We start from the raw sequence: 72,089 nt of genomic DNA, 5'->3' as shown, positions 1-72,089 counted from the left end.
TGTTATTTTGTGATGAGAGAAAAGGTCATGACCCCCAGAGTGTAGGAAAATAAATGTGTGGCACCATATTGCAATTACGCTCCACGTGAGTGTCTGTCTCACATCACCTCTTCTTACTCTACACACTTCATAAAAAAAGAAGTGGAAAACATTCTGGAGAACATTTGCTGCACGAGGCGGGAGTAAGCCATGCTTCATTTAGCAGCACCCCGGCTCTTCGTGAAGTACAGGAAATGACAGAGCAATTAAACGTTGCCTGTGTGTGACGCGGGGAGTATTACAGCACTACCTGGCTCCCTGACTGCCGCTGTTCCGACGTCGAAATAAGTCAGCAATTAGAGCGATGTAAACACGTCGCTTTCGCCGACAACACAGAGGACGGCTGCAGCTTGCCAGTCACACCTTTCCGTGTCAATCCCGGCCTGTCAAAATACATCAGCTCCGTGGGCAAAACAGTGGAAAACTCTTCCTGACAGCCAGGCCTGTTTCTTACAGTGTTACGCCTCACACCTGTGGTAGGCACTTTACCTTTACTGTGGCCCTGCACTCAGCCCTGAGAGGTTCCAACACACGTCATAAATATACTTTTCATTTGAAGTGAATTAAAGTTAAAGCCTCAACTTTGACTAATTTCTTAAATTTTATTATCTTTGAGTTATTCATAATGTCTATGAGGGCAAGTCCACGCCAGGACAGCCTGAAAATATTTTGAGTATCTCAGATTGTTTCGCCACTGACCTAAACATAATAACCCATCATGTCAAAGTTGAATTACATTTTTTATATATATTTTTTTTATTCATAAAAAATAAAAGCTGTAATGTCAATAAGTATTCAACACCTTTGTTATGGCAAGCCTAAATACGTTTAGGAGTAAAACTTAACAATTAACATTATGTGAATTGCTTAAACAATTCACATAATAAGTTGCATGTACTCACTGTGTGAAATAATAGTGTACCCCACACATACAATTATCTGTAAGGTCCCTCAGTCTAGCAGTGAATTTCAAACACAGATTCAACTACAAAGACCAGGGAGGTTTTCCAATGCCTCACAAAGAAGGGCACCTATTGGTAGATAGGTAAAAAAAAAAGAAGGAAAAAAAAGCAGACATCAAATATCCCTTTGAACATGGTGAAGTTATTCATTACACTTTGGATGGTGTATCAATACACCCAGTCACTACAAAGATACAGGCGTCACTCCTAACTCAGTTGCCGGAGAGGAAGGAAACTGCTCAGGAACTTCACCATGAGGCCAATAGTGACTTTAAAACAGTTACCGAGTTTAATGGCTCTGATAGAAGAAAACTGAGGATGGATGAACAACATTATAGTTACTCCACAATACTAACCTAATTGAAAGAGTTATTTTATTTCCAAAACATGCATCCTGTTTGCAACAAGACACTAATGTAATACCGCAAAAAAACTGGCAAAGCAATGAACTTTTTGTCCTAAATACAAAGTGTTATGTTTGGGGCAAATCCAATGCAACACATTACTCACTACCACTCTATATTTTCTAGCATAGTGGTGGCTGCATCATGTTATGGGTATGCTTGTAATCGTTAAGAACTGGGGAGTTTTTAAGGATAAAAAATAAACGGAGTGGAGCTAAGCACAGGCAAAATCCTAGAGGAAAACCTGGTTCAGTCTGCTTTCCACCAGACACTGGGAGATTAATTCACCTGTCAGTAGGACGATAACCTAAAACACAAGGCCAAATATACACTGGAGTTGCATACCAAGAAGACAGTGAATGTTCCTAAGTGGCCAAGTTACAGTTTTAACTTAAATCTACTTGAAAATCTATGGTAAGGCCTGAAAATGGTTGTCTAGCAATGACCAACCACCAAATTGACAGAGCTTGAAGAATTTTTTCAATAATAATTGACAAATGTTACACAATCCAGGTGTGGAAAGGTCTTAGAGACTTATCCAGAAAGACTCACAGCTGTAATCGCTGCCAAAGGTGGTTCTACAAAGTATTGACTCAGGGGTGTGAATACTTATGTAAATGAGATATTTCTGTATTTCCTTTTCAATAAATTAACAAACATTTCAATTTTTTTTTCTCACTTTGTCATTATGGAGTATCGTGTGAATTTTGAAATCAGGTTGTAACTGTGGAATAAGTCAAGGGGTATGAATACTTTCTGAAGGCATTGTATACATGCCTCCTGTAAGACCCTATGATTTATGAACCAAACATGATACAGACATCTGGATGTCATTATACTCTTTATAGTGTGCTCTCAAATATGGAGTATGTCTCGACTCGGAAAAAAAATCTCAATTCATTTATTCAACATTAAATATGTTCATGTGAATATCTCAAAAGTACCCTTTTTGATTTTGCTTATGATGATGGAAACAGTGTTTTTCGAATAAATCATGATTGCCAAATCATTTTGAAGGTATGCAGGGCACGTGATGTCAATACAAGCTCAACTCCACATTTAATTCGAGATGCTTATTGCCTGCTGAATGCATTTTGTCAACCATAACAATTGTGTTTTTTTTGCAGGACCTTTCAAGAATGGCTGACTATTTTGCAATACGTTTGCAAAACCAAAGACAAGCGGGTTGATGCAATTCATCATGATATCATATAATTCTGCCACTTAGTAGAAAGGACTGTTTCACCGCTAACTGGCTATACAAAGTGGTAGACACAAGCAATGTTTCCATTAACTTGTCCAGTGATTTTTTTTGTCGACATTTAGAAAGTTTGCATAGGAAATAGACAATTGCCTGCTAGGGTGCATCAAATTAAAATGTAGTGGTTGAAGTGTTTCCATTACCCATTTAGGCAAATTGCGCATTAATAAATTGGCGACAGCCTGTATGCCCTCCCAGCTATATGTTTATGTCTCAAGTAGATCGCAAAAGCCAACATGGATCAAAGGCAATAATATTTGCCATATTCTAATAATTCCCATCGGCCAACCAATTTCCACGGTACGTGCCATGATGAAACTTGCACTGTCAATAATTGGATGGTAAAACTTGCATCCAGTCAAACAGAAAATAAATTAATATATAGCAATTCAGCCATTTTTGAAAGATCCTGTCGATCTGAAATAATTAGATGGTGAAACTCACCAGCCAACCAGAAAATCAAGGCAAATCAATTCAGGCATTCTTGAAAGTCAGGACCCAATCCTTGTCCTGCAAAGAAACATAATTTTTATAGTTGAAAAAATAGATTTTGCAAGACGTAGGCATTTAGAAATAATTGTTGAGTGGAACTTAAAATGACACAATGACATCACGTGCCCCTCATTTCTCAGTCGGGGTTTTAACTTACTGTTGAAAGTAAGAATAGTCAAATACACAATGTGAAAGTTCGAAATATGGTTGTGCATCAGAATTTTTTATCGTGCTTTGCCAGTCACATTTTCTATATTGGTAAGTAAGTCTTGCCAGTAATCTAAATTTGTGGTAATCATGACTGAATACCAACTGGGCACACGTGCCCAGGGGCCCTGGCCTCCAGTGGGCCCCCACTGATTTTGTTAATCACTCTCACTCAGATATCATGGCATAAGCCATATCAAAATGGGTAGAATTGCAGGAAATGAGCTTTAAAACGGCATAAATGTCTCTCTGCCCACTGTAAAATGAGTACAAGTGCATGAAATCTGCTTTAATATTGCCATATGATAAAACGTGTAGCACTGCAGATCTCTGCAAATCTCGCTTAGGGCCCCAAAAAGGCGAGAGCCATCCCTGTTCTTTACATGTAAGCTTTGGATTGAACCAATCAGCGCTAGATTTTTTTCTCTTGGGCACTCAGAAACAACTGCACAGTGAAGCCTATCATTACAACAATTCTTATCTGGGTGATTTATATTCTGGTTGCACTGGGTGCTCCCAAAATAAAATGTCAGGTCACACAGAAAAATATCTAGTAGCATATGCAAACTAAATGGTCGCACTTACTGGAGGCATGTATACTATAGGTCAAAAAAGGCCTAAAATAGCCACTTTCATCTTGATTTTCTTTAAAAGTCTTTGTGATACAAATGTACAAAGCATCCTCCCTCCCAATGAAGTTGCCAAAACAAAAAATTGCCAGAACAATCTGAGACACCAAAAATATTTTCAGGCTTTCCTGGCTTGGAATCGCCCATGATTAACTTGGTCCTATTTTCTTTCCTGCTTTGAAGCCCTTTAATGTCATTGAATCAATATGGAAAATGAATCCAAGACCATTATCAAAAGAGAAAATGTGTTAGGTAATTTCTCCAGACACAGTACAAGAAATCAAAAGTTAATTTAACTTATAAAGTGTCCAATATGCATGACACCACCCACTGGGCATACACTGGTTGAATCAACATTGATTCCACGTCATTTCAATGGAATTACTTTGAACCAACGTGGAATAGACGTTGAATTGATGTCTGTGCCCAGTGGGCAGACCATAGGCCTTGTCTTGTCACCCCAGATAACTGTGGTTTATTGTCTGAATTATCCCCTACTCTGAATTTGCTAGGACCCTCTTCTCCTCCCAGTTCCTATCTGAGGTGTGCTAATTCTGGGCTGTGCCCTCCACTTTGCCCGGCCTGGGCACACACACACACTCACAACTAGCGGCTTGGGTCTCTGCAGACAGGGCCCATCTGCCACCTGCTCCACTCCCTGTCCCAGTGACAACTGTCGAGGAGCGTGCAAGATTGATTATGAGTCAAAACCCATCGTGCTGCACCAGATTTCGCTGGGTTAAGCTTGCTGATCCAGCAAAGAGCCGGTGCAAAGCCTTGGTGCGTCCTGCCAACGGCGCCGGCATCATGGCGCTTGGAGAACAGCAGTGCGTGTCGCCATGAAACCCAGCCAAGGAAACACAGCTGCAGCACAGAAGTTCCGGGCTTCAACTTGGCGCTCAACAAAGGGTTCATAAATAAACTTAGCTGTCGGATGGCAGTTTTAGCATCTCCAGGGGCAGGATAAATGGCACATGAACTTTTGAAACCCCTCTATAAAGAAAAACTAGAGGAACGTCCCAATAGGGTTTCTAATCAGGTGTTCTCTGTAACTGTATGGCATTTTCTTTGATTTGAATGTCATTCATTGTTATTTACAAATAACCAAATACAAAAAGAACAAACGTGTAAAGATGTATACCTAATTTTGTCTTGTGCATGTTATTTGAAGAAATACAAATATAATTTAGATTCAAATCCAATCTGATGCTAATAAAGTTATTGTGTTAACCTCAGCAGAGCTCCTTGCCCAAAATCTTGTCATTTCTTCAGCTCCCCCATAGCTAAATAGGGATGACCCACTATTCCCTATGGATGAAAGCAGTGCTGTGGATTTAGTTTGCAGCTCCATACCTCGGATTTCTCTCTGTGGTTCCAGGAAGGCCTCTCCCATTGAGACGAACACCTCTGAGTCAATGGCCAGGTCCTCAGCTAGAGAAGCCTCTGTACCGTCGGACAAGGAATATCCTTCTGGCTGCAGAGTTCAGCTTCAGTTTAGATGTGCACTCCTCCAGATGCTGAAACATCAACAAGCATCATTAGGATTCAAGGGGGCTTTGGAGAAATTCAAAAGGTCTTAGTCTTTTCAAGAAAACATTTGTGAATGAGGTAGAGAGGAACTTCATCGTGGTAATGTTAGAAGCTGTGACTTTAGCAGAGGTTTGTCTTGTCCCATTCTTGCAGGAAATCACTCTGATGGTTTGCGGGCAGGCACAGGAAGATGGGAGGCTTCCCAGCAGATATGATTCTTAACTTCTTGGTGACGGGGCAGTATTTTCACGTCCGGATGAAATGCATACCCATATTCAATTGCCTGCTACTCATCCCCAGAAGATAAGACATGCATATTATTAGTCGATTTGGATAGAAAACACTCGGAAGTTTCTAAAACTGTTTGTATCATGTCTGTGAGTATAACAGAACTTATTTAGCAGGCGAAACCCCGAGGACAAACCATTCAGACTTTCTTTTTGGAGGTCACTCTCTTTTCAATGAGTTTTCATTGGGAATCCAAATTTCTAAGGGACCTTCTTGCAGTTCCTATCGCTTCCACTGGATGTCAACAGTCTTTAGAAATTGGTTGAGGTTATTCCTTTGTGTAATGAAGAAGTACGGCCATCTTTAATGAGGGTCACTTGAAGTGTACTGTTAGATAGAGGCGTGTGACCAGAAAGTATGCTACAGTTAGTTTTCTTCCTGTATTGAACACAGATCATCCCGTCTTTAATTTTATTAATTATTTACATTAAAAAATACCTAAAGTTGTATTACAAAAGTAGTTTGAAATGTTTTGGCAAAGTTTACAGGTAACTTTTGAGATATTTTGTAGTCACGTTGCGCAAGTTGGAACCGGTGTTTTTCTGGATCAAACGTGCCAAATAAATGGACATTTTGGATATATATCGACGGAATTAATCGAACAAAAGGACCATTTGTGAAGTTTATGGGACATATTGGAGTGCCAACAAAAGAAGCTCGTCAAAGCTAAGGCATGAATTATATTTTTGTTTCTGTGTTTTGTGTCGTGCCTGCAGGGTTGAAATATGGTTTCTCTCTGTGTTTACGGAGGTGCTATCCTCAGATAATAGCATCGTTTGCTTTTGCTGAAAAGCCTTTTTGAAATCTGACATATTGGCTGGATTCACAACAAGTGTAGCTATAATTTGCTATCTTGCATGTGTGATTTGATGAAAGTTTCATTTTTATAGTAATTTATTTGATTTTGGTGCTCTGCATTTTCCCTGGCTTTTGGCTAGGTGGGACGAGAGGTTACTAGGTGGGACGAGAGGTTAATAAATAATAGAGAGAAATAAAACAACTTTGCTACACACACACCATGCCTACTGTACACGTCATGTCAAAATGTAAAATGATCCTAACATTTATTTTAGTACATCAAGTTAATATTTACAGGATTTGTTCTTTAGTATTGTAGGTGATGGTCATACGTGCAGTACTATACTACTCTACAGTAGATGGGACTTGGGGATGGTATAGATGAGGTGGAAAGACAATATAGTTCTGGGTACCTGAGTCCAGAGACAGGGCTACTATGGGTTCTTCTTCCCTGGGGTGGGGGTCCTGAACACGACTGCTTCTTTACCGTGTGCATGCCACTCTCTTTAAGGTCAAAGGTTGTCGGAGCATGGTGCTTTCTCCTCCTCCAAGAGCCCCCGTTGCCAGCATATGGGGAGGAGGATTCCCTGTAGTCAGAAGAACACAAGACCATGATAGATTGTACCTTATCTCATACTGTACTTTACAAAATCTATGAGACAATCCTTTACATTTAAACACGTTTTTGTGATTAAGTGTGGTGAAAAGGAACACTTTGTACATTAATTAAAGTTCATGGGATTTTGCAATAATAGATCACACCTGTCCTTCCTTTCTATAAAAGCATTCCCTCACATGCACCATCAAGACAGTGGTTGTATACCTAACCCCCACTCTAGTCAGTTTGTCTGCTCTCCGGAACCATTAACTCATGAGGTCAGAGATTCTATTGAAAAACAAAACAAAAAGAGAAAGTTTGCTCCTCCACTGTGACAACTTACTCCAGGACAGGTATGCAGTTTGGGCCTATGAGGCAGTACTCTGGTGGTAAATTCACTCCATGGATAATGATAGTTGGCAGGGGCGCAGCCATTCCCCCTGGCTCCCAGGCAAACGGCTGTCGGTCAAACTCCCCTCCTTTGCCTCTCCCTTCATTCTGCCGATGGAACTATTGTGAGAAATTTGTATTGGCTGGTAAAGCTGTGTGGACACAGTGTTTCACGCTGCGACATAACTCTTTAATCCGTCATTACTCACGTGTGTCCCTTTCTCTCCGTGCTCCGCTGGTCTACCTCGGTATCATCGCAGGTGCTGCAGAGACCTTTGCAACAAGTGCATTCTCTCCTTGGTCCTCTTTCACTCTCTGACAAGTAGGGGGTATGCCATCTTGTGTTACATTTCACTGTAAAGGAGAAAAGCAAAGGGCCTCCCGTCCTGACAGAGACATCAGCCGCATATCCTGGCAGCCAGCCAAGACCTCCACATTCCTCTCCCTCTTGGATGCTGGGGCAGGACATAGACTTTTTTTCTTTCTTTCTTTCTTTCTTTCTTTCTTTCTTTCTTTCTTTCTTTCTTTCTTTCTTTCTTTCTTTCTTTCTTTCTTTCTTTCTTTCTTTCTTTCCAATCCTCCCAGTGTCTGTAGAGGCCCTCCACACAGCCTGAGTTAGGGGGCACGTATGTTGATGAGAAACAATGGGAAAACTGTGGTACAAAGCTGCCCACTCTACTTGAATTACAAGTGGTTGGTACTCATCGTGAATAATAGGTGCTTCAATGGCCTATTCAAGAGGCACCATCAATCCTCACCTTAGGTACAGGCTCTGCCGTGCTGGGCAGAGACACACAGGCTGATAAACGTTCACAAACAACCCGGAGTGGCAATCTCATCGTAATTACTGTACAAACAGCCTGGGTCTCTCTGGACATGTTGACCTGGTTATGTTGTGCTTACACACAAAAGCCTGGGCATTATAATGCATTTGGAGAGATTTGCCAACTTTGCTGATTAAAGGCTAGCAAACATCATAGGACTGCTCTTGGTCAACCCAGTTCAGAGTACCAAAAAGTATATTTCAACTACAGCATTAGGACAAACTCTATAATTTGAGATGCAGCGCACAGGGCTCTTAGGTCATTCTCATGGGAATTGGGAGAGATTCCTCTATTCGAAATGGAGTTACCATGTAACAACAGCACCCATGTAACAGCACATCTACTGAATTCAATTTACATGACAAAAGACTGCACTCGCAACTCATCTTCTATGTGAGGGTGTGAAGACGCTGCTTTGTAGGAATGACATCAGAGCAGGTGACCCGGGGCAGATTGAAGGGAGAGGAGGATGTCAGAGGGCTGGTAGTTGTGCTGAAGCGCTGGCTGTACTCCTACACCAGCTCTTCCTCTATTGTGTGCCCAGGAGAGGAGCATGACATGCTGTTTCTTCTACTCCAACCTGAGTCTTACCAATGGCTGCCAAGGGTGCTGCCGCTACCACTGGCCGCCCTTCTCACCTCAGCCATCACTGGAAGGGAGATCATCATACCGTCATCATTATTGTCAAAGACATTCACAACATGTTCTGTTAACAGATGTGTTTTGACTGAGACAGGTTTAGGCAGGCAACCTATAGGCCTACCTTCTGCAAAAGAGCAAGTAATTATACCACAATCAATGTTATACAATTGTAGCAGCATTTCTACAGTATAGGCCTTGGCTATATCAACCATACTGTAGGTCATGTTTGTGAAAGCCTTCCCAGAAGAGTGGAGGCTGTTATAGCAGCAAAGAGTGGACCAACTCCATATTTTTTTATTTTACCTTTATTTTACTAGGCAAGTCAGTTAAGAACAAATTCTTATTTTCAATGACAGCCTAGGAACAGTGGGTTAACTGCCTGTTCGGGGGCAGAACGACAGATTAGTACTTTGTCAGCTCAGGGATTTGAACTTGGGATATTGTGTGTAATCCACGTATTTACTACATTTTAGAATAAGGCTGTAACATAACAAAATGTGGAAGAAGTCAAGGGTTCTGAATACTTTCCGAATGCACTGTATGTGTTTCTAATGATAAGGAACAGATTTGCCTCAAGGAACCATGAGGTCCGCGATATTGGATTTTCCACCATATTGCATTTTTTAAAATAAAATCTTCACAAATCTTTTTTTCCTTGAACCGTACACCCAATGATTTTTTAAAAATCAAGTCAATTATAACTAAGTTTGAAAAAAAAAACGAAGTGATACACAAAGACAGCACAGTATGAAGGTAGGCAGAAACTGCTTCTCCAATAGAAATCCCAACAACGCTTATTGGCGATGCCATGGCGACGTTGGCTAGCTGAGGTCATGTGCAGAAACACGTCTTCGGGTCTAATGCTGGCCTCTTCTTCTCATAAACCATAGACACATCTCAATGACTCCAACCTCAGCAGGTATGTTAATCATGTCTGTCTTCGGTCAGTTTGAGGAAAAACCAAGCAATACATCAAAAGATTAGAGAGAAAATAAACCCCTCAAATAAATCCTAATAACTTCACTTCTCTTCGATCTATCAACGTAACATTTGCACATAGAGTGTTTTGAATTGCTACATGTATATGAGGAATGATGTATAAAACTTCCATTACTTACTTTCAGCCTGCTCATAATTCAACACGCCTTTTATTGCTGCTCCTCATTTTCCGAAGCCTTACCGTTAATTCTACACCACCATTTTTTTGTTATCTAGCTAGCTGTATTGTCGAGTTAGCGTGTTGGGCCAAATTGAGGGCCACATTTGATATGCTCCAATTAGAGGTGAGTCCGTGGGGGAGGTTCTATATATACAGTACCTTTGTGGAATTACCGCCAAGCATTTGCCAGTGTTGGATTTGTGATAGGAAGGCTGGTTAGAGCAGGGTAGACTCTTTTGGCAGGAATACCTGCTTAGGCCTCTTCTTTTACTTTATGTTCAGTCTTTCATTTGTTTTTGCCAGTCTTTTCTAAATATTTTGCTGACATTAATTGTGTTAACTTATTATTTAATAAACCTATTTTTCAAATGTTTTACTTTGTCTCCTGCTGTGTCATGCCCTTAAGAAACAACGACTACCCTTTTCACTACGCCTATTCCAGCATGTGATGCGATGGCCATGGCACACGCACATCAGTGTCAAAATCACACAGCTATTTCTAATTTGATCAGTAGCCTGCATTCAAATGATTTCACACGATTGAAGCGAAACTCCACTCATGGTACTTTTCCAGACAAAGACTGGCTTGCTCCTTATTTAATTAGTGTCTTGGCATTCACAGGATCCATCAACCTACGCATCTGCTCCTGAAAATGAATACGTTTGTAGGGAGCGGCTTTGCCTCCCTCACTCTGGGAAGAGGGTCAAATTGAGCACCACCTGACAGTTCTCTGGTTCGCCCTGCACACCTTTGCAGACACCTAGCCCACGGCTGTGCCACGCTCACAGCTTCAACAATTTCTGCAAATTGAGACGGGTAAGATGTGTGATGTACTGTAAAACTGACACCTTTCTACACTACTTCAATTTTCAGAGACAAAAACATCTGCAAGCTAAATCTTTCAGGTCTCACTGTATTTGGTTTTTAATAGCTCATTAAGATATCAACAGTAATGCTAATTAAACTAATGCAAACTTAATGCAATAAAACTAAGTTTGTGTTTTGGAGATTCTCATAAATCTATGCTAGATTTATATTATCATACGTCTGAAATGTTTCCTTGAAAGAAACAAATACATTCCTGTAAGGACCTTATGAAAAGGTTAAACTGAAGGGGATTTCAGACACGAACCAAACTACAGGTGGGAGAGAAATCCAGTCCAAGTCCAACAGCATTAAAAATGGATGCATTCTTGAGTCATGGACACCACGGGTGATGGATATCATCCAATTTCCAGAGGCCAACTTTCAGAAAGATTTGTCAGTGTGCTAATATATTTTATGATTCAGACATCTATTCACTCACCTGTGATTTTAATTTCAAATGTTAGTTAAAAGTTAACTTGATCTTAAAAGAAAATAATTAAAGGTATTTTGATGCACAGTACTTTATAAGTACTTTGTTTGTTTCAGATGCAAGTAAATATCCTGCCAGCAGCATAATCAACATATGACCAATTCAGTACAGTAACTAATACAGGCACGGAAAGTGAAACATCCTTTCAATTAAAACAGAAGAAATATATGTATATATATATATATATATATATATATATATATATATATATATATATATATATATATATATATATATATATATTCATTGCCAACTGAATGACTCAATGACTCATGGGTCAGTAATTCCATAAGTGAATAGATGTCTGAATCATAAAACATATTTGCACACTGATAAATCTCTCTGAAAGTTGGCCTCTGGAAATTGGATGATATCCATCACCCGTGGTGTCCATGACTCAAGAATGCATCCATTTTTAATGCTGTTGGACTTGGACTGGATTTCTCTCCCACCTGTAGTTTGGTTCGTGTCTGAAATCCCCTTCAGTTTAACCTTTTCATAAGGTCCTTACAGGAATGTATTTGTTTCTTTCAAGGAAACATTTCAGACGTATGATAATATAAATCTAGCATAGATTTATGAGAATCTCCAAAACACAAACTTAGTTTTATAGCATTAAGTTTGCATTAGTTTAACTAGCATTACTGTTGATGGCTTAAAAACCGAATACAGTGAGACCTGAAAGATTTAGCTTGCAGATGTTTTCTCTCTGAAAATTGACAAGAACACAAAGGACAGTAATGAGGTTTATTAGTTTACCTTTACGCTTCCCTATTAGCATGCACAATTCCTGATCAGAATCACTTCGATCATTAGTCAGATGTAAACATGTCACAAATGAACGGTGGGTGTAACATTTATTGACAATTTCGATACCTTCTGGAAACAAAGCTTGTTTTAAAAGGAGGATGGGATCCACCCAAATCATTTGGGTTCCTGGATCCTTTCACAGCATTATAAGGCTGCGTTGAGACAATGACTCATAAAAGACCCAAGCCCAGCTCAATTAATCCCTACTGTTGTGTCGCTGAGTTGTCATAATGCTTCAGCAAATATACATCATCCCAGGGGCGTTGGAAGACACAATGTAAATAACCTAGATAATGTCCATCTAACTGCCCTGAAGGCCTCTGCTGATCCTACAGCTATTGTATGCAGTAATCATGTGCATATGAACCAGAGTTATACTGTTAGCACTGAGGTGGTGTGCCTTAGTAGGAAGTCCACTGTGTGCAGCTCACCCTGCACTAACATAAATAACATGAGCATGTCTACTTCTGCTAAGCTTCCCAGTAAAGCAATGAAAATAATCAAGCATCCTAGAAAAGTGCTAAAAATAGCCCACGTTAACATATGTAGCTTAAGAAACAAGGTTCATGAAATCAATAATTTGCTAGTAACAGATGGCATTCATATTCTTTTGGAGAGATTGGAAACCCAAATTGGTCTACACGGACAAGTTCTGGCCTGGTTTAGATCTTATCTGTCGGAAAGATATCAGTTTGTCTCTGTGAATGGTTTGTCCTCTGACAAATCAACTGTAAATTTCGGTGTTCCTCAAGGTTCTGTTTTAGGACCACTATTGTTTTCACTATATATTTTACCTCTTGGGGATGTTATTCGAAAACATAATGTTAACTTTCACTGCTATGCGGATGACACACAGCTGTACATTTCAATGAAACATGGTGAAGCCCCAAAATTGCCCTTGCTAGAAGCATGTGCTTCAGACATAAGGAAGTGGATGGCTGCAAACGTTCTACTTTTAAACTCAGACAAAACAGAGATGCTTGTTCTAGGTCCCAAGAAACAAAGAGATCTTCTGTTGAATCTGACAATTAATCTTAATGGTTGTACAGTCGTCTCAAATAAAACTGTAAAGGACCTCGGCGTTACTCTGGACCCTGATCTCTCTTTTGAAGAACATATCAAGACCATTTCAAGGACAGCTTTTTTCCATCTACATAACATTGCAAAAATCAGAAACTTTCTGTCCAAAAATGATGCAGAAAAATTAATCCATGCTTTTGACACTTCTAGGTTAGACTACTGCAATGCTCTACTTTCCGGCTACCCGGATAAAGCACTAAATAAACTTCAGTTGGTGCTAAATACGGCTGCTAGAATCCTGACTAGAACCAAAAAATGTGATCATATTATTCCAGTGCTAGCCTCTCTACACTGGCTTCCTGTCAAAGCAAGGGCTGATTTCAAGGTTTTACTGCTAACCTACAAAGCATTACATGGGCTTGCTCCTACCTATCTCTCTGATTTGGTCCTGCCGTACATACCTACACGTACGCTACGGTCACAAGACGCAGGCCTCCTAATTGTTCCTAGAATTTCTAAGCAAAGAGCTGGAGGCAGGGCTTTCTCCTATAGAGCTCCATTTTTATGGAACGGTCTGCCTACCCATGCCAGAGAACCAAAGTCGGTCTCAACCTTTAAGTCTTTACTGAAGACTCATCTCTTCAGTGGGTCATATGATTGAGTGTAGTCTGTCCCAGGAGTGGGAAGGTGAACGGAAAGGCTCTGGAGCAACGAAACCGCCCTTGCTGTCTCTGCCTGGCCGGTTCCCCTCTTTCCACTGGGATTCTCTGCCTCTAACCCTATTACAGGGGCTGAGTCACTGGCTTACTGGGGCTCTCTCATGCCATCCCTGGAAGGGGTACGTCACCTGAGTGGGTTGATTCACTGATGTGGTCATCCTGTCTGGGTTGGCACCCCCCCCCCCCCCCCTTGGGTTGTGCCATGGCAGAGATCTTTGTGGGCTATACTCAGCCTTGTCTCAGGATGGTAAGTTGGTGGTTGAAGATATCCCTCTAGTGGTGTGGGGGCTGTGCTTTGGCAAAGTGGGTGGGGTTATATCCTTCCTGTTATATCCCTGTCCTCGGATGGGGCCACAGTGTCTCCTGACCCCTCCTGTCTCAGCCTCCAGTATTTATGCTGCAGTAGTTTATGTGTCGGGGGGCTAGGGCCAGTTTGTTATATCTGGAGTACTTCTCCTGTCCTATTCGGTGTCCTGTGTGAATCTAAGTGTGCGTTCTCTAATTCTCTCCTTCTCTCTTTCTTTCTCTCTCTCGGAGGACCTGAGCCCTAGGACCATGCCCCAGGACTACCTGACATGATGACTCCTTGCTGTCCCCAGTCCACCTGGCCGTGCTGCTGCTCCAGTTTCAACTGTTCTGCCTTATTATTATTCGACCATGCTGGTCATTTATGAACATTTGAACATCTTGGCCATGTTCTGTTAAAATCTCCACCCGGCACAGCCAGAAGAGGACTGGCCACCCCACATATGCTCTCTCTAATTCTCTCATTCTTTCTCTCTCTCGGAGGACCTGAGCCCTAGTACCATGCCCCAGGACTACCTGACATGATGACTCCTTGCTGTCCCCAGTCCATCTGACCGTGCTGCTGCTCCAGTTTCAACTGTTCTGCCTTATTATTATACGACCATGCTGGTCATTTATGAACATTTGAACATCTTGGCCATGTTCTGTTATAATCTCCACCCGGCACAGCCAGAAGAGGACTGGCCACCCCACATAGCCTGGTTCCTCTCTAGGTTTCTTCCTAGGTTTTGGCCTTTCTATGGAGTTCTTCACTGCAGATCCTCTCAAGCTCTGTCAGGTTGGATGGGAGCGCCGCTGCACCGCTATTTTCAGGTCTCTCCAGAGATATTCAATCGGGTTCAAGTCCGGGTTCTGGCTGGGCCACTCAAGGACATTCAGATACTTGTCCCGAAGCAACTCCTGCATTGTCTTGGCTGTGTGCTTAGGGTCGTTGTTCTGATGGAAGGTGAACCTTGGCCCCAGTCTGAGCTCTCTGGAGCAGGTTTTCATCAAGGATCTCTCTGTACTTTGCTCCGTTCATCTTTCCCTCGATCCTGACTAGTCTCCCAGTCCCTGCCGCTAAAGAACATCCCCACAACACGATGCTGACACCACCATGCTTCACGATAGGGATGCCAGATTTCCTCCAGACTTGACACTTGGCATTCAGGCCAAAGAGTTCAATCTTGGTTTCATCAGACCATAGAAACTTGTTTCTCATGGTCTGAGAGTTCTTTAGGTGCCTTTTGGAAAACTCCAAGCGGGCTGTCATGTGCCTTTAACAGAGGAGTGGCTTCCATCTGGCCACTCTAACATAGAGGCCTGATAAGAGGAGTGCTGCAGAAATGGTTGTCCTTCTGCAAAGTTTTCTCCACAGAGGCATTCTGGAGCTCTATCAGAGTGACCATCGGGTTCTTGGTCACCTCCCTGACCAAGGCCCTTCTCCCCCAATTGCTCAGTGTGGCCGGGCATCCAGCTCTAGGAAGAGTTTTGGTTGGCTCCAAACTTCTTCCATTTAAGAATGATGGAGGCCACTGTGTTCTTGGGAACCTCCGATGCTTCAGAATTGTTTTGGTACCCTTCCCCAGATCTGTGCCTCGACACAATCCTGTCTCTGAGCGCTACAGAGAATTCCTTCGACCACATGGCTTGGTTTTTGCTCTTACATGCACTGTCAACTGTGTGACCTTATATAGACAGGTGTGTGTCTTTCCAAATCATGTCCAACCAATTGAATTTACCACATGTGGACCCCAATCAAGTTCTAGAAAGCTGTTTTTATGAATTTTAGAATAAGGCTGTAGCGTAACAAAATGTGGAAAAAGGTAAGAGGTCTAAATAGTAAAATAGCTGCCTGGGCAGCAGTTAATCTGGATAACTAAATACAAATACAAAAGTACAAAAAAGGTTATGCCATTGAAAGGTTATGCCATATTTGAGTTTCTCTACATTTTGAAACGTAGGCTACTCCAACTCTAATCATTTCAGTTTACATTTGGACGTGCCAGGTTTCTTCAATAGTCAGGGGCAAGTAGTATGCAATCATACATGTGATGTGTCTGTTTGCATACTATCATGACAACTCTGTGCTATTAAAACAAACAGATCTTGAGAGTTCGGCCTAGTAGCTTCACCACTAAAAAAAAAGTATTTATAAAGGTGGATGAATAGTCCAATACATTGTGATTCTAAACTAGCAATAATACAAGTGTTACAGTGTCTCAAATGTCTATGCTAAAAACACATAGAAAATAGCTATAGAAAGGTGCTGTCACGCCTTGGTCATAGTGTTTTGTGTCTTCGTTATATATTTTGGTCAGGCCAGGGTGTGACATGGGTTTATGTGTTTGGTTTCGTATTGGGGTTTTATAGGATTTGGGATTGCTATGTTTAGGGGTGTGTCTAGTTAGGCTTGACTGCCTGAGGCGGTTCTCAATCTGGAGTCAGGTGATTCTCGTTGCCTCTGATTGGGAACCGTATTTAGGTAGCCTGAGTTTCGCTTTGTCTTTCGTGGGTGATTGTTCCTGTCTCTGTGTAGTTTCACCAGATAGGCTGTAATTAGGTTTCACGTTCCGTTTGTTGTTTTGTATTTATTAGTTATTTCATGTATCGTCACTTTTCTTCTTTCTTCATTAAAGAGAGTAACCACCACGCTGCATTTCGGTCCGACTCTCTTTCTACAAACGAAGAACACCGTTACAGGTGCCTACAATGCTTATATGGAGGATGTTAACAGTGCCCATTCTCAGGATGACCCATTTTTGCCCCACATCCCTATGGATGGCATGCAATGTGAGGAGAATATTTTGTCACATTTCTAATTGCTCTGTAATTCACCCAAAATGAGGAAATAATTAAAGGCAAACAATATGCCACTTGTCTGCTACATGAGTTATCTATCTATCACAGTGCTAATTAAAGCCTTTTGTTAATGAGCTACAAGAGATGAGCTGAAGGTGTGTGTAGGATTTTTTTGCCCTCTATATCACCTTAAAATATTTCCGGTTACTGTATTCCCAACTCAATTAACAAATTACAGCTTTTCTGTAAAATGCAATAGGATTGTCATGGTTTGCATTAGCCTAAATTTCAGAATAAGTGATTGGTGTCTTATAACAAATAATATTTAATCAAATATACAGTACAATGTGTATTTTCTTCATCTGATATAGAAAATACGTCTGGGCTGAGATGATGCAGGCCAACCCTCTTGCATGTCAAGTCTTATTTGATAAAACCTAGTTGGTTATTTAGATTAAATAAATGTACATTCCAATCAATTCAGCTATTATCTATTACATTTTGTATTAGCTGTAAAGGCTCAATTCAATCCTTGATTTGAGGATTTACACACTCCATATTTGTGTTGACAAAAACAGCTCATGCACATTTTGAGAGCTTGAAGGGGGTGGGCAGGAAGGAATTTCCTATTCTATTGAAAGCCTGGATATCAAAAAAATGTGTGGCCTAAAAAAAAAGGTAATTCCTACCATGTGATACCAGTTGGACCTTTTCTGGTGGAAAAAATAGATTTTTATTTGAAAAGGAACATGAAAAGGGACATGTTTGACTTTCAGAAAAACCTATTGATCAAGCTTAAACATTTTTTGGGTGAATTTTCCAGTTCATTAGGAGCATAATCCTAACATGGTGGAACCTAACAGGGTGGACATTTTGAGTCTAAATTAGCCATAGCGCTATGAGTGAGCAAGATTGAGCTAGCATAATGGTGAACATTTGAACATGATTTTAACTTCTCCGTTAAAAATATTATATTATAAAGAAAATACGTTTATTTTTAAATGCAAAAAAATGTATCTATAATTTAGACGAACAAGGTGGACATTTATGAGTGGGACTAACAACATGAAACATGGACAAACAGATCAAACTGAGTGTTGATATTTATTTCGCTTTGCACCATAGTTTTCCCACCAAATAAATGATTACACTTCCTGCATGTGGGGTTGTTTTCTTAAATGGAGAATTACAACAAACTAGCAGGGTGGAAAGAAAATCTTTTAAAAAATAATTAACGTTATTGATGAAAAAGACTTTAACTAGGACTATAAAATGAAGAAACATTTTATGGCTTATGTTTCTTGTGGAAGTTGATAAATAACACCTGGGGCCATGGCAAAACGCCTAAACCCACTGATAAAATTCCAGTTCAGGATCCACATTGTGGTGTTTTTAAGGTAATGGCTTATATTTAAAACCTTTTGGAATCCACATGTTACAATAAATTAGAACTGATATTTCCTTGGGACAGAAAGGGCACCGCATACTAGGAAAGATATTTTGAAAAGGAGTGAGAGAGAGAGAGAGCGAGAGACAAGGGAATATTTCCCTGTTGAATGAAACATGAGCATGCCCACTTCTTTGCATATGCCTCGTACTCAAAACAAATGCCATTTGCAGAGACATGCACTTAAATTGCATGCAAAGTAATTCCTGATTTTCGAAACGTTTACAACACAATGGAAAGATGATAACCCGAAGATGGAAGTTGTTGTTTTTTATCCCAGACTTGCTTGGCTTGTGCCCTGCTTTGTTACTAGTTTCCATGGAGATCCTCTCATTCGAGTTCTTACGTCTGTGTTACAGTATTTACTATTCGGGTAGAAAAAGGAAATATCCCGTTCTCTTACAGTGAATGGCTAAAACGGATGATAAATTAGTAGGTGTACAAATATTATATTCCGTTTCTATATTTATAATATATCATATTATATCACATAAGACATGTTTCCGCGGTGCTGTGAAAACGGATGCACGTGCTGACATCGGGGCATCATGTGACACAGCTGGAACTGAAACGTGCCAAATATTTGTGTGATGTGCTAGTTTCAGCTTGCTACATTTCAGTGCTTTTGCGTAAACCATTTTTTTTTCAAGTACGATATCCCACGCAGTTTAACAAATTCATATTCTGGTGTCATGTTTAAGAAAACTAATGTATGACTTGGTTAGCCTGCGACGAACACGTGGACGTTGTTAGCCTAATTGTGGCTAGCTAGCTACTGCGAGATGGTAGCTGTCATTCATACGTGACAAATTATACCCACGCCATCGGATGGGCTACAAGATCTTTAACATAAGTACCAGACTGGCTTTATTTGTATGTCTAAGCTCTTTAGCTTTACTGTGTCAGTTGTACAGATGAATAAACTGCAGTTAGGTTTATTTGCATCTTGATGAACCATGTCCAAAGAGGTTCCAGGAATTGAGTGAGAAATTGAGAGAGACAGTAGCTTATTATAACATCACTGTTGCAACATTAGCCCCTTGCTAGTATTTCTAGAAATACCATGTATGTATGTATATAAGCACACCCTTTCTACTAAACATCATATGTGTAACGACTGGGTTTTTATTCTGGGTCATCTGTGCAAATCAAGACAACATTGACCCACTGGTGCAGCATAGGGTGTGTTCATTAGTCGTAGACTGTTTCCCAGTGTTGGCAGAAAAAAAATCACTTGGCTCCTTGATTTGTTGCTAGATTAAGTTGTCGTGACATCATAGCACCAATTTGCCTTGCTGTGGCACAACCTAGGTCCCGACATGAACGTTTTCCGGCTCTCCCCCCCCCCCCACCCCCCCCATTGTGCCTCTCTACATGTGTGCGCACTGTTGCTGTGACTTCTGTTGCACAGACAACTTCTCCCACTCTTGTTTGCATCAGAATTTAGTGGGAAAAGTCATTAAATGATATCAAAACCATAGAAATACTTTTGTCAAAGTGCATTTTCACATATGAGATTCGGTAGGCTGATTCAGTTCCCTGGAGCATTTGTGAGAATTTTACAGAGTATGTTTTGCTTTCACAAGACCTGAAAATAAAAAGTGCAATTAGTAAGACCCACAAACATTCTACATGTTAACGAACTAGCTTGTTTACAACGGGCAAAAAAGTTCCATGTGACTCACGCTGTGGCGTCACAATACCTGCCACTCTGGTCCTGGACCTTGTACCCACAACTCAAACAGTTCCAGGATTTGTTTCAGCCAGGGTTTGTTTGCGATTTTCACACGTTTTATAGAGAGGATCAGGGTACCAAACATTGCATAATCCGGATCATAAGGGGATATGTTAAAGCGCCATCAGACAAATGAATAGGTCATGATGTCTGGGAGTGTCAAGATATGTCTTCAGTTGTCAGTCTAGCTGCTATTTGCAACACTAGTGTACTACTTTAGTGTATTTACACTACAGCATTGCTTTCTATTGCACAAAAACTAAATTCAATTTCAACTTTCTGTGCCAGTGGGCAGGACGGTTGGTCATTAAAATGGGGGAATCTGCTTACCTTCAAAATCAAAATAAAAGTCTTGCACGTTCGCCATATGTGGACAAAAAAGGAATAACTTGTGGGGTACTTTTATTTTGACATGAGGTAAGCAGAGAGGAAATGGGTCGACAACAGACCCAAGTTTGGAAACTGTGTGTAATAATAGGTTCCTTTGGATATTTTGTCTCAATTCCCCCCCCCCCCCCCCCCCATTTTAATGACCAACCATCCAGCCCACCGGCACAGTACGTTGAAATGGAATGTTATTTAACTTCTGGCTTCCCACACTGTTTTTGTGCAAACCAACACAATAGGGTGCTAGTGTAGTGTAAATACACCAGCCTTGCTAGTAGCGTACTAGCTTTAAGCAGAATGGCACCGGAGAGGACGTTTTACGTGCTCCTAACCAACTGTGTTATTTTGCTAGTTTTTCTTTTCATTGCTTGTAACTTTTTTTTTTCCTTATTTCGTGCATAATGTTGCTGCTACCGTCTCTTATGACCGAAAATAACTTCTGGCCATCAGAACAGTGACTAGTCAAGAGTTTTTATCTGTATTTTTCATAGATGTCTACATACCACCACAGACCGATGCTGGCACTAAGACCGCACTCAATGAGCTGTATACCACAGTAAGCAAACAGGAAAATGCTCATCCAGAGGCGGTGCTCCTAGTGGCCGGGGACTTTAACGCAGGAAAACTTAAATCCGTTTTACCAAATTTTCACCAGCATGTGAAATGTGCAACCAGAGGGAAAAATAATCCAGAACACCTTTACTCCACACACAGAGACGCGTACAAACTCTCCCTCGACCACCATTTGGCAAATCTGACCATAATTGTATCTTGATTCCTGCTTACACACAAAAATGAAGACAGGAAGCACCAGGGACTCGGTCAATAAAAAAGTGGTCAGATGAAGCAGATGCTAAGCTACAGGACTGTTTTGATATCACAGACTGGAATTTGTTCCTGGATTCTTCCGATGGGTACACCACATCCATTGAGTACACCACATCTGTCACTGGCTTCATCAATAAGTGCATCGATGATGTCATCCCCACTATGACGGTACGTACATACCCCAACCAGAAGCCATTGATTACAGGCAACATCCGCACTGAGCTAAAGGGTAGAGCTGCCGCTTTCAAGGAGTGGGACTTTAACCCAGAGGCTTATAAGAAATCCCGCTATGCCCTCTGACGAACCATAAAACATACAAAGCATCAATACAGGACTAAGCTCTTACTACACCGGCTCCGACGCTTGTTGGATGTGGCAGGGCTTGCAAACTATTTCCGAGAGCTGCCCAGTGATACAAACCTACCAGACAGGCTAAATTCTATGCTCGCTTTGAGGCAAGTAACACTGAAATATACATGAGAGTGTCAGTTGTTCTGGACGACTGTGTGATCACGCTCTCAGCAGCCGATGTCAGTAAGACCTTTAAACAGATCAACATTCACAAGGCCGCAGGGCAGATTACCAAGACGTATATTCTGAGCTTGCGCTGACCAACTGGCAAGTGTCTTCACTGACATTTTCAACCTCTCCCTGTCTGAGTCTGTAATACCAACATGTTGCATGCAGACCACCATAGTGCCTGTGCCCAAGAACACTAAGGTAACGTGCCTAAATGGCTACCGACTTGTAGCACTCACGCCTGTAGCCATTTAGTGAATGAAGTGCGTTGAAAGTATGGTCATGGCTCACCTCAACACCATTATCCCAGAAACCCTAGACCCACTCCAATTTGCATACCGGCCGAACAGATCCATAGATGATGCAATCTCTATTGCATTCCACACTGCCCTTTCCCACCTGGACAAAAGGAACACCTATGTGAGAATGCTATTCATTGACTACAGCTCAGCATTCAACACCATAGTGCCCTCAAAGCTCATCACTAAGCTTAGGACCCTGGGACTAAACACCTCACTCTGCAATTGGATCCTGGACTTCCTGACGGGCCGCCCCCAGGTGGTGAGGGTAGGTAACAACACATTGCCACGCTGATCCTCAATATGGGGGTCCCTCAGGGGTGTGTGCTCAGTCCCCTCCTGTACTCCCTGTTCACTCATGACTGCATGGCAAGGCACGACTCCAACACCATCATTAAGTTTGCTGATTACACAACAGTGGTAGGCCTGATCAATGACGAGACAGCCTATAGGGAGGAGGTCAGAGACCTGGCCGTGTGCTGTCAGAACACCAACCTCTCCCTCAAAGTGATGAAGACAAAGGAGAATTATTGTGGACTACAGGAAAAGGAGGACCGAGCACACCAACCTTTCTCATCGACCGGGTGGAGCAGGTTGAGAGCTCCACATCACCAACAAACTAACATGGTCCAAGCACTCCAAGACAGTCGTGAAGAGGGCACGACAAAACCGATTCCCCCACAGGAGACAGAAAAGATTTGGCATGGGTCCTCAGATCCTCAAAAGGTTTTACAGCTGCACCATCGAGAGCATCCTGACTCGTTGCATCACTGCCTGGTATGGCAACTGCTCGGCCTCTGACCGCAAGGCACTAACAAAGGGTAGTGCGTATGACCCAGTACATCACTGGGGCCAAGCTTCCTGCCATCCAGGACTTCTATACCAGGCGATATCAGAGGAAGTTCCTACAAATGGTCAAAGACTCCAGCCACCCTAGTTATAGACTGTTCTCTCTGCTACCGCATGGCAAGCGGTACCGTAGTGCCAAGTCTAGGTCCAAGAGGCTTCTGAACAGCTTCTACCCCCAAGCCATAAGACCCCTGAATATCTAATCAAATGACTACCCATACTATTTGCATTGCCCCCTCCCCCTTTTACACGGCTGCAACTCTGTTTTTATCTATGCATGGTCACTTTAATAACTCTATCTACATGTACATATACCTTCTCCATGCTTCATGGTGGGAACCACATATGCAGAGATCATCCGTTCATTAACTATGTGTCTCACAAAGACATGGCGGATGGAACCAAAAGACTGAAATTTGGACTCCAGACCAAAGGACAGATTTCCACCGGTCTAATGTCCATTACTCGTGTTTCTTGGTCCAAGCAAGTCTCTTCTTATTGGTCTCCTTTTGTAGTGGTTTCTTTGCAGCAATTCGACCACTAAGGCCTGATTCACACAGTCTCCTCTGAACAGTTGATGTTGAGATGTGTCTGTTACTTGAACTCTGAAGCATTTATTTGGGCTGAAATCTGAGGTGCAGTTAACTCGAATGAACTATCCACTGCAGCAGAGGTAACTATGGGTCCTCCTTTCCTGTAGTGGTCCTCATGAGAGCCAGTTTCATCATAGTGCTTGATGGTTTTTGTGACTGCACTTTCAAAGTTCTTGAAATGTTCCAGATTGACTGACCATATCTTAAAGTAATGATGGACTGTCATTTCTCTTTGCTTATTTGAGCTGTTCTTGCCATAATATGGACCTTCTATTTTACCAAATAGGGCTATTTTCTGTATACCACGCCTACCTTGTCACAACACAACTGATTGACTCAAACGCATTAAGAAGAAAATAAATTCCACAAATTAACTTTTAACGAAGCACACCTGTTAATTTAAATCCATTCCAGGTGACTACCTCATGAAGCTGGCTGAGAGAATGCCAAGAGTGTGCAAAGCTGTCATCAAGGCAAAGGGTGGCTACTTTGAAGAATCTCAAATATACTGTAACATATTTGGATTTGTTTAACACTTTTTTGGTTGCTACATGATTCCATGTGTTATTTGATAGTTTTGATGTCTTCAATATTGCAAACCGGCTTTTTTATGGCGGTTTTGGAGCAGTGGCTTCTTCTTTGCTGAGCGACCTTTCAAGTTATGTTGATAGAGGACTTGTTTTACTGTGGATATAGATAATTTTGTACCTGTTTCCTCCAGCTTCTTCACAAGGCCCTTTGCTGTTGTTCTGTGATTGATTTGCACTTTTTGCACCAAAGTACGTTCATCTCTAGGAGACAGAACGAGTCTCCTTCCTGAGCGGTATGACGGCTGCGTGGTCCCATGGTGTTTTTACTTGCGTACTATTGTTTGTACAGATGAACGTGGTACCTTCAGGTGTTTGGAAATTGCTTCCAAGGATGAACCAGACTTGTGGAGGTCTTGTGGCTTATTTCTTTTGATTTTCCCATGATGTCAAGCAAAGAGGCACTGAGTTTGAAGGTAGGCCTTGAAATACATCCACAGGTACACCTCCAATTGACTCAAATTTTGTGAATTAGCTTATCATAAGCTTCTAAAGGCATGACATAATTTTCTGGAATATTCCAAGCTGTTTAAAGGCACAGTCAACTTAGTGTATGTAAACTTCTGACACACTGGAATTGTGATACTGAAATATAAGTGAAATAATCTTTCTGTAAACAATTGTTGGAAAAATTACTTGTGACATGCAAAGTAGATGTCCTAACCGACTTGCCAAAACTATAGTTTGTTAACAAGAAATTTGTGGAGTGGTTGAAAAACGAGTTTTAACTTGAACTGTAAATCATCCATATATATGTACAGAAATAAGACAGAGCTTGCTACTGTTGCCCGTTTAAGTGTCTGTTTAATAGCCTACTGATTCCGTAATTACCCTGGTACAGTATGTTGACTTCATCCAGATTGCAGGCGCTGGTTACAGCTTGGAGCTTCTTTATGAGTGGGCAGGTTGGTGACTACCAGTCAATATTTAGGTCACCTAGAAAATATACTTCTCTGTTGATGTCACATACATTTTCCAACATTTCACACATATGGTCCAAATACTGTCTTTTAGCACTTGATCTATAGCAACTTCCTATGAGAATAGGCTTTAGGTGAGGCAGATGAACCTGTAACCATATTACTTCCACATCATCTGACATGAGATCCTCTCTCAGCCTAACAGGAATATGACTCTGGACATACTGTACATGGCAACACCTCCTCCATTTGCATTTTTATCTGTCCTATATATTCTATAACCATGTATAGCTACTACTGCATCATCAAAGGAATGATCTAAGTGTGTTTCAGAGATGGCCAGAATATTTAATGTTTTCTGACGGTAATAAGTTGTCAATTTCATGAACCTTGTTTCTCAGGCTACATATGATGATAATTTGGGCTATTTTTTGTCATTTTCTGGGTTCTTCCTTGTTGTTAGTACTATTCTCAGTGACATTTACATTTGAGTCAATGGTACTGAATGGGCTGCCCACAATGGGCTTCTTCATAAAGCAGACTGCTCCAGTGCAAACTGTGGAATTCAATTCTATCTGCGTGTGATTATTGCAGACATTATCCTCAGAGCTAACAGTTAAAGTAACATTCATTAGGTTACTTACATTTACTGCACTTCTATTTCTCAGGGATATCATACGATTTCCATGTCCTCTGTTGCTTATTATGACAGGGAGGACTGGAACGCTACCAAACAGTCTCTTAAGTAGTTCACTATGTTGATGGAGATAATCCTGGAACCCCTGCAGTTAGGGTGAATCCCATCTCTTTTTTGAAGAGTGTTGATTGCTCCCACTCCAAGTCAAAATTGTCACAAAAGGAGACATTCCTGTCTTTGCATTGTTTCTTTAGGAACTCGTTTAGCGCAGCAAGGCGGCTGTAACGTTACGAAACCCTTCTTTGGCACGGCAGGGGGCCAGAGATGACTGTTCTCTTCCCTGTGCAAACAAGGGTGTTCAAGAGAATGTTGTAGTCCTTCTTCAGTTCCTCAGAAAGTGAATGTTGTTAAATCCAATGTGAGTGACAATGGTGCCAATATTAGAGAAGTTGGTTAGAACTGTGGGCAGGAGGAAGTTGATGTCATGGACACGGGCACCTGGTTGAGAGTGGACCTGTCCACAGACCAAAGGCAGGCCAAAATCTCTCATCATCTACCTGCCCATGACAATAATGGTTGTGATGGAATCTGATGGGGAAGGAAGAGGAGGAACCGAACAGGCCTGCCTCGGGCAGGGGGGAGAAGGTGTGCTTCGACTCATGCCAGCCTGACTCACCAGCAGCAGCGGATGGCGTCTGGAATCCTCGGGTAGATGGAGGGCCTAAGACCTTGTTTCCTTTGGTCAGTGACCGGCTCAGCTGTGGAGGAAGCCCCTGGACGGCTGCTGGCTGTTGGTGTACACCCAGGATCAGAGCTGACTCCCGGGATCGGTATCTCCACCTCCAGTGTGGCATAGCTGTTTAATAGCTGGGTCTTATCTTCTAGGATATATGGAGGCGAACCAAACTGCCTCCCACCCAACCTCCTTCGCCTTGCTATTGTCCAATCTCCCACTAGCCGCAAAGTTGAGCTCACCATCTGTCCAGCGGATTGGAGCAGGTCAGTACTGCAGGTCAGTACTGCAGGTCAGTACAGTCACAGCCCAGCCCTGTGCAATTGGGTCCTGGACTTTATGATGGGCCGCACCCAGGTGGTGAAGATAGAAAACAACATCTCGACTTCGCTGATCCACATTACTGAGGCCCCACAAGGGTGCATGCTCAGCCCTCTCCTGTACTCCTTGTTCACCCATGACTGCTTGGCCATGCACGCCTCCAACTCAATCATCAAGTTTGCAGATGACACAACAATAGTGGGCTTGATTACCAACAACGGTGAGACAGCCTACAGGGAGGAGGTGAGGGCACTCGGAGTGTGGTGTCAGGAAAACAGCCTCTCACTCAACATCAACAAAACAAAGGAGATGATCGTGGACTTCAGAAAACAGCTGGGGGAGCACCCCCCATCCACATCAACGGGACAGTAGTAGAAAAGGTGGAAAGGTTTAAGTTCCTCGGCATACACATCATGAACAAACTGAAATGGTCCACCCACACAGTCAACATGGTGAAGAAGGCGCAACAACAGAAGTCACAACAAATGTGGCTTGTCAGCTAAAACCCTCACAAACTTTTACAGATGCACAATCAAGAGCATCCTGTCGGGCTGTATCACCGCCTGGTACGACAACTGCACTGCCCTCACCCACAAGGCTCTCCAGAGGGTACAACGCATCACCGGGGACAAACTACCTGCCTTCCAGGACACCTACAGCACCCGATGTCACAGGAAGGCCAAAAAGATCTTCAAAGACAACAACCACCCGAGCCACTGCCTGTTCACCCCGCTATCATCCAGAAGGCGAGGTCAGTACAGGTGCATCAAAGCTGGGACCGAAAGACTGAAAAACAGCTTCTATTCCAAAGCCATCAGACTGTTAAACATCCATCACTAACACAGAGGCTGCTGCCAACATACAGACCCAAATCACTGGCCACTTTAATAAATGGATCACTAGTCACTTTAAATAATGCCACTTTAATAATGTTTACATATCCTACGTTACTCATCTCATATGTATATACTGTATTTCATACCATCTATTGCATCTTGCCTATGCCGCACGGCCATCGCTCATCCATATATTTAAATGTACATATTATTTTTCCATCCCTCTACATTTGTGTGTATAAGGTAGGGGTTGTGAATTTGTTAGATTTCTTGTAAGATATTACTACACTGTCGGAACTAAAAGCACAAGCATTTTGCTACACTCGTGTCAACATCTGCTAACAACCATGTGTATGTGACCAATTAAATCTGATTTGATTTGATATCATCTAGCGCATTTGATCCCAGACGTACAGTAGACACAAATAACACTGGTGTTTTGACTCTAGTACTGCTAGCGTTATCTTGCTCTGTTGACATGATAGCTAACCACTAACTATTGTGTTTTTTTTGCAGGAATCTGGGCCTCAAACTTGCGGTCCCAGCCGATAAAGCTAACCGCATCTCGGAATCCTTAGTTATCAGAACTTCCAATGGTTAAAGATGTTGTTGGCATGATTAAAAATGATTGAATGAAAACCATTTCATAAAAACAACAGACCGAGTGTAGATCTGTTTTTCTAATTTCAATTAAATTATCCATCTGACATTGTTACATACAAGGATATACCATGACATTTCAAATGATTAATTTAATAAAACAAACAAAATATAGTTTTGATGATGTGCGCCACATAAAAAGACTGGTAGCGGTAGCCTTCAGGTGTTTAGCTTGTTGTTTATGTTGGCCAATCAAAGCGGCACAGAGGCTTAATGTGTAGCAAGTGGAGTGGAAGTTCACTATTGCAATGCAAGACGTAATGAAATTACAGAATTGAACGTTAACAAGATGAGAAGGAGTAGTCTTCAACGAGCAACAAACCGGTAGTTGAGGGAAAAGCGCAGCATGTGGCCCTAATTATCCTAGCTAGACATAGCTAGATAGCTTCTCCAGGCTACTCCAGTTATGACAGGCACTGTTATATGGGATGATTAGCTAGTCTTGGCTGTAGCTAGGTTGCCTTGGCTGCTTCTCTCTCTCCCTCTGTCTGCTCTCTCCCATCTGATCACACACCTCTCAGCAGCTGCAGCAATAAAGCTCCAGCCTCTCGCGCAGCAGTGCTCAGGTTAAAAACGTATGTAAAAAAAAAAAACCGCTTGTATTTCGAATATTGAGATATATATATACTGTTCAAATAGTGAAATTATTTCAAACCCCACCATCCTTGGTGTTCAGGTTACAGTACACATCCCTCCCATTAGGCTCCTCCTGTCACGTCCTGACCTTAGTTCCTTGATTATGTCTCTATTTTAGTTTGGTCAGGGAGTGAGTTGGGGTGGGCATTCTATGTTTTGTGTTCTATATTTTCTATTTCTATGTGTTTGGCCTGGTATGGTTCCCAATCAGAGGCAGCTGAGTGAGAACCATACTTAGGCAGCCTGTTTTCCCACTATGGGGGTGGATAGTTATTTTCTGTTTAGTGTTTTTGTTGCATCTTGCAGAATTGTTTGTTTGTCGGTTTGTTGTTTTTGTTTCCAGTATTCATCTTTATTAAAATCATTATGAATACGTACCACGCTGCTCTTTGGTCCTCTTCTCCTTCTCCCGACGACAATCGTTACACCTCCAATTAGTCCAAGCAAAATTCCTTGAGAAATTGCATTTAGATAAGAAGCTATTTTTTGTATATTTTTGAACATTTTAATGGAAAACAATCATAGAAATGATTTGATATTGAGATAAAAACAGCTGCATTGGACCTTTAGTACTTGACAGAAGAGTACAACATAAACTAGATTTGTATAATCCAAAACTCTTTTGAATTACTTCAATCATCTATTAACTGCCAAATCAATAATTGTATTCTAATCACTAGGTTATAACTTGGAAGACTCTTATGGTGTAGATGTATAGAACAATGTTTGTCTGAAAGTAAGAGCAAGAGGAGGTTAGGTCTAGTAATAAGGAATGTTTATTAGGTCAGTAGGATAGGCCTAGGGCACAGATGCCACCATTAACTAATTACTGGGTATTATTTTGTCAGACTTTCTGGATTCAAGGTGCTATAGGTTTTCACATAAACCATAGGCTCTGTTCTTATCAATTGTAAAAACACACAACAAACCTCAAGAAACTACCATTGATGTCAACAATAAATAAAATAAAGAGATTATTTCAATCCAGCGTAACTTTTAATCAAACAACCTAGACTTGGCTGGAGGCAGTTTAAACACAAAGCTTTCCACCTTCCCCCCTTAGTAATGCCCGCTGGACTGCCCAGCCTCCCTCAGACATTAGGGGGCAGTAGTGTGATGATGGTGGCCTTTTGCTCTGCCCCCTATTCCTCTGCTTTCCTCTCCCATCCCCTGAATGCCTGCACAGTAGACGCATCAGCCTCGTGGTAGAAACAGGTAAGCTTGATACAGTAGAGCACAGAGGCAGTGAGAGAGAGGGAGATGTATGGTCAGAAGCACCTAGTGCTCCGAATTGCCAGCCGTTTATATTATGTTTCTGCCTCCAAGCTCCATTAGCCCCAGTAAATTAATATTTTACAGTGCATGCAAAGAGACAGCAATTAAAGCACGTAACTCCAAGGGGAAAGAGGGTGGGCCATTTTATTAGAGCTGGGTTTTTTCATTGGGTTATGTATTTATGACAAATACCTGAGCTGCATAAGGACTCAGAAGGGATGGAGAAAAACAGGAAATAGGTTCGTTGCTGTAAAATATAGTTTTTTTATGCAGTAGATTAAAATATTTGTTGAAATCTGACCATCAGAAAATAGCATTGGCAAATAGTTGAAATCACCAGGCTAAAGGGCGATTCCACACCAGGATAGCCCAAAAATATTTTTGGTATCTAGGATTTCTCTGGAAAGGATGTTTGACATACTTTTTACATGTGTGTCACAATCTTTTTTAATTCATGATGAAATGGCGATAGGTGGTCTGAGGTCCGATACATAACTAAACATACATTACAGACAAAATACACAATTTACATACATTTAAAAACATGAACATGTAGTGTGTATATTTGTGTGTGCATCTATCAGTTACACTTACATGTCAGTACATACACACAACAAGTAGGTCACATGGGGGGCGGCGTTGTGCCGTTGGGTGGTGCTTTATTTGTTTTTTTTAAACCAGGTTTGCTCTTCACTTGCGCAATATAAGATTGAAGGGAGATCCATACACTCATGACTCTGTATAATGTACGTTTCTTTGAATTTGTTCTGGACCAGGGGACTTTGAAAAGACCCCTGGTGGCATGTCTGGTGGGGTAAGTGTGTGTGTCAGAGCTGTAATTAAGTTGATTATGCAAACAATTATGGAATTTCCAACACATAAATGTTTCTTTCTAGTCTTTCCTCAACTCTTAGCCAAGAGAGACTGGCATGCATAGAATTAATATTAGCCCCTGATTACAATTAAGAGCAAGATTTGCGACTCTGTTCTGGGCCAGCTGCAGCTTAACTAGGTCTTTCTTTGCAGCAGTTGACCACATGACTGGACAATAATCAAGATAAAACAAAACTAGAGCCTGCAGGAATTGCTTTGTGGAGTGTGATGTCAAAAAAGCAGAGCTTCTCTTTATTACGGACAGACCGCTCCCCATCTTTACAACCATTTGAATATAACTGTCGGACTCGGGGTAATTTACCGTTAATGACCATAAACACATTTAGCATCTCCTGGCTTCCACACATAGCCACTGATGCAGACCTTCGAAAAAGTCTAATAAATCCATTTAATATAGCCTACATCTTCACAATAAATCCATTATTTATTTTAGACAGGTCTAAGAAGCATGATATGAAGAAAATGTAGTCTATTTCAGAAGGACAGAACAACATACTCTGAGTTGTCCTCATGTTAGGTCCTGATCTGGCCATGCCAAATGGCTGTGGGCTACTCTACTGTAGTTCATTTAGCAGACAAGATTTGCTTAGAATTCCGCTGCATTATTTTATAGTATGAAGAATACAATTGAACAAAGATGAATAAAATAGAAAGGATATTTTCTGCAAACGATTTAAGGGAGTGCGCACATGTGTCTATTCTGTGTTGAGCAGTTAACAAAGAAATAGGTACTCCTATATGATTAATTTAGAGTTATTAATGTAACTTTAGTTGTTCTACAAATTTTGCTCTAAATTTTTTGATTTTTAATACATTGGAAGGCTGTATGATGCGACTCAAATGATGATTTGAAAGTTGCTTGAAAGACATGAGTTCTGCTGTGTTTTTTTGTGCAGGCTGTACACACTACATCAGTCACTCATTCACAATTTGACAAGCACTTGATAATGCCTAGAATTTCACGGCAGCATCCCCTTTGTTTGGCCGTAATGCATCCTAAGAAAATCAATGCTTTTTGCAGCCAGTGGCCATGGTGCGCTTCTCCCTGAGTACTGTGCGCTCCATAATGTTTCTTACAGGCTACAAGTGAAGACAGACACATCGGGGACATAACTGCACGCCTTATCCAATTCCGAGGTGCATGTTGAAGATATTGGTAGAACTGTCCCCATTTACTTTTCGTCAGCCAACAATATGAGTAGGCCTAATGAACAGCAAAAGCACTAGCCTATGTCATTCTACTATTCCCCATAGTACAAAGGTCTACCTATTATATTCTGTGCGAGAAATAAATTTTCCAAACATAGTCTGGGACAGTTGTGGGATGTGATAGATCCCAAATTAATACAACCACTAGCATCAAAAAAGCTTAAAATGTTGATAAACTATTAGGCTATTTCTTCACATTATAAGCGCAGCAATGCGCACATGGTAGTAGGCTATGAGCTCAAATGTTCTATTTGCGGAAAACACCAAAAGTGACCGCAAATGCAATTATGCATGTAATACTTTTATTATAAAGGTGCATTTTTATGGTGAACATTATTTACCCCAAACTTGAAATTCACACGCTGCTCATGTATGCCAGTTAGGCTCTACACCCTTGGTAAAGCGGATTAATGTCCTTAATTTTAAGAACTTATTTGGCCGCCTATGGGCTAGGCTACATGATGTGTGCGACTATGACTCGAAAAAGTCACAAAAATAAGGAATTGTTTCTTATACTGAGCATAATTTGCACGTGCTAATATATAATTCACAAGCGATATGCTAATATTGTCACCCATCAGACTATTCTTGATTTAATCTTGTCTTTACATATACTAAATAATATGTGTGAAATTTGTTTTGATTTATAATGGGCTATTATCCTGCACCTGTATCGAAACATGGTCATTGGGGTAAAATACATGTCATCTATGCACTTAAATAGAGAATGAAGGACTCTTTTCCCTATGGTTTATTTTCATGCCAGCCAGGTAGGCTATACTCTGGTTGTAAATATTATCAATGTGCTTAATATTAGGAAAGTTGAAAAATAAATATAGTATGCCTAGCCAATAGAAAGCTGATCCTCCTATTTTTAATAGAGGCCATCACTCTGTTTTCTCGCACAATTACATAGCCGATTGAAATTTTGCGCAACTTGAGCTCATGAGCTCTCATGAAGTGTTTGATTAGATTTTCAAACACATTTGCATTGATGTCAGGGTGATTAGAGGGACAATAGAGTGCTGAGTACCAGGCAGTTAGCAAGTTTGGTAGGCTACTAATGACCATCAGCAGCATCAGAGCTTAAAGAAGCCTAATTACCGTGACTAAATGGTCACATGGTATTTGAGTGCCTTCATGACTCGGGACCGCCGGTGTAAAGGTAATATGGTCTCCTTAACTGCCCTAGCCATAATACATAGAGTACCAGTCAAAAGTTTGGACACACCTACTCATTCAAGGGTTTTTATTTATTGTTACTATTTTCTACATTGTAGAATAACAGTGAAGACATCAAAACTATAGTAACCAAAATAGTGTTAAACAAATCAAAATATATTTTAGATTAGATTTTTTTTAAGTAGCCACCCTGATGACAGCTTCGCACACTCTTGGCATTCTCTCAACCAGCTTCGTGAGGTCGTCACCTGGAATGCATTTCAATTAACAGATGTGCCTTGTTAACAGTTCATTTGTGGAATTTCTTTCCTTAATGCTTTTGAGCCAATCAGTTGTGTTGTGACAAGGTAGGGGTGGTATACAGAAGACAGCCCTATTTGGTAAAAAATGGCAAGAACAGCTCAAATATGCAAAGAGAAAAGACAGTCCATCATTACTTTAAGACATGAAGGTCAATCAATCTGGAAAATTTCAAGAACTTTGAAAAAAACTATGAAGCGCTATGATGAAACTGGCCCCACGGCCACAGGAAAGGAAGACCCAGAGTTACCTCTGCTGTAGAGGATAAGAGTTCATGTAACAGACACATCTCAACATCAATTGTTCAGAGGAGACTGTGTGAATCAGGCCTTCGTGGTCAAATTGCTGCAAAGAAACCACTACTACATGACATAAGAAGACTTGCTTGGGCTAAGAAACACGAGCAATGGACATTAGACCAGTGGAAATCTGTCCTTTGGTCTGATGAGTCAAAATTTGAAATTTTTGGTTCCAACCGCCGTGTCTTTGTGAGACGCAGAGTAGGTGAACGGATGATCTTCGCATGTGCGGTTCCCACCGTGAAGCATGGAGGAGTGGGTGTGATGGTGTGGGGCTGCTTTGCTGGTGACACTGTCTGTGATTTATTTAGAATTCAAGGCACACTTAACCAGCATGGCTACCACAGAATTCTGCAGCGATACTTCATCCCATCTGGTTTGCTCTTATTGGGACTATAATTTGTTTTTCAACAGGACAATGACCCACACCTCCAGGCTGTGTAAAGGCTAATTGACAAAGAAGGAACATCAGATGACCTGGCCTCCACAGTCACCAGACCTCAACCCAATTGAGATGGTTTGGGATGAGTTGGACTGCAGAGTGAAGGAAAAGCAGCCAACAAGTGCTCAGCATATGTAGGAACTCCTTCAAGGCTGTTGGAAAAGCATTCCTCATGAAGCTGGTTGAGAGAATGCCAAGAGCAAAGCTGTCATCAAGGTAAAGTGTGGCTACTTTGAAGAATCTCAAATGTAAAAGATATTTTGATTTGTTTAGCACTTTTTTGGTTACCATATCATTCCATATGTGTTATGTTATAGTTTTGATGTCTTCACTATTATTCTACAATGTAGAAAATAGTCTAAATAAAGAAAAACCCTTGAATGAGTAGGTGTGTCCAAAATTTTGACTGGTAATGTACATTTTCTCAACAATAGGTTATGGTCAATTATATATAAAAGGCTGCGCTGAAATCTAACAGTACAGCTCCCACAATCTTCTTAATATAATTGTATTTTAACCAGTCATCAGTCATTTGTGTCAGTGCAGTACATTTTGAGTGCCCTTCTCTATAAGCATGCTGAAATTCTTTTTTAAATTTATGACTCGCCACCTGGATTCAGTCTTATGTAGCAAAATGTGAATTTCTGTTTTTTACATTGGATAAAAGTAGAGACTCAGCTACAAAATGGTATATCATACACTGCATTCGAGGAACAATGGTTAAGTAATTCTGCTTTGAAAGTTAAACTTGAACACTCACTTTTTGAGAAAATGGCATTTTAGTGTTTCGGTGAGAGAGCTCTTCTTTGTTTACACCCATTCAGCATCGTTCACACCCTCTTAAGCTTTAGCCCCACCCATCTCGTTTCTTTCTCGGAGCGTTCAGAGCACACACTTGACGCTCTGGCTGATTATTTGTTTACCTCTGGATAACATGAAAACAGCCTAACTGGCTCTGCAGGCAACAATTTCACAATGCTTTTTTTACTGACACCTGCCATATTCAACGGTGTAAGATTCAAACATGTGAGACCACACACATCACGTCATGTTAGCTAACGAGCAAGCCACCTAACGTTAGCTAGTTAAACAACAATGAACAGCGCCAAATCATGTCATTACTACCCTGCATGAATCTGCTGGGAGCTAACATTAGGCTCTAACTAGCAAAGCTAACGGATCTGGGATATGAATAATAACGTCATAAACACAACGTTAGCTAGGGAACCAGCCAGCTAACATTAGCTAGCTAACAGTACACTTTAGCTTAAGACATGTTGCTAGCTAGATAATCAACGTGTAATATCACACACATCATAATGTAATCTAACGAGCCAGCCACCTACAAAAATGAATAATAACGATCTACACATAGCGTTAGCAAGGAAGCCAGCCAGCTAACATTAGCTAGCTAGCTAACAGTACACTTCAGCTTGAAATGAAACCACTTTCTGTCAAAATAAGAAGTGTAATATCTGAAAATGTTGCTAGCTTGACTATACATCATCATGCAAGATGTACGTGTCTCTCTGTCACGGGATCCATGCCACAAGTGCCCTTAGTTTGAAGATGTCATCTTTTTGCTATCTCTAACTATCATAATCTATTTTCAAATCTCACGCTTACAGAAAGTGGAGAGAAACACTCATGCAGCTACATTTAAAAAAGCTACGTTCGACAGGATTACCAACACAGATTGAGCTCAAATAGACAGAAGCCTTCTATTTGGCAGACCAATCCGAACTCCTCTCTCGGCATGTCCAGCCCACTCATTATCTCAGCCAATCACGGCTAGTGGGAAGGTTGCTGACTTTTTCTGTGGTTTACCAACAAGGCTAACAATTTAACAATTTTGTTTGTATTTACAGATTGCATACAAGTTTGTTCACATGTTCCAGATGGCATTTCTGCCCAAAAAACACATTTTGATAAAAAGTTGTTTATTTTATTCAAATGGCTCTCCTGTGAAGTTGTGACTTGCGACATACGCCTAGTTTCCTGAAATGGGTCACATTTATACAATTTTTTCCCAACTGTTTGCTAAGAGCTGGCAGCAAGCTGATAGGACTGCTGTTAGAACCAGTAAAGGCCGCTTTACCACTCTTGGGTAACCGAATGACTTTGGCTTCTCTCCAGACCTGAGGACAAAGAATTTCCTCTAGGCTCAGATTAAAGATATGACAAATAGGAGTGGCTATAGAATTAGCTACCATACTCAGTAGCTTTCCATCTAAGTTGTCAATGCCAGGAGGTTTGTCATTATTGATCGATAACAATAATTTTCCCACATCTCCCACACTAACTTTACAAAATTCAAACTGGATGGCTCACTGTTCGTTGTTGGCGTTTCTTGCCTAAATTTGCCCACTTTGCCAATGAAGTAATCATTAAAATAATTGGCAACATCAAATGGTTTTGTGATGAATAGTCTGATTCGATGAAAGATGGAGTTGAATTTGTCTTTCTGCCCATAATTTCATTTAAAGTACTCCAAAGTTTTTTTCTCCATCATTCTTTGTATCTTATTTTTGTTGTATAGTCACAAATGTTCTAAAATTGCAGAAAGTCTAATGTGCAGCCAGACATATTAGCCACTCATTTTGCCCCATCGTTTTCAACCATACGGTTTTTCAATTTCTCATCAATCCAAAAAAGCCTTAACAGTTCTAACAGTCAGTTTCTTAACAGGTGCATGTTGATCTATAATTGGAAGAAGCAATTTCAGAAATTATTCAAGTGCAGCGTCTGAATGCTCCTTATTAATCACATCATATCAACAAATATTTTTTAACATCATCCACATAACAGTCACAGTGAAATGTTTTGTATGATTTCTCATGCACTATTTTAGGCCCAGCTGTTGGAACTTTGTCTTTCTTCTATATAGCCACTATATTGTGATCACTGCATCCAATGGTTACGGATAAAGCTTTAGAACAAATTTCTACAGTGTTAGTGAAACATTTGATCTATACATGTGGATGTTCTTGTTCCTATAGTGTTTGTAAACAGCCTGGTTTGGTTGATTAATAACCTGAACCAAATTACAGGCACTGGTTTCACTGAGAAGCTCCCTCTTGAGCGGACAGCTTGATGAAAACGAGTCAATATTCAGGTCCGTAAGAAAGTAAACCTCTCTGTTTACATCACATACACTATCAAGCATTTCACACATATTATTTAGATACTGACTTTTAAATCCGTGTATTGCTACTGCTGTATCATCAAATGAATTATCCAAGTCTCAGAAATGGCTAGTATATGAATGTTAGCAATATATTGATTTCATTAACCTTATTTCTAAGGCTACATATATATACATATATATATATATATAGACTATTTTCAGCTCTTTCCTGTGTCACTTATAAGAGATAGACATAATATGTGAAAGAGCAAACAGAGCAAGAGAAAAAAATATACATTCAGCAGTCCATTAATCAGTTGATGTTTGTAAGTACTGTATGTGTGTGTGCTGCTGGGCTGAAACTAAGTAGGCTTGGCTCTCATCCCTTCCAGGCTTTTGGGAGGAAGGGTGGGCAATGAGCCTGTCATAGCGGATGTAAGGAATGTCCCCACGAGCTCTGGCAGCTTTCATGGGTGGGATAAGTTATTTTCTCTTCTGGCACACAGCTTCAGGATAGTCCTCATTGCAGAAGATATATATTCCTCTCAAGTTCTTGGCTCTTTCCCGAACAGCTATCTTGTCCTTGAACCTCAGGAACTTGACCAATATCGGCCTGGGCCTGTCATCTGGGCCGGTGGTGGGTTTTCCAGTCCTGTGGGCACGCTCTGCCTTAATCTTCCAGTGGTCCATCTTCAGATTCTCCAAGATAATTTCCCCCACTTTGTCCTCAGACTCCATCCAGGTCTCGTGGATATTCTGCAATTAAGTCCACAACCATGTTGTTCAGCCTTGATTGTCCCTCGAGATAATCCAATTTCTATGTCATTGTTACCATGGATTCACATACAGAACTGATATCCTCTCTCAATTTATTTTATTTACCTTTATTTGATCTACCTCAATGACTTACAGATTGCTGTTATCTTGCCGTTCCTCTGTTTAAACTCACTGAGCTGACCTTGGGAGAACTGCAAACTGTTCTTCAGGTCCTGGACCTCTCTGGTCAGGTCATCCATTATTTTATTTAGTTGACTCCACCAGTATTTGGACACAACACTTGAAGTTATTTTTTGTTGTTGTTGTAATGACTGCTTGTAGAAATATTTGTGTTTGTTTAAAAGATCCTTCACCTGTGATAAAGAGACACCACTGTCCTCAGCGGTAGCAAAGTAGGTTACGGCGTTACTCCTCGCAGTTCCAGACAAGGCAGGTCACATGGACGGTTGGAAACAACAACAACAACAAACAGCAGGGAACTAGACAGCCACAAGCCCGGGAAAATCAGCGGTCCCAGCCACAATGGCTAACTACGTTGTGGGTTGCGTTCAAGCCCTCAACCCTGCTAGCTAGCTCCCTATCAAGCTAGCAGGATTGAGGGCTTGAACGAAACCCACGACTAGGCTAGCTGCTACGCCAAGCAGCTCCTCAGACACGACCTTGGTCAACAGGATCACTGGACAGATAGTACGGTCCCAGCAACTGATGCCACCCGCGTTGCGGGATCCATACTCAAAAAGTAGGTAGCTAGCTAGTAGCCAAACTTTTTCAATAGACTTTCAAAAACAACAAACTTTCCAAAATAACAACGCGAGCTCTACATCGGGGAGGGGTGTCCCTGAGGTGTCCTTCAAAATGTGCACCAAAGTGCCAATATCAGGTAGCGTTGGTTTGGATATTTAAGAACAACCTAAAGCTGGTCTTAGCGGTAACGCGGTTGTTTACGACATGGATTTTGACAGCAGAAGCGCAGCCTTTCAAGCCGTGGCGTACAGTGCTCATCTGCACATGGATCAAGATAGATGTGTTTTTGTGCCTGTAAACCTTGTATTTAGAAACAAAAAACAAATGTTTTTTTCCCATTATATTTCATTTGATTTAAAAACCAAGCATAGCCTCTCCTCCTCCGAAGGCAGGTTTTTTTGTCCTGCCTAATGCAAGAACAATTAGTCAAAACTATCGATAAAGGGTTTGGCTCGTGAGACCGCTTTGAAATAAATCTTAATCACCAAAGTTTTATTTTAAGATCAAATTTGGGGGCAGCTAAACAGTAAATGTACATCCCTGTTTATCTATGTAGGTTATTGTACATTATTTTTGCCAGCTCCTGTTATTATGTAGGGTGTGCTCAAAAGACCCTCCAAGTAGGCTATATGCGACCCGTTTCAAGAAGCTAGTGCCTTCGGAAAGTATTCAGTGCCTTCGGAAAGTATTCAGACCCCTTGACTTTTTTCAAATTTTGTTACGTTACAGCTTTATTCTAAAATGGTTTAAATAAATAGAAAATCCACAGAAATCTACACACAATACCCCATAATTATAAACCGAAAACATGTTTTAAGAAATGTTACAAAATGTATAAAACATGAAAAAATAAATACCTTATTTACATAAGTATTCAAAACCGTTGCTATAAGACTCTAAATTGAGCTCAGGTGCATCATGTTTCCGTTGATCATCCTGGAGATGTTTCTACAACTTGATTGGAGTCCACCTGTGATAAATTCAATTGATTGGACATGATATGGAAATGGACCCAACTGTCTATAAAAGGTCCCACAATTGACAGTGCATGTCAGAGCAAAAACCAAGCCATGAGGTCGAAGGAATTGTCTGTAGAGCTCAGAGACAGGATTGTGTTGAGGCACAAATATGGGGAAGGGTACCAAAAAATGTCTGCAAAATTGAAGGTCCCCAAGAACACAGTGGCCTCCATCAAAGTTTGGAACCACCAAGAGTTGGCAGCCTGGCCAAACTGAGCAATCAGGGGAGAGAGGCCTTGGTCAGGGAGGTGACCAAGAACCCGATGGTCACTCTGACAGAGTGGCTCTGTGAACCAAATCAGACCGTTATGGTTGAGTGGCCAGACAAAAGCCACTTTTCAGTAAAAGGCACATGACAGGAGTTTGCCAAAAGGCATCTAAGACTCTCAGACCATGAGCAACACGTTTCTCTGGTCTGATGAAACCAAGACTGAACTCTTTGGCGTGAATGCTAAGCTTCACGTCTGGAAGAAATCTGTCACCATCCCTATGGTTAAGCATGGTGGTGGCAGCATCGTACTGTGGGTATGTTTTTCAGTGGCAGGGACTGGGAGACTAGTCAGGGTTGAGGGAAAGATGAATGGAGCAAAGTACAGAGAGATCCTTGATGAAAACCTGCTCCAGAGCCCTCAGGACCTCAGACTGGGGTGAAGGTTCACCTTCCAACAGGACAATGACCCTAAGCACACAGCCAAGACAGCGCATGAGTGGCTTCGGGACAAGTCTCTGAATGTCCTTGAGTGGCCCAGCCAGAGACTGGAATTGAACCCGATTTAACATCTTTGGAGAGACCTGAAAATAGCTCTGCAGCAACGCTCCCCATCCAACCTGAGAGAGCTTGAGAAGTTCTGCAGAGAAGCATGGGGACAAACTCCCCAAATACAGGTGCACCAAGCTTAAATTAGCAGAACACTCTTGAAATGTGATGTACTTGTTGAGTATATTATTCCAAACAATGTCTTGAAATGAACAAAATCAAAAAGGGTACTTTAGAGATATTAGTATTCATATTCTGTACTTTGAATAAATTAAAGTTAACGTTTTTCATTCAGAATCAAGACGTACTGCATATTTTAGAGCACACTACAAGGAGTATATTGATACCAAGATGGTGTCTGTATAATGTACGGTTCACAGATCAAAGGGTCTTATAGGTGGCATGCATACTGTAGGTCTAAACATACCTAAAATTGACACTTTCTAAAAAAATATATAGTTTGTGAAACAAATGTAAAAAAACATGTCACCCACCCTTTCCCCCAATGAGGTTTCTGTGTGAGAATTGCCAGAACAATCTGAGATACCAAAAATGATTTCAGGCTATCCGGGTGTGGAATAGCCCCATAGCGGGTTAAAACCGTCTCTGTTCAGTGTAGCAGTAGGTCTATTAGTTTCATTTTAAACTGGGTGTTACACAGGAGGCTACCTGGTCCTGTGTTTGACAAAAGCACTCAGGAAGATGTGTGATAACTATCAGCATGGGCTAGTAGGGCTGGAGATGGAGAGGTAGGCTATTTTCAAGGCCACGATCCACAGCCAGACACTTCACACCTGTAAGCATCCAGCGCAGAGCGCTGTCACAATCAGACCACAAAGTGGAGTTGCACATGCAAACCCTGTGGGACTCTGTCACCACCGTGGAAACAAGCAGCTCATCCAGGATTGCTTTGATTTCCTCCAGACTAGAGAGGGCCAAAAAGCTGTTTCAATGGTGTGGAGATTTTGTAATGTTCTTCAGAAAGAGGGCAATGTCTTTTTCAATCAAAAATGTTGACTGAGTCAGTTCCTCACCCCATCCATCAAAAAAACCAAGAACCATGTCGGGAGCGTAGGAGCCTGACCACTGAATGTTTTAGCAAATGACCTTCCCCTCAGCCTTCTGTTGAGTCTTTGCCCTTTTAAACTGTAACACTGCCATTGGTCAATAATTATTTGAAATAGACTAGCTAGACAATAAAGCAGTTGGCCCTGGTGAATGATGTCCCCTCAGTCACAAAACAAATTGCTGCTTCAGATTTCAGTGCAAAGAGCTGTTAATGATTCTTAATGATTTTCTCAATCAGGAAGTTATTTTTTATTTTGTTGTAAAGTTGCTGTTTTCTCAACCCTCTGGTCCTATTCAGATTGTCCAATTACAAAGCGAAAACAAAAACACAAGAAAGAAAAATATTTGGAGCATAACCGCCCTTACATTTTAATTAATTCAGCCATTCTTTTTTTGTGTTACTTAAAATTACAAATATAATTGCGGTGGACAGTAATTGGCCTGCCCGGGACCATTGGTTATTGTAGTTCAGTATCACCCCATGCATCATTACCCAACTTTGGAAGAGGTTCAGCTTCTGAACTACAGCGACCATACAAAAACACAAACACACACACACGCAATGGTCTGCTTGCCAGTGCCAGATTATAATCACCATCCAGGCGAATGTTTGTCAGGAAAGATCTAAGTAGTTTTCCAAAAGCCCCATCACCACCACCTCCCTCCTCTCCCATGGCCAGATCAGGACCATCACTAATCGGTGGCCAAAGCCTAGACTTCATAGACCTGCAGGAGGAAATGAGAGCAGTTTCGTGTGCAAGGAAATGCACGCAAACAGGGACGTCAGTATCCAGTAGAGAGCAGGGACATACCTTAGGGCCAGTCTGAGAATTACATGAGGATGGGATCCTTCCATATTGATGTTAATCAACGGATGGCATAATGCAGATATCGCTATACCCCCTCCTCCCCCCGAACGAAACAACAATAAAACGCAAAAGAGAGCAAGGGTGGTATCGCTACTGCTTTTGGCTGGAGGTGTTGTGGGATGGCTTATGCCCTGTTCTCCGCCCCAAAGCTGTCTGGGATAACAGATCTGTCCTCTGTCCCTTTCTGTGTTGCCTCAATCTATTTTTGTTTGCTGTACTCAGCCTCGTCTGGTAAATTGTCCAGAAGAAGAGCATTGGTCCATCAGCAAATTACCCAGAAAATGCTGTCAGTGCAGGTTGTGACATGGGCTTTTTTTTTCACTGGCAAATTGTCACAGACTACTGTGGTCTAATTAACCTAGCTTCTGTCTAGTGTGTATAAGCCTCCATCACCCATCTTACCCCCACACCTCTCCCATCCCACCCACCCCTCTACCATCTCAAACAAAGTACAGGTTCATGGGACTGATGACTGCTGTTATTTTGGTCATTGTTTCTGTTGTGATGGCTGTTGTCAGTCTTGTCGTTGTGACTGTCTAACCTGTATTTTTCCTGTCCTCTGTCCTGGCTGACAGTATCACCCAGACAAGCAGGGCCCAGATGTGTCAGTGACTAAGGCAGAGGAGCACTTACACAGGTTCATTGAGGTCAACCAGGCTTGGAAGATCCTGAGCAACAAGGAGACAAATTGTCATTTTCTTTCATCCTTTATTTAACTAGGCAAGTCAGATAAGAACAAATTCTTATTTACAATGACGGCCTACATTCGGCCAAACCCGGACGACACTGGGCCAATTGTGCGTCGCCCTATGGGACACCCAATCACAGCCGGTTGTGAAACAGCCTGGATTCGAACCAGGGTGTCTGTAGTGACACCTCTAGCACTGAGAAGCAGTGCCTTAGACTCGGGAGCCCAGCAAAGAGAGGGTTTGATCTGCAGTTACGTGGTACATTCTCCTCCTGCCATAGTTCACAGAGTATTTCAGAGAGCACCCTGCAATCCAGGAGGACTCCGTTATGAAACGGTCACTCTCACATAATGTACCTTATATTAACACTAGCATACTGTACTCTCACCACTCTCTAATGCTCTTCTTACAGCCACTATCTCATTCTTCTCACTTACTTTTGATAGCTCTCCTATAATTCATTTGAACATGAAGCATGATTTAATTTCATTACACGTTGGAATTGTATGGCTTTATTTATTCTTCCCGGTTTGTTCATGCTCAATTAATCCCATAGCAATTCCACTTTGGACCATCTCTTGCTTAATATTCAGTGATTCACAGTGAAGTATGACATTAGTCACTAAGGCCACATATAACTAGTGGGACTATGTGGTGTCTGAAAAGGTCACACTAAATGAGGCATGAAGCAATCCAGTTTGCATAACTTCAAGGCCTATTTCCATTTCCAAGATTTCCTTAAAACCTGGCTTACAAATTATTGTAAACATCGAGCTGAGCTTGTCAGAGTGTAGTTTTGACCATAAACACAACTGGCCTGTTTTACAAAGTATGTTCCCGTGATCGTTCTCACTTATCCGAATGCATGAGAAAGGGCCGAGGGGGGGGGGGGGGTTCCCCACCATCCACCCACCCAATAGGCTACATGAATAAAACAGGCAAAAGAGGCTACCGTCTCTGTCCCTCACAAAACACCTCCTTCTGGAAGGAGGAGGAGGAGGAGTGGCGAGCGAGGAAATGTAGGTCAGGCATGTCACACATGGCCTAGCGTTACATGAAGTGATAGGCTGCTTACTCCCCCCCCCCCAGGAAAAAGGTCTCCCTAGCTAGCTCTCCATTAGGACCTTCAATAAATGTACATCCAGGCCCTCTGTGTGTGTGCACCATTAGCAGGGAGAGCTCCCATCGCCTTTAGGGAGGGGGGGACAACACTCACAGTAGGGAGGGGGGGGGGGACAACACACTCCAGCCACAGTATTGACATGTAGAGAGCATCTGTAGAAGAAGGAAAACCCTGTCTGGCCTTCATAGATGGTATTGACTTTGTCTTCCATTGTATGCTGTCGTACAGCTTTTTAAATAATTATTTTTCCACTCATCCCCTGAATAGATGCAGTAAAGAGGTCAATGGAACTTAACAAAAACAATGGAATGCCATGGAAACGTGTGGGGGAAAAATCGGGATTTTCCTCATTGCCCGGCATCAAAATGATCCTACATTTAAGCTATTCTTTATATGTGTATTTCAGACTGTGTTGAGGTAACAAATTGGAGTAGAAAATGCTTGTATGGATGTCAACCCCAATACAATTTCATGTTATTGTCACCAATCAACTGCATTACAGTTAAAAACAACTTTGACTACCACCACCGAGTTCTGTATGCTAGTTATGCTACCAGCTCATACTAAAGGAAGTTAGCATTTAGCAGTCACTTCTTCTAAACTTGAAGAGGGACCCTTTCTAAATGTTATGCAGCGAAAACAGCCAAATATATCCAAATCGGACTTTAGTAATCACATTGCGGACCTGTTACAATACATAAATCATTTTGGATTTGACGAATATCCACTTAGTGGCAATTGATTTAACACACCATACAACCCTATGCACAAGGACTACTTTGAACAACTTACACTAAACATTTTACACAAACACATTAACTGGAAGAACTGTGTAAATGCAAAGTTTGGTAACAGCATTGACGTAAAATGTCCCTGTTTTTTTGGCGTGTCATTGTTTTGCAAAATACTGCGGTGTCAGCTATGACATGACACATTGACTTATCTTTTGGTTATTGAACTACAGTAAGTGAATGTATATACACAAATGTATAAATATGCTATATCCTTCTTTGCATATTTGGGTGTTATTCCACTCCCTGGCTATTATTTTAATTAGCTCTGACCCCAAACAAGACCACATTTTGTTGGTCTGGGCCAGACCATATCTGAACCGATCATAGACCTCTATGTTTCACATCAAAGTACAGCACAGAACTGAAGAGTTCAGTACTGAAGAGTTCAGCAGAGTTTAGTACAGGAGAAGTTCAGTAGAGTACATTAGAACATAGTAGAGTACAGTAGAGTATAGTTCAGTGCTCTACGGTGTACATACTGTACATGCACACACTCACTAAGGTAAGTCCATCTGGATAAGAGCGTCTGCTAAATTACTCACATGTCAATGTAAAATGTACTGATCTCTACTGTGTTGTACTGAACTGTACTTTTCTTTACTGTGCTGTGCTGTACTGTGGTGTGCTGTACTGTGCTCTCTAAACTTGGAACCAAACTCTGTTTTGGGACTACTATGGTTTCCCATTGTAGCCAATTCAACAGCAGAAATTCAGTGATCAATATTTTGGATATTTTGCGTTTTAATCACTTAATTCATAGACAAAAATTTATATCAATAAAAATACTATTGATAAGTCTACCTTTACCCGTGCTTAAATGTTTTTATCTGGATGTGCCGGGACAAAAGAGGTGGGTGACCTGGGGAGCTCTGAGGTACTGAAACGCATCAAAAGAATGTGTCTTTCTAATAAAGTATTTAATGCGTTGACATCACTTTTGCATAGTGGCATAGAGTAGAGTAGAGGCGTTGCACACATGGGGAGCATAGACAAGGGTCTGGGAAAAATGTGGGCTTTTATGAATGCATTTCATGCAATTCTACATGACTGAATCTTTTTTTAATACCACACAAATGACCGAAATGACAGGCTACTTTGACATTGACACACTGAGAATCTGAGATCAATAAAAACGACCCATTTCGTGAATCCAACAATAGCCTAGGTGTGTTATATTATATTGTACCATATGAGCGGGAAACTAGAGTCCTAAAAAAAAGCTTTCCAGGATTGACTCACAAGCCTATCTTTCTCTTGTTTTACTTTGTAGAACAATGCTGTTCGCTCAATAGGTCTATTTGGAAGATACAATATTTTGGTAGCCTACAGACAGATTAGTGTCCTCTTTTCAGAAGGAGACATTTGTTTTCCAACCTGTCTGTCCCAGGTGTTTTGGCCTGTTTTGGCTACATTACAGGCCTACTCCTGGTGTAGTACTACAGTGAGATTTATTACAATAAATCTCACTGTAGTTATGTGAGAGATTCAGGCACACTTTTCTGCCACGTGTTGGTCTGTCTCTAGGCTACAATGTTGAGCAAACCATACACCCTGGCTGGCCGAACATGAATCAATTCTAAGAATATTAGGCGCATTTTCGTGTGTAGTTTTTTAGGGGGCAGGAGAATTACAGAAGAGGCAACTATTGGATTTCTTTCATTGCAAACAATGAAAATCATGCCAGGAGAGGTACCAGATCCGGACAAATAGGTTACGGAATGATACAGTCCGAAACTGAGAGATGTAGGAGGATCATATTCTGTCAGAATTAAGCACTGACCTTTCCTTGTTACTTCTGTGAACTTTCATTATCCTCCCTCCTGTTGTCAGACAGAAATGAGAAAATATCTTACTGATACAGTATGTGGGTTTTTGGTAATGGCACAAGGCAATGTTTCTTAAACTTACAGAAGGCAGAAAATGTTCTCAAAAACGAAATATGTGTTGATATTAGTTGTCAGGGGTCTTTACTTCAACTTTATTGGGTTTTTATGCATTTCTGATATCTTTTAAGACTTTTTCTGGTCAATGTTTTCTAAGCTCCCTTTTCCATGTGTTTGACCAGAAATCAAAGCCTTTTCTAATTCCAAATATGTTGGGTGGAAAATGGTGGAAACATGTATATATTCCTTAATAAAAATAATTTAAAAAATGGACTCTTATCTTTAATTTGACACCCAATTTGACATGCTATTATGAACTTCACATGTTGGTGCTCATGGGTCCTTTTAGATGGAAATGACCTTTGTTAGGTCAGATTTGTTGAATGTGCGCCAATGACAGGGTCACAGCGTCCCGTGTTCCATTGACCTTTTTACTGCATCTGTATCAAACATTTTAGATCTCCAGTGACAGTTTGTTGTCCAATTATAACCTATCAATGGATATATTAATATGCCATTGAGTATGAAAGAAGTGAAGGTTGTGTTGTCTTCTTTTCACATTTGGGTTGGACAAGTAGCCAAGTGGTTAGAGCATTGAGCCAGTAACCAAAAAAAGGTTGATAGATCAAATCCCAAAACTGACAAGGTAGAAATCTGTCGTTCTGCCCCTGAACAAGGTAGTTAATTAACCCACTGTTCCTAGGCCGTCATTATAAATAAGAATTTGTTCTTATCTGACTTGCCTAGTTAAATAAAGGTCAAATAAAAACAAATAAAAAGAGCACGAATACCATGTATCCACCTTACCTTTTTAATAAAACAGAGAGTCAGAGTTTTCCTCTTGAACATGAAATCTGAGCCTTCTTTGATCGCCGGTCTGTGAGAGATTGTTGTAAGCACCCAATAGGGAGGGTGGGCTAGCAGACTAGCAGCACACTGCTCCCATCTGTCTGGCTACTATAGACCTCTGCAGTGTTCAGTCAGATCTCCACTAGTAAATATCACCATGGTGTTTTAATGTTGCCCAGCCATTTAGACGGACTGGCTCATCCTCCACTGTGATCAAGTGGGGATGTTAATTAAAACAAACACGTGGGTTCTACTGAAGCCAGCTCAAAATGCCTGTTTCATCCACATTTCACAGAGGAACTCGGTCCTCATCTTGTTTATTAGAGAGACGGATGAAACTCTAAAGGAGTGTCTTCTTGAGGAACTGTTGCTATCCCCTTTTGAACTTCAGCATGATTGGATTGTTTTATCTTCATACTCATTAGAATTGAAGGGGGATGGATATTCATTCATTACTCATCCCCATGTGTATTAGATCTGGTGATACACAGTACCAGTCAAAGGTTTGGTCACTCCTACCCATTCCAGGGTTTTTCTTTATTTCTACATTGTAGAATAATAGGGAAGACATCAAAACTATGAAATAACACATATGGAATCATGTTGTAACCAAAAAAGTGTTAAACAAATCAAAATGTATTTTATATTTTATATTATTCAAAGTAGCCACACTTCGCCTTGATGACAGCTTTGCACACTCTTGGCATTGTCTCAAACAGCTTCATGAAGTAGTCACCAAGTCCATATTATGGCAAGAACAACTCAAATAAGCAATAAGATCCAACTCATCCCAAACCATCTCAATTGGGTTGAGGTCGGGTGATTGTCATCTGATGGAGCAGTCCATCACTCTCCTTCTTGGTCAAATGGCCCGTACACAGCCTGGAGGTGTGATGGGTCAGTGTCCTGTTGAAAACAAATGATAGTCCCAATAAGCGCAAACCAGATGGGATGGCATATTGCTGCAGAATGCTGTGGTAGCCATGCTGGTTAAGTGTGCCTTGAATTCTAAATAAATCTCTGACAGTGTCACCAGCAAAGCTCTCCCACAGCATCACACCACCTCCTTCCTGCTACATGGTGGAAACTACACATGTGAAGATCATCCGTTCACCTATTCTGCGTCTCACAAAGACACGGTGGTTGGAACCAAAAATCTCAAATTTGGACTCATCAGACTAAAGGACAAATTTCCACTGGTCTAATGTCCATTGCTCATGTTTCTTGGCCCAAGCAAGTCTCTTCTTATTATTGATGTCCTTCAGTAGTGGTTTCTTTGCAGCAATTCGACCATGAAGGCCTGATTCACGCAGTCTCCTCTGAACATATGCCGTTGATGTGTCTGTGAAGCATTTATTTGGGCTGCAATTTCTGAGGCTGGTAACTCTAATGAACTCTGCTGCAGAGGTGACTCTGGGTCTGTCTTTCCTGTTGCGGTCCTCATGAGAGACAGTTTCATCATAGCGCTTGATGCTTTTTGGATTGCAATTTTCAAATGTTCTTGAAATGTTCCGTGTTGACTGATCTTCATGTCTTAAAGTAATGTTGGACTGTCGTTTCTCTTTGCTTATTTGAGCTGTTCTCGCCATATTATGGACTTGGTCTTTTATCAAATAGGGCTATCTTCTGTATACCACCCCTACCTTGTCACAACAGCTGATTGGCTCAAATTTAAATTCCACAAATTCACTTTTAAAAGGGCATGTCTGTTCATTGAAATGCATTTCAGGTGACTACTTCATGAAGCTGGTTGAGACAATGCCAAGAGTGTGCAAAGCTGTCATTAAGCCAAAGGGTGGCTACTTGGAATAATACTCAAATATAAAATATATTTTGATTTGTTTGACTCTTTGTTGGTTACTCAATGATTCCATATGTGTAATTTCATAGTTTTGATGTCTTCACTATTATTCTACAATGTAGAAAATAGTACAAATAAAGAAAAACCCTTGAATGATTAGGTCTTTTCAAACTTTTGACTGGTACTGTATATACCCCATGAAAGTCACAGGATATTAGATACTAGTGTGACAAAGAAAATGTCATGGTTAAAACCCGTTGGTTAAAAGTCCCTTGTTCGCTGTTAAATAGTCTATATCATAAACAACTGGCGTGCGCAAATCAGCTCCGTGCTGAGACCAGGGTTGCATTTCCCCTGTGTTTAGGCAGACATGTATGGTAATTACTGGGGAAGGTAATTGTGTTGTGTGGCAGAGGGAGACGTCTGTGTGTGTGTGTGAGCAGGGTGGACGCGTTCTGCTCCGGGTCTCTGACACACCGTTGGGTGGTCGGGGAGCGCTGTGCAGCCGGCCCTGACTAACACTAAATCATCTCATCCTTAATGTGCACCACCTCCGCCGCCCCATCGCCAAAGACACAGTGGCCGTCTTCCTGGGCTGTTTCAGGGCACGTTGCAGCAGCAGCCCATTGGAGAGGCCTGAGAGAAGCTTTTTTCACTCTCCAACTCCAACTCCAGCTCCCCAACACAGACCATAAACCTACATGGCCAAGTATCTTGAGCCAAACAACTAATAGCGCTTTAATGATATTGTTCATGTGACCTGGCAGAGCCTCTTTGAGCTCTCTCAATAGTGACTGGCTGTCGTCTGGGCCTTCTGGGCAAGGTGCATCAACTGGCTTAGTCACCCTATCATTGAAACATGGTCCCACTGACTCCCTCAACCCTAGCAAGACTTCAGCGTTCTGACAAAACTACAGTATTCAGAGTAGTTGATCTGCTTTTGATTCATTTGCAAAACATTTAGAAGGCTCAGATCGGACTTGAAAATCAATTAGCCCACTATTGTTAGCTTAACTGTGAAGCACTGTGACCTAGGTTCCCAAGCGAATGTAAAGACTATCATTTGCACCTGACCACTAGCACCTTAAGAAACTATGGTCTCACAAGATCGCAATGCCTACGACAGACGTGAGCCAAATCCACATTTTGATGGGTGTATCTGTAATTTGAGCCTCATCCGTGAAATGGTACAGTATATCGGAGTATGAATTAACAGACACCTCTAACTGAGAATTTACTGACACCTTTCCTCAGTCTTACTGTACAACTTCTTAAAAACCCCATGGGAAGAGCAGGTGAAAATTCTTACACCAAACCTATCAAATGATATCCCTACATAGCTGTGAGCTTGGCCACCTAGGATTGTCTCCTGACTAATTAAAGACGAACTTTAAAGAGTGGCGTCAAAACGTGCTAATTACCGTTTCCTCACAAAGACTGGTGCAGGGGTACTGTACTGCTAGAGATGGAAGGAAGTGTTAATATCTATTACTTTTGTTGTCTTTCTCCTTTGTTCTTATACTGACAATAGGCCTATGTTACTGCCAAATGTCTGACTCAGTTCGATGTACAATACATAGACAATATCCACCATATCCTCTAGTCAGTGGATACCTTTTAAGTTCATGTCTTAAAACATTTTTACTAATTTTACTGTATGTTCCCCTCATTTCAATCCATACTGAGACAGGCATAATTTCATCATTATATTTCAGCAATAAGGCCTAATGTTACCTAAGAGTATGTCAGGGAAGTTCTGAGTGTCACCTGAGAATGCCTCACGAGTTACTACTCTGCAGACAGGGCAGGAGGTAGCCTAGCGGTGAGAGCGCTGTGCCAGAATCCCCGAAGCCGACAAGGTGAAAAATCTGGTGATGTGACCTTGAGCAAGGCACTTAACCTTAATTGTTCCAGGGTCGCCGTTGATAATGCCAGACCCTGGCCGTGACCCCACTCTCCATGAGTGTGTCAGGGAGAGTCGGGATGTGCAAAAAGCTAATTTCCAATTGTCATGTGTAATAATACACACTTATAGTTGAAGTCGGAATTTATATACACCATAGCCAAATAAGTTTAAACTCAGTTTTTCACAATTCTTGACATTTAATCCAGTAGAAATTCCCTGTCTTAGGTCAGTTAGTATCACCACTTTATTTTAAGAATGTGAAATGTCAGAATAATAGTAGAGAGAATTATTTATTTCAGCTTTCATTTATTTCATCACATTCCCAGTGGGTCAGAAGTTTACATACACTCAATTAGTATTTGGTACCATTGCCTTTAAATTGTTTAACTTGGGTCAAATGTTTTGTGTAGCCTTCCACAAGTTTCCCACAGTAAGTTGGGTGAATTTTGGCCCATTCCTCCTGACAGAGTTGGTGTAACTGAGCCAGGTTTGTAGGCCTCCTTGATCGCACAAGCTTTTTCAGTTTTGCCAAAGAAAATTCTATAGGCTTGAGGTCAGGGCTTTGTGATGGCCACTCCAATACCTTGACTTTGTTGTCCTTAAGAGTGGAGAGTGAAGAGTGGAGGCACTGGCTGGAAGGAGCAGACAGCCATTCCTGGTCTGGACCAACCATAAAAACCTGGAATATCTCCGTACACCCAAGCGCCTTAACTCCAGGTAGGCCCGGTGTGCCCTCCTGTTCACCAGATTTAACTTCACCATCTCCTACCGCCTAGAGTCAAAGAATGTGAAGCCTGACGCCCTCTCGGGACCCCCTATACAGTTCCTCTGCCACAGCCTCAACCTCTGAAACCATTCTCCATACTTCATGCCTTGCTGACACTGTGGATTTGGGCCATGAGAACCTGGTCCGCGAGGCACAACGCTACCAGCCTGGACCTGAAGGGGGCCTGGCTGTTGGGGGCCCGGCTAACCAGCTGTTTGTCCCTAGTCTGGTCCCGGGTCCTGGAATGTGCTCATTCCTCAAGGCTGACCTGTCATCCAGGGTCCCGTCTTTCACTAGCTTTCCTTCAACAATGTTTCTGGTGGCCCACAATGGTACCTGACGTCTCTGCCTTCGTCACTGCATGCATCGTGTGTGCTCAAAACAAGACTCCACGGCAAGCTCCTTCTGGCCTCCTGCAGCCACTATCAGTTCCTCATCGTCCCTGGTCTCATATATCTCTGGACTTTGTCACTGGGCTCCCTCCGAAACACTCATTCTGACGGTAGTCGATCGGTTCTCCAAGGCCGCCCATTTCATCCCTATCCCCAAACTACCTTCTGACAAGGAGGCGGCCCAGCTTATGGTGCAGCATGTCTTCCGGGTCCATGGACCCCCGGTAGACATGGTCTCCAAGCGGAGTTCTTGTCTCAGTTCTGGAAGACATTCTGCACCCTTATTGGGTCGTCGGCCAGCATGTCATCCAGATTCCATCCCCAAACTAACGGTCAGTCGGAGCGAGCAAACCAAGACCTGGAGACCACCTTAAGGTGCATGGTCTCAACTAAATCCACTACCTGGAGCCGTCAACTGGTCTGGGTGGAGAATGCCCGGAACATTCTTCCCAGTTCTGCCACGTGACTCTCCCCTTTCGAGTGCTCCATGGGTTATCAGCCTCCACTCTTCCATGACCAGGAGCAGGAGCAGGAGCAGGAGGTCAGCGTATCCTCGGCCCAGATGTTTGTCCGCCGCTGTCGACGTACCTGGAGAAGAGCCAGGGCGGCTATTCTCAAGACCAACTCCAGGTATCGTCGACAAGTGGACCATCGCTGGACCCCAGCTCCCCGCTACCACATTGGATACGGCTGTCCACACTGGACCTTCCCCTTCGGGTAGAGTCTCGCAAACTTTCCCCATCTCCAGAGTCCTGAGTTCCATTGCTGTCCGTCTCTTGTTACCCGCTACCCTCTGTATTCACCCTACGTACCATGTGTCTAGAATTAAACCTGTGTCTCAGTTCTTTTTTCTCCTTTTTCTAGTTCTCCCAGTTTTGACCCTTGCCTGTTCTGGACTCCTTACCCGCTTGCCTGTCCATTCTGCCTGCCCTGACCTCGAGCCCGCCTGCCACTCTGTACCCCCTGGACTCTGATCTGACCTTTAGATCTCACCACTAGGTGAGACCTCAGACCTTTTGCTTGTCCATGACCATTCTCTTGGCTATTCCCTTTGGATTTATTAAACATCTTAAACTCCAACCATCTGCCTCCTGTGTCTGCATTTGGGTCTCACCTAGTGTCATGATAACTATGGGGAGTCGCACTCTCGCAACTGCGGTTGAAGGATATACAATCTCGCCTGACAAGGCGAAGTCCCTCTGGAAGTCCCGCCGTCCAGCCAAGTGTGAGGCTCCGATTCATTCCTTCAATTTAATACCGCTCTTTCCAGAGCCAAGGAACAGGCAGTGCGAGGCCAAACAGATGTTGTACCTCGTTTCCCTCCTTCAGGGAACAGTAGTTATAGTCATAATGTTGCATTCCCTTTCAAGTTTGTCAACTTTGGTACAACATACTATGGGGAAATATAATCACGCCCCAGTGGGACCCCAACGGATACTAAATGAAACGGTCCATGGCAGTCCACCCAGACCTGACCCCGCCAGAAGCTGCAGTCTGGGTATTGGGCGCACGGCGAGCTGCCTAGTGACTTTCCCCTGACCCAGCCATAAGCATGCTGTGGGCTACACTCGGAGAAGTGACATCCCAGTGATAAAACCTGAAAATGTGTGGTGATGCCCAACTTGCTGCAGCGCAAATATCTCCTTATAGTCAACAGTCTAAACAACCCCCAAAATTCTGCTAGACCCCTAGTGGAGTGGGTGCATACACCGCTAGGTACCCTAGCTGTTATATGAAATGTTATTTATCCCAGGTGTAGACCTTACCATGAAATGCTTACTTACAAGCCCTTAACAAACAATGCAGTTCAAGAAATAGAGTTAATAAAATATTTGCTAAATAAACAACAACAAAAATGTTTTAATGTCAAAGTGATAAGGAAATGTGTTTTAATGAATGAGTAGAATGTTACAGTCCTGAAACCATAGGTCTGATACCATGTGATTGTATGAAATTAATTTGAATCATTAGATTATTATAATACATGTGTGTAAGTGTTAGACTCATTTGATGATTCTATTATAATACTGTGTGTGGTTTTAGTCAGAATCAACGTTTGGGAACAATGTTTTGAGAACAGACTATCTGACTGAGCCAGATCCAGGGAGACCTTGGCTGGGACACTGAGAACTTCCCAGTCCCAGGTCTCTCCCTATCTTAGGGGAGGGTAGGAAGACACTATTCTCACATACTCCCCTAGGCTCTTTTGGCGGGCGGATTTGATGGTTGGTGTGGAAGTATGTGTGTCGCTATAAATTGAAGGTCCTGTACTGTACATGTCAGAACGTTCCCGTGAATAAACATTTAACTTTGGTAGACTGTCTGTTTCCTCTTCTATCAGTATCTTCCAAATCCTGATATAACAGACTAAGGGTAACTTAATTGAATTGGTAAATGAACAGGAGTATAGAATTCTCCTGACACAAAGTAACACAATAAATGTACATAACAATAACTAGTCAATGAGGGGGGTACAGGTTAGTCGAGGTAATTTGTTTGACCACCCCCATAATTTTTAATGTAAGTCGTTTGGGTGGCCATTTGATTAGTTGTTTAGCAGTCTGATGGCTTGGGGGTAGAAGCTATTAAGGAACCTTTTGGACCTAGACTTGGTGCTCCGGTACCGCTTGCCGTGCGGTAGCAGAGAGAACAGTCTATGACTTGGGTGACTGGAATCTTTGACCATTTTTGGGGCCTTCCTGTGACACCGCCTAGTATATATGTCCTGGATGTCAGGAAGCTTGGCCACAGTGATGTACTGGGCCATACGCACTACCCTCTGTGGTGCCTTATGGTCAGATTCCGAGCAGATGCCATACCAGGCGGTGATGCAATCGGTCAGAATGCTCTCGATGGTGCAGCTGTAGAACTTTTTGAGGATCTGGGGACCCATGCCCAAATCTTTTCAGTCTCCTGAGGGGAGAAAGGTGTTGTCGTGACCTCTTCACAACAGTCTTGGCGTGTTTGGACCATGATAGTTTGTTGGTGATGTGGACACCAAGGAACTAGAAACTTTCGACCCGCTCCACTTCAGTCCCATTGATGTTAATGGGGGCCTGTTCGGCCCTCCTTTTCCTATAGTCCACGATCAGCTCCTTTGTCTTGCTCACCTTGAGAGAGAGGTTGTTGGTCTCTGACCTCCTCCTTATAGGCTGTCTCATCGTTGTCAGTAATCAGGCCTACCACTGTGTCGTCAGCAAACTTAATGATGGTGTTGGCCATGCAGTCGGGAGTACAGGAGGGGACTAAGCACGCACCCCTGAGAGGCCCCAGTGTTGAGGATCAGATGTGTTGTTGATGAGCTTTGTGGGCACTGTGGTGTTGAACTTTGAGCTGTAGTCAATAAATAGCATTTTCACATAGGTGTTCCTTTTGTCCAGGTGTGAAAAGGCAGTATGGAGTGCGATTGAGATTGCGTCATCTGTGGATCTGTTGGGGCGAATTGTAGTGGGTCTAGGGTTTCTGGCATGATGGTGTTGATGTGAGCCATGACCAGCCTTTCAAAGCACTTCATGGCTACCAACGTTAGTCCTATGGTGCAGGAATAATTTAGGCAGGTTACCTTCGTTTTCTTGGGCACAGGGACTATGGTGGTCTGTTTGAAACGTAGGTATTACAGACTCAGGCAGGGGAAGGTTGAACATGTCAGTGAAGACACTTGCCAGTTGCATGCTTTGAGTACACGTCCTGATAATCCATCTGGCCCCGCAGCTTTGTGAATGTTGACCTGTTTAAAGGTCTTGCTCACATCGGCTACGGAGAGCGTGATCACACAGTCATCCAGAACAGCTGGTGCTCTCGTGCATGCTTCAATGTTGCTTGCCTCGAAGCAAGCACAAAATGAATTTAGCTTGTCTGGGAGGCTTGCGTCCCTGGGCAGCTCGCAGCTGGGTTTCCCTTTGTAGTTCGTAATAGTTTTTGAGCCCTGCCACATCCGACGAGCGTCAGAGCCGGTGTAGTAAGATTCAATCTTAGTCTTGTATTGATGTTTTGCCTGTGTGATGGTTCGTCTGACGGCATAGCAGAATGTCTTATAAGTGTCCGATTTAGTGTCCCGCTCCTTGAAAGCGGCAGCTCTAGCCTTTAGCTTGATGCGGATGTTGCCTGTAACCCATGGCTTCTGGTTGGGAAATGTACATATGGTCATTTGCCAAATGGAGGGCGAGGGAGGGCTTTGTATGCTTCTCTGTGTGTGGAGTAAAAGTGTTCTAGAGTTTTTTTCTCCTCTGGATGCACATGTGACATGCTGGTAGAAATGAGGTAAAACGGATTTAAGTTTGCCTGCATTGAAGTCCCTGGCCACGCCGCTTCTGGATGACCATTTTCTTTTTTGCTTAAGGCATACAGCTGGTTGAGTGCTGTCTTCGTGCCAGCATCGGTTTGTGGTGGTAAATAGACAGCTATGAAAATATTTGATGAGAACTCTCTTGGTAGATAGTGTGGTCTACATCTTATCATGAGGCATTCTACCTCAGGTGAGCAATACCTTGAGACTTCTTTAATATTAGACATCGCGCACCAGCAGTTATTGACAAATAGATCCCCCCCCCGCCCCTCGTCTTACCAGACGTAGATGCTCTGTCGTCCTGAAACACGGAGAAGCCAGCCAGCTCTATATTATACGTTCAGACAAATCTCGGTGAAACGTAAGATATTAGTTTTTAATGTCCCATTGGTAGGATAGTCTTGATTGTAGATGGTCCTGTTTGTTTTCCAATGATTGCATATTGGCCAATAATACAGAGGGAAGTGGTGATTTACCTACTTGTCGGCATATTCTTACAATGCACCCCTCCCTCTTTCCCCTTTTCCTACTTCTTTTCTTCACGCTGATGACGGGGATTTGGGCCTTGTCTTGACAAAGCAGTATGTCCTTCGCGTCGGACTCATTAAAGAAAAAGTTTGAGGTGAGTAATTGCTGTTCTAATGTCCAGAAGCTCTTTTCTGTCATAAGAGATGGTAGCAGCAACATTATGTACAAAATGAGTGAGAATGATGTACAAACATGGAGGATGCTTGAAATGGTCCTGTATGAACATAATGATGTCCCTCACAGAGCATTGAAAGGGAACCAGCCCTTTATCTTGGCACCAGAGCTCCAACGCTTGCCACTTATACGCATACACCTAGTTTCCTGAAACGGATCACAACTGTGAATGGTCCTGGCGCACCAAAAAAAAGGGTTAAAGGAAGCCAGCTTGGATCTCATTGAGAGCATACGTCCTTGACATAAAAACTTTAATTGTTGCATCTCGTTGTGTTGTTGTCATTTGGTGGCTAGCTAAAATAGTGCCTTTGCTAAATTAGCCATGGATGGAGATAGGATTGGGACTTGTGGTTTTACTTCATTCTCCGTACTGGCCAATGATCATAACGGCGATTCTGATCCAACCATTAATTCAAACATTGTTGTGCCCCTGGACTGAGAGGATGGAAGTTCAATATGTAGCTAGATGTAGAGAGCTAATGTTAACTAGCTAACGTTGCCCATGAATGAAAGCTAGCGAGCAAGTATTTTATCCAGGTAGCCTAGGACAACAAAAAATTTAAGCGTGTATTCTATGACAGAGTGATATACTGTTTTGTCTACGTGAAAGAGAGGATGGCATTGACATGTCTCTATAATTAGGGTGAGTCAACATGTTTCTCTACTTGCACGAACGCGCACACACACACACAGAAATCAGAACCATTGACAGCCACATCATATTTAGCTATATTGGACTAAATTGTTTTTGGTATCTTCCAGTTATCAATGTATTAGACTAAGCAGAGGTGATTTAATGATGTTGAAGTGTTGAAGTTGAAATGGTGCTGGAATATTGGAGGCAACTGCTGTTTTCTTTGAGACTTGTGGTAACTCTTTCCTAGCCACCGTGCTTCTACACCTGTATTGCTTGCTGTTTGGGGTTTTAGGCTGGGTTTCTGTACAGCACTTTGAGATATCAGCTGATGTACGAAGGGCTATATAAATTAATTTGATTTGATTTAATTTGATTTGAACTCTCTGTGCTTCTAAATAAATAGTTGTTTCGTGGTCCAAAAATGTCTGAAACATTAACTTGCTTGATCATGCTGTAGGTCATGTAACTGTCTGTTACTGTACATGCAATATGCTTTGTGGACTTCAGTGGAAAGAGGTTGCGATCCGGTTTTGTGATAAAACAAAGGTGCGGTTGAGTTTATTCTCTGACCGTGTCTTATTGTTTCGGCCTTTAGGCCTATATTTCACAGTCACCATACATATGAATTAACAGGTTATAGAGGAAACAACACAACTATCCCCACACAGGTTGTAATATGGAGTTTTATCCACATACCGCTACTGGCGCGCGAGACCAAACGTATCACTCTCACTCTGGGGAGATTAATATATACCTCTTGAACACTGTGGACCGTATAGCCCAGTACATGACTGGGGCCAAGCTTCCTGCCAACAAGCCCCCCCCCCCGCCTTTTGTTTTAACACTGTTGCTACTCACTGTTTATTATCTATGCATAGTCACTTTACCCCTACCTACATGTACAAATTACATTGACTAACCTGTACCCCTGTACATTGACCCTGTATATAGCCTCTTTATTGTTACTTTTTATTTGATTTTTTACTTTAGTTCATTTAGTAAATATTTTATTAACTCTATTTCTTAAACTGCATTGTTGGTTAAGAGCTTGTAAGTATGCATTTCACGGTAAGGTCTACCCCTGTGGTATTCGGTGCATGTGATACATACATTTGATTTGAACACGGGTAAACAGAGGAGGCAGCATCTGCAGCTCTGGAAATGGCTTACGTAGTACTGTCACGCCCTGACCTTAGAGAGATGTTTTATTTCTCTATTTGGTTAGGTCAGGGTGTGATTTGGGTTGGGCATTCTATGTTGTCTATTTCTTTGTTTTTGGCTGAGTATGGTTCCCAATCAGAGGCAGCTGTCTATCGTTGTTTCTTAGGCAGCCCTTTTTCCCACTTTCTGTTGTGGGATCTTGTCTATATTTTGTTGCCTGTCAGCGCTAGTTGTATAGCTTCACGTTTCGTTTGTTCGTTTTGTTCATTTTGTTCTGTGTTCATTTATTAAAGAAAAATGTACGCCTACTACGCTGCACCTTGGTTCATTCCTTACGACGATCGTGACAAGTACCCCGTTTAGCTAAATGTGGGGGCACTGTTGTCACAGTAATGTTTTGGCGGAGGGGCGCACTGGTCACTCAGACCCATGCCAAGGCCCCTCGCACCAGGGGCTACCCCAGCCATGTACTCGGGGCTGCTTCTTCATTGTAGATTCACGCAAACCCGGTTTCCTTATAGGAATTGGGATGCCATAACACAGAGGGAAATCTGTTAAGTTTCACTCGCCGGAAGGTAAGCATGCTAGCTGACTTTAGCCAGGAGGCATTTTAGCATAAGCTAGGCTAGCTAGCTTCTTTGACCGCAGCACAGACCATTTAGAATAACCAAGCGACTTAACGCTACGTATACTAAACAAGAGAGCTAATGCAGCAATTCCACCGTGAGGAGGCAGAGATACAGTTGAAGTCGGAAGTTTACATACACTTAGGTTGGAGTCATTAAAACTCGGTTTTCACCCTCTCCACAAATGTCTTGTTAACAAACTATAGTTTTGGCAAGTCGGTTAGGACATCTACTTTGTGCAAGACAGATTATTTCACTTATAATACACTGTATCACAATTCCAGTGGGTCAGAAGTTTATATACACTAAGTTGACTGTGCCTTTAAACAGCTTGGAGAATTCTAGAAAATTATGTCATGGCTTTAGAAGTGCTGATAGAATAATTGACATCATTTGAGTCAATTGGACGTGTACCTGTGGATAAATTTCAAAGCCTACCTTCAAACTCAGTTTGCTTGACATCATGGGAAAATCAAAAGAAATCAGCCAAGACCTCAGAAAAAGAATTGTAGACCTCCACAAGTCTGGTTCATCCTTGGGAGCAATTTCCAAATGCCTGAAGGTACCACGTTCATCTGCACAAACAATAGTACGCAAGCATAAACAACATGGGACCACACAGCTGTCATATCGCTATGTTTGGAGGAAAAAGGGGTAGGCTTGCAAGCCGAAGAACACCATCCCAACCGTGAAGCACGGGGGTGGCAGCATCATGTTGTGGGGGTGCTTTGCTGCTGGAGGAACTGTTGCACTTCACATTATGTGGATATATTGAAGCAACAGGAAGTCAGTCATGAAGTTCAAGCTTTGTCGAAAAATTGGTCTTCCAAATGGCCCAAAGCATACATCCAAAGTTGTGGCAAAATGGCTTAAGGACAACAAAGTCAAGGTATTTGAGTGGCCGTCACAAAGTCCTGAGCTCATTCCCATAAAAAAAATTGTGGGCAGGACTAAAAAAGCGTGTATGAGCAAGTAGGCCTACAAACCTGACTCAGTTACACCAGCTCTGTCAGGAGAAATGGGCCAAAATGCACCCAACTTATTGCGGGAAGCTTGTGGAAGGCTACCCAAAATGTTTGACCCAAGTTAAACAATTTAAAGGCAATGCTACCAAATACTAATTGAGTGTATGTAAACATCTGACCCACTGGGAATGTGATGAAAGAAATAAAAGCTGAAATAAATCATTCTCTCTACTATTATTCTGACATTTCACATTCTTAAAGTAAAGTGGTGATCCTAACTAGCCTAAGACAGGGAATTTTTACTAGGATTAAATGTCAGGAATTGTGAAAACTGAGTTTAAATGTATTTGGCTAAGGTGTATGTAAACGTCCGACTTCAACTGTAGCTAGCAATAGCTAGCATGCCTTGGCAAGTTAGCCAACGTGGCTAGCACGCTATGCAGCGCTAGTGTAGCTAGCCCGGTCTCGAAAGTCCATGTAGGACCGGATCACTTCATCAAAAAGTCTGGGAAGAGAGGCAAGCGGTGCTTGACCGAGGCAGACAAAGGCGGCAAGGGCCCCATCACACCTGACCGCCCTCTTGTGGTTGCCTGACATCTCTCCATCCAGCTCTGTGCTGTTAAAGAGGAGAACTTAATCTTCCCATAATCGAGTAACTTGCCAGTTTGGCTAAAACAAGCTGCTCATCAAACTACTAGGCTAGCCAATGATCTTACAGTATTTCCATTTGACATTTAAGACTTCATGGCTTTTCCATACGTATTGTCCTCCGTGACATTTACATGTTTCTTCTGCGTCTCAATGCAGCCGGTGAACTGAATCAAAGTTGGCCAGTCGATGCCCGTGTCAGTCTGGACGACATGACTTACGATGACGGTGAGTGAGTCGAGCTACGGTCATCTTCCTTTATGCTGATCATTTCATCGTGCTCTCTTCTCTCCTGCCATTGGAGTCATAGTGGAAGCATCCGTCAAGTCATACTCCACTTGTCTCGTCCCGTGTAGCCCTCTGCTCTTACCCGTTTGACAGTGTCTGTGTTCTCTTTTAAGATAACGAGGTGTATGACTATGGCTGTTGCTGTGGAGGGCAGTTCTCCATTGGAAAAGAGGCAGGGGATGAAAAGGCCATTGTGCGCTGTGACACCTGTTCCCTCAGCATAAGAAGTCAAGAGGACAAATTGACTGATTGGTCTCGTTGTTGCTCTTTGAATCCTGAAGAACTGTTTGACATCAAGGAGGTTTCAAACTTCTCTCTTCGTCTACATCCACTGAACACGTGTCCACATTTTAACCGTGTATTTATATGGACAACCTCGCGGGGCTTTTCTGGTGGACAATGAGTGGAAAGTTGATTTTGCTCTGTAACAGACAAGCTCCCCTGTTCTTTTAATACCACGTACTAAAATCATGGTGTCAAATTCAACTAGCAACCAATTTAATGAACTGTCTTATGATAATGGCTATGTGAGTCGCACATGCACCATTTTCATTTGTCTCTAGTAGACCCTGAAGTTCTATTGAGTAGAGGAATCTGCTGTTTGTTTGCGCCCCACCCCCTTCCATTGTGAACAGCAAATGGCTCGGTAACCTCTTAGCTCTTGTTAACTTTGCATGTAAATAAATGAGTTTTTTTCCCTCAACTCACAATGCAGTTACAAAGGGCCTCCACACTTCACCGCAGAAGACCCCTCTAGTGAATGACAACCTTTTTTGTCTTATTGTCCCTCATCCCCCAAGTTGGCAGATAGGAGAGGTTACAGCAACGGGATGGGGTCATGGGTTCATTATACTTCAAACAGAGTCATTAGGCTGTTCCCTAAAATCTGTCCTCTTTTAGCAGAAACAGCTTGAGCTGGGCGAACCACGCTTTTCATCAACGTCCTGTGGTCTGAACCAGTGCTAGACCTGCCAGTGGGCCAGCATCGAACCGAACCCTAATCGACTGTGGCATCAATTAGGAATAATCTCATCACTTTTAGAGAGTGGGCTTGTCAAAGCTCTAATGAAGTTCTATCTGTCCCCCCCTACATAGCGCAGACAAGATCAACAATACATTATGGTACCGTGATGGACGTTAGAATCCCCGGAGCGATTTGTGTGGACGGCACTTTTAACCTGGTGTAAGCACAGGTCTGGAGATTCACTTGATTATTTGGAAAATGTGTTCAGTATGTTCAGTATTGATTCAGTTACTTTCAATAGTAGTTGGAGTGAACAGTCGATATGATGGCATTTTGAGCTTTGTTTTGTTGTGATTTTGAAATGTAATAGATTCCAACGAGTCTAATAAATGTTGGCTTGAAAGTATCATAACCTAAAGGTACTTCTATTAAATGTGTACTTCAGTAAACAAACCCTCTGCCAACAAAGTGGGCCACTATAATATTGTAAGACGTTTTTCCTTCTAAGCTTCTAAGCGAAAGTCTGGACAAAAGAAAGGACGAGTCTTCTCCAACTCTCTCCGACAGTTGTTGTGACGATACTGGAGGTGAAGGAGTCCTGTAGCTCTGTGGCTTTCGGTGTGAATGGCAGCTGTAACCTGAACCCCCTGTCAAGTGTGAACTGAGCGGAGGAGAGAGTTTCACAGATCTCCTTCCAAGTTCACAGGTATCTTTGAAAAGAGAGCCTGAAAGAGAGGCTCAAACTCAAAGGGCGGAGGGAGATAAAGCCACTCTTTCTCCTCATCAACCTCCATGGATTTTCTTCCCTCATTTTTCCTCTGGAACTCCGACTTAATCTCAGACAAACAAAGGAAGGACCCCCCCTCCCCATCTAATTCATAACCCAACACACAGATCTGTAGAAGTAGTGCTTCCCTGTTTGGGCTAGGCCCACAAATGGAATTGCCTCTCCCAGAGACTGGACAAAAGGTGGGCTCCATAGTACACCGCAGGGGTTACTTTGTTTGAAAATCACATGCAGTATGTAAGATTGCAAGATTGATATCAGAAACCGCTTATCCTCTAGCACAAATACTTAATGAAGAACTTTTATCATGTCTTTACGTACCGTGGTTGTTAGACCAGTGTTGGAGAAGTAGTCATATCTAGCAGATCATCTGAATGACAAGTAAATTGTTTGTCAATGTGTTTACTCCCTCCGTTCAGTTGAAAGCGAACATCTTGTGTTGTGCTATCTAATACCTCCTCATCATGGCATAATGCAGACAAGGGGCACCAAGACCTTTGCAAACAACACTGCCTCAGAGAAAACAACCCTAGTAAACGCTCTGCTTGTTTATTTGGAGTTTGTCTGGAGCCTCGTGTCAACACCGAGACGTGTTTGATTGCGAGAGAGACTGTGAGAGTGACGGGCTGTCAGTACCTCAACCCACCATGCTCGCCCCCCCCCCCCATGTTTGCCATAGAGATCAGTGGGCATCCCTCTTTACACAGAGCCCCTCTTAAACCAAACGGTAAACAGAGGCGTTCCACAATGTGACATTGGCCCCATGCTTTATCCTAGCTGCCAGGAGGGGACAGACAGAGAAGGCTGGATGGAACATTGAAAAGTCGACTCTGTTCGACTACTACTGCTGAATGCAGGACAAAGCCAATACACAGATGTATAAAACCCACCTTTGGAATCATTGAGTTTTCTTCAGGTTAAAGGAACAATATCAGAATCTCTAAGGCTACATTGGTGTTTTGGGTGTTAAGATACTCCTTTTTAATTACCGGGGTAGTATTGTGGTTTGTCAGTAAGGCCAGTCAGTATTGTGACAGCTACAGTATAGTAGTTTGAGACGGACTCTTTGCTTATTGCAGAGACTGTTTCAGAGCCAGAGGTTTTACTGCCCATCCCATCAGCCTGTCTACTCAGCTGGAACTAATACTGCAATTGCAGACGTGTTTGTGTGTCTGTGTGTGTTTTGAAAGAGAAAGTGAAAGGGATAGACTAATGAGAATAGGGTTACTGGTGTCTAGTTGAATAAGACATTTCCAAAATAACATTTCTAAAGGACTTATTGCACTGTTGGTTGCTTTCTGATACATTTTTTCATATTGTATTATTCTTCCCACAGCCGTTGTGAGCTGAGACTAATATTGTATTATTATGACATTATAACATGGACTGAACAACAAGATCAGAGGTTTTAATAAAAGCAATTTACTCAACCATTGTGGGAGTACTGGTGAGGGTAGGATTACTTGGTTGAACTCCCCTATGTACTCTGAGGCAGAGTGAGCGACAGCCATTTTGGTTAGAGAAGCCAAATAGCCCTTGGGTTTTGCCTGCAACATGTCAGGACTTGCACATGAACATAACTGCAGCTTGTTAGTGACACAGGAGCCCCCACCCTGGCATCCCCAGCTGATCACTAGTCTGTTCAGAAATGCTCATTATACGCAAACTATCCTTACACCTCCCTGTTACTAGTACCACCCTAAAATCAGGTAGCCCAGTAGGCACGCACAAAATGACTTACCTCACCTTTTCAGGGAAATCCTGAGAATCCTGAGAATCGTCACACTGGGAGATCTACTGACATAGAAAGTAGCCTCTGACATAGAACATTCCATCCCAATATGTAGGCTATATTACAATCCATTCCCATAACACACTGTAACCTCTCCCCCCAGTATATGTAGGAGGATGACTCCGCATCAGCTTGTTTTTTTTGGCAGGGTATTGAGTTCTGGACTTTTCTCCACATTGCTCCTGTTGATGGCATTAACTAAAGCAAGCAGAGCGGAAACCACCGGGAGCTTTATGAATGGCATCCTACAGATGGGAACGGATTAGGCCTCGCTCTCATCCAGTTACAGCGCCAGGTGGTTTTTTCCTCCAGCAAAGGTGTTACACTTAATCCCATTACGTCGCTGCTAAATCTCACAGACATCAAAAATGATCACCCACCCTCTCTCTCTCTCTCTCTCTCTCTCTCTCTCTCTCCCTGTCCTCTTGCCCCTCCCGCGCAACCTACCCCCTCCTGCTCACTTTCCATCCATTCTCTTTCCGAGTGACTGGAGGTGGCTTCACCTGAAAAGAGTCCAAATCTACAGGCAGCTGCTGTTTTAGCCGCTGCGCCGACTCGCTGCGAATGCCAATCTTGATCCAATTTCAGCGCGCTGGTGGCCCCTTATTCCCCCGTCCAATAACTTGTCTGCTGGAAAAATCCCACTGCTACAAATCAAGTCTATAATCCTAGCAAGGGACCTCATGTCAATCTCGTCTTCCAAACCCATGCTGCAGGTTCCCCCTTCTTTCTCTCTCTCTCTCTCTTTCAGTGTATTGCTGCTTGGCCTCTGGGGACAGTCCTTAAGTCCCACGTCTCCTTAGAAGAATAGATCAGCGATCACGAAACATGACCTCCCAAAACCTTGATATGGCAATATTGTGACCCTTGGGGCATTAGACACAGGTGAGGATTAGAATTTTGCATAATAAGATTAGACGCTGACTGGATGATATCAAGGGAGGATCCATATGTGGCCGGCTGGCTCACTGTCGCCTGCTGTGGACTGAGGGATACGTGTCACAGAGGGGGGCAGCTGAGGAGCTGCTGGAAATCAAATGGGATTGGGTTCTGAATTAGCTGGCCATTCCCAGCCACTGGTGTCCCATACTCACAGGGTCAGACTCCATCCCCCACAGCTGCATGTGTGGGGGTTAGGTTGGCTTACATTTACAGTCCAGTTACTCAAATATAGGTTTCTCCCCACAACCACAGGTCGATGTCAAGTCAGCTTCACTTATAACCCACTTGAATTTGGTTTACCAATAAACACTTTAAGAAGGCCTGAATAAAGCCTGGATAAAGGAGATTAAACAATTGATGATTTTTTTTTCTCAATGTCTTTAGAATGTGACATCTGGTGTATTTGCCACTGTTGTATTCTATATACATATGTACAAAATGAATGCTTTATTGAATAAATCAGTAAGTGCCACTACCACAAGTAAATCCACTATGAGCCGAACCTTTCTCCTCTGTGTACCGGTTCCTTTCCCCCTCACAGAAAGTTGTGTGACCGTGCTTCTTGCTCCACCACAGGGTGACCCCAGGGTGTGGGAAACGGGCCCGTCCATCCCCTCGCCGAGCGGATCAATAAGCATTGGACACAATATTGACCCGCCGTCCCCCCAAATGACCATCAGGGAGTGAGCGTTGACCTGCGGCCCAGGATATTCTACAACTGGTGGACACACAGGGCAAGGGAAACACTTTCAGGCAAGGGGTGCGATATGGAACAATTTGAGTCAAAACGTAACACATAATATAGTGGGTAAAATAGTTGACTTTGCTCCTCCTTTACTGAACAGTTAGACTTGGTTAGCATTCTAACGGCGGTGTTTACAGGATCCTATTTTAGATCATTTTTTACGTGTTTGTGTGTCAAGAATAATCAGCCCATGTGTTTGATGTTCCCCAGGCTGAGATTGAAAGAACTGGACTAGCACGCTAAATCATTAAGTTGACCATAAGCGCTGATCTTTATGGCTGTTTAAATAGCACCATTACAAATGAGGGTCACTGCCTACCATCACGAAAACACATGTCACCTGACTATCTCCTAGCAGAATCACGGGAACGTATGGAAACCAGAGTAGAGATGGCCTGTCTTCGACCTCTCTGTAGGATCGCCCGTGTTCCCCTGATGCCCTGAGGCGGTGATAGATAGTGATCAGTGGTAATCAGGCTGTTATACCCACACAAGCCAGATGGAAGGAGCTGACTGACATGCTAGAGAGGGCCAGGGCCAGTGAGAGTGATGCAGGCAGGCTGCCTGCTAAAAGCTAGGGAGACATGCTCCCATTACAGTTCTAAATTAGTCAAACATGAGAGGAGAGGGTCCGGGCTAAGCAGCTGAGGAGGAGGCAAAGCGGATTACAGGAAGCCCCGGACCCGTTTCGCATTGTTAAACGTGATAATGAAGCAGAGCAGAGGGATCGCAGATGGGAGTCTGGAGACAGGAAGAGACAGGAAGAACTTGGTTAGCTACAGGAGGAACGTCTGGCGTAAATTACGTTGAGTATTGACGTGGTGTTGAGACCATTTGTTGTTTATCCGTTTTGTTTAGACAATCTTGTACAAACCCTATGTGGCTGCTGTGAGGACTGACATTATGTTGGACATATTCAGAACTGTTAACTAACACCACAACTCATTTGTGTGAGACATATTATCTTAGGCCAAATAGTTTAGAAAACTATCGACTTTGAACGACGACTTAATGGACTCACTGATTAACTAAGCAGATTGTAGCTAATTTGCATATCTCATGTGATTTGTGAATTCCTGTGTTATCTCCTCCTGGGGGTAGTACAAGGCGTTACTCCCCTTTGGCCACAGCTCTGTGTGTGTCGAGGCTGAGATGAGATGTACCCAGACTGTAGGCAGGTTTGTCTAATCATGATGTGGGTTTAAGGTGAGGCTTCCAGTGGTGTTCACACTACTTAGTGTATGGAAGGATGTCAGGGGAGGGAAGCAGACACCTGCCTCAAGTCCCCTCAGTGAAGTGCACACTGCACAGTTCACCTGAAGTGTTCACACTTCACGCTAACCCTTTTCCCCCTCTGGACCTGAGAGGTTTAAGAAAGGACATGTTGGTCTTCGCTATTGTTTGATTGATACTTAACATTGTAAATGTGGACAGGAACTTTGTCAAATAAATCGTTGTTTTAACGTTGCAGTAACTTAGAAAGTTGTTTTGTCATTCGAAAGCGTAATGTATGATGATGAGATATCTGTCATTGGTTGCCAGGGTACAGAACTGGCAGGTGGTTTGAAGAGAATGTGGGCCAATCATTTCCCATTGATGCTGTGGAATCCGAACCTGTGGGTGTCGAGACTGAAGACGCTGACCTCAACAGGTCTCACAATATCACTAAAGTCTCTGGCCTCTGGGACTCTTTTGTAAAGCCCAACCAAGAGTTTATTCACCAATGCAAAGCATCTGAGAGCAAAACGAGCAAAGCCTTTTTCTTGAGAAAGGAGCCAGGCCACAACGGTTGAGATGACTGATCTGTGGTGGAAAATGTCATTTTTACCCCCCCCCCTCCCCCCACCATGAGAGGAGTGGCCACCCCTAAAACAATCCTGGGCCGACTAATGGCTCCTGCAGATTTCATTTGTTAGACGCCATAGAAAGCTCACCACAATAGGCTCCATCTTGAGAAGGCCCATCTGGAGGCCTTTTAGATCCTTTGAACAGCACAAAGGGTCGCTGACCTAGAAACCCATCAATAAAAGACAATCCCTCCGAAGACAAATTGAAGAGCAGGGGAATCTCTTGTCTTTCTGCCTATAGCTCTCCTCGGTTGTGTGGGTGACACAGACATTCTGAGAGGGCTTGACTGTCCCACCCATCACTCAAACCTCTCAATCCAGCGTGGAATATCATTGTATGTACTGTCACTGATTGATAGTCAGTGGCATGCCCATTTGATATGTGTGTGACCCCACTTCCACTGAAAAGGATGTGATGAGATGCTATGTCACCGTGTTTAGTTCCCCAGGAAATGAAGGCCAGATGACCTAACTGACACCCCTGTTCTGTCACAAGATTGTCGTGACAGCACTGTTTGAGACATCATTCTCTCACCTCTGATGCACCTCTGGGACTCATGCAGTATGGTGCTGAAACATGTTCACGTTCGTCCTCACCTTTATCTCTCTGGGCTCCCGGTTGCAAGCAGCAAGTCCCTCACACATAAACATTCATGCCATCAACACAAACTGTAGGACAGGGGTCTCAAACTCAAAGCCCGCGGGCACGAGATGCTTTTTTGTGGCCCCAAATTGATTGTTTCGGAACGCCTTTTCAAATGTGCCCTTGTTGTACATTCTTTCTACATGGGCTCTACATGGAACTGAAAAGGGTTCTATGGGGACAGCAGAATAACCCTTTTAGGTTCTAGAGAGCACTTTTTTTTCTAAGAGTGTAGACATCAAAACTTGTTGTACAGGTCAAACTTAACCATTGTTATGAAACCATGTGCCAAACAAACCGATTTGACCGTTTTGTCTACTTTTAGACCAATTAAAGAAACATGGGCACAGTGGTAAGTGCTTTATCATTTACCATCCATACTGTATATCAAACTAAATCTGCATATTAGTCATTAGAAAACAGTGTCATCTCAGTGTGTAATTAAGCAATAATGCCCGAAGGGGTGGGTTATATGGCCAATATATACCACGGCTAAGGGCTATATACCACGGCTGAGTGCCTGGATACAGCCCTTAGCCGTGTGTCACGGGCGTCGCAAGAGGTGGACCAAGGTGCAGCGTGGTTAGCATACATATTCCTTTTTATTAGAATGTCGCCAATAAAAACAATAAACAATACAAAACGACCGTGAAGCTTAACAGGGCTATGATGCCTCTAACAAAGTTAACTACCCACACTGAAGGAGGGAAAACGGGCTACCTAAGTATGCTTCCCAATCAGAGACAATGATAGACAGCTGTCCCTGATTTAGAACCATACCCGTCCAAAACATAGAAATAAAGAAACATAGAAAACAAAACAGAATGCCCACCCCACCCCACCCCACCCCACATCACACCCTGACCTAACCAAAGAGAGGAATAAAACAACTCTCTAAGGTCAGGGCGTGACAGTACCCCGACCGCAAAACCTGAACCTATAGGGGAGCCGCGGTGGCGGCTCTGGTGCGGGACGTAGACCCCGCCCCACCTCTGGCTCACCCCACTTTGGTGACGCCTCTGGTGTGGGGACCCTCGCCGCCGACCCCGGACTGGGCACCCTCACTGCGGGCCCCGGACTGGGCACCCTCGCTGCGGGCCCCGGACTGGACACCCTCGCTGCGGGCCTCGGACTGGACACCCTCGCTGCGGGCCCTGGACTGGGCACCCTCTTTGCGGGCCCCGGACTGGGCACCCTTGCCATGGATCATCACTGGAGGCTTCGTGCCATAGATCATCACTGGGCTGGAGAGACACACAGGAAGCCTGGCTCTGGGAGCAGGCACAGGACTCACCAGGCTGGGAAGACATACAGGAGGCCTGGTTCTGGGAGCGTGCACAGGATACACTGGGCCATGGAGGTCTCGAGCGTAGAGCCTGCACAACCCGTCCTGGCTGGATGGTTACTTTGGCCCAACAAGTGTGGGGCGCAGGCACAGGACGGACCGGGCTGTGCAGATGCACCGGAGACACAGTGCGCAGAGCAGGCGCAGGATATCCTGGGCCGTAGAGACGTACTGGCGGCCAGATGCGCTGAGCCGGCACACTTCAACCTGACTGGATGCCCACTCTAGCCCGGCCGATTCGGGGAGCTAGAAGGTAGCGCACCGTGCTGTGAACGCTCACTGGAGACACCGTGCACTCCACATAACACGGTGCCTGACCAGTACGACGGTCGCCACGGTAAGC

The 72,089-nt window shown here is 42.6% G+C and overlaps 1 protein-coding gene across 1 annotated transcript; it reads left to right on the top strand.

Moving 5' to 3' along the window:
- The first annotated feature begins 21,776 nt into the window (after positions 1 to 21,776).
- On the top strand, positions 21,777 to 67,853 carry LOC116372991 (dnaJ homolog subfamily C member 24-like). Its single transcript, XM_031821562.1, has 7 exons — positions 21,777 to 21,782; positions 43,742 to 43,856; positions 44,084 to 44,113; positions 62,553 to 62,621; positions 62,795 to 62,908; positions 64,213 to 64,299; positions 67,708 to 67,853. The coding sequence occupies exons 1-7, from the start codon at positions 21,777 to 21,779 to the stop codon at positions 67,851 to 67,853; spliced, it is 567 nt and encodes a 188-aa protein (XP_031677422.1).
- Positions 67,854 to 72,089: the final 4,236 nt, after the last annotated feature.

The sequence above is a fragment of the Oncorhynchus kisutch genome, linkage group LG4 (assembly GCF_002021735.2).
Source record: "Oncorhynchus kisutch isolate 150728-3 linkage group LG4, Okis_V2, whole genome shotgun sequence".
Taxonomy (NCBI): Eukaryota; Metazoa; Chordata; class Actinopteri; order Salmoniformes; family Salmonidae; genus Oncorhynchus; species Oncorhynchus kisutch.
This window is presented reverse-complemented; position numbering and strand designations above follow the sequence as displayed.

Bases quoted from the DNA above. Each gene is read 5' to 3' on its own strand.
- LOC116372991 (XM_031821562.1), top strand. The intron at 44,114-62,552 runs GTACATTCTCCT...GTCTCAATGCAG, and splicing joins GTTTGATCTGCAGTTACGTG to CCGGTGAACTGAATCAAAGT. The intron at 64,300-67,707 runs GTGTGAACTGAG...TCCCCCTCACAG, and splicing joins TAACCTGAACCCCCTGTCAA to AAAGTTGTGTGACCGTGCTT.